The sequence below is a fragment of the Ambystoma mexicanum genome, chromosome 5p, assembly GCF_040938575.1.
Source record: "Ambystoma mexicanum isolate Mex_15411 chromosome 5p, UKY_AmexF1_1, whole genome shotgun sequence".
In the NCBI taxonomy this organism is placed as follows: Eukaryota; Metazoa; Chordata; class Amphibia; order Caudata; family Ambystomatidae; genus Ambystoma; species Ambystoma mexicanum.
Window position 1 is genome coordinate 577364408 of NC_090930.1, and position 72089 is coordinate 577436496.

Consider the following 72089-nt stretch of genomic DNA (forward strand, 5'->3'; position numbering starts at 1 on the left):
GTGATTGTGGAAAGGTCTGTTACTTTTGGTTGGGAAAGTTGTACTGGTATGAGTGTTTGTTCCTGTGTGAAAGGTTTGCTTCAGTGTGTATGACAGTGCACTGTGCTTGAAGAAGTAAGGGCAGCATGATGTTTTCCCAAATGGTTCAGATGACCATACAAAGAGTGGACCTTCTAAGAGTGAAGCAAGTGCTGCGGGGTTGGATAGAATTGTCTGTCTACACTACAATACAACAACACTGCACTGTCTGAGTAACAGGCAGAGCACTACTACAGTATTGCACTTTCTTTGTTGGATGTGAGGAGTAGGATTATCCTGGGTTTTATCTTCCAGCAGAGACATCACTGGCTTTTAGGAGGCGGTTCTTCACTGTAATTGCAAAGAAGGAAGTTAGTAGGTATGTGTGGTAATGGCACAGTAATAGCACTAGGAGAACACATTATTTTAGATTGTAGGAGGATTTGTTGGCAGGAAGAGTAGTGTGTGTGTTCAATTGTACAGCACTGCATAGGAGTGGGGACTTGGGAGCATCATCATTGCTGCTATGGGGGGCAGTGCTGCAGTGATAACTGTGCCCTATGACGCTGTAGTTTTGGAAGTGTGTGAGATGTTATTGCATTACTTGCTTTGGAAATGGATTAGTGCAAGTCCTAGTAGGGTGAGAAAGTGGCAGAAAGATGTACAGATTGAAAGGACATGCTACCGTGTGTGTAATTATTTTAAGTTTACCACAGATAGATGCTTGCTACATGAGTGCAGAAATTATTTTCTGTTCTTGCATTTATTTATTCAAATTTACAGATACCACTGTTGCCAATTTACAAATGCATTTCTTTGCTTTCCTTGCAATGGTGCCTTGTGGTATTTGTGCAATGTACATACTTACCATGCTTTGCTAACATACATGTAGTTTCCCTTTTCTGTGTGCACTCTGGGCATTTAACATAGGATCTGTCACTTGAATTTGCTGTGTACATGTTCCCAATGTGGTTTTCTTTTTTTTGTTTTACACCGACAACAGAGAGAGGGCTCATACAATTGAAATGTGTGGTTTGCAGCTGTTCAGCAAGTGGGCATTAAAAGAAAATTATTACAGCACACAGAATTGTCAGAAACTGCCACTTGATGTCAGGAAAAGGGACACATGAGAGTATAATTATTCAGTGGGTTATGCATGGTAAGTGGCAGGCAACCTGTTCACATGCATTTATGACAGAGTACTCTACAAAATATATGCATATCTGTAGTTTGTGCTGATGGATGCAGAGGTGGATGAATCTGGAAGTAGAAATCTTGGAGAGCTTTGCAGTACTTTTTGATGGAGGTGTTTTTCAATTACAGGATATCTGTACTCTGAGTGTTCAACAGTCCATCTAAAGTGTTGAACTGTGATGACAGAGATTTATGTAGAGATTATGTATGTGATTGGAGCATGGTTGTGTGACTGCTTAACAGTAGCCAATGAGAGAGTGTGGCAAATATTGAAGTGGAAAGGGAAGAAGGGCTGACCTTCTGTTACGGGCTAGACCGACACCGCAGTAGATCGCAGATAGGGTATGCCACATCTGCGACATTTGAGCATGCTTGGCATGGAAATGTGACTGTGGGGATAAACCAATCAGGTGTTTAGGTTGTGCTTTACAGGAAAGGAGAGTAATACTTTTTTCATTGCTTTGTTGGTTGTGTAGTGAAGATGGCTGGTGTTGGAGAGAGGCAGATACTTATTGTACAGATAGTAAGAGATTAATGTGTGTATGATCTTGGGTTGGCATATGGCTAGATGCAGAGCGGGTGGTAGACTCATGTTACCTTGCAGTATTTAATTCATCACGTGTGGTAAAATCAAAAGCAAAGTCACAGTAAATTGTGTTTTCTAAGAGGCTCTGAATGAATGTTCATGTTTCATTTGCATGTTAAATATATTTTGAGAAGCAAGCCAAAAGTGCATAATGTGATATTGTAAATAACATACTGCAAGGGCATACCATCATGATTGGGAGTGTACTAAGTCCAGTATTTACTTACTGTTGGTGATCCCGGAACAAGAACAATTATCAGACGGTACTCTAAGGTTAGGCTCACTACTATACCACGAAATACCAAAAATACAACCAACCGATAATACCGCCAAAAATACCTCCTAATGATCCCATGTTCTCCTGTGGCATTTCTGTTACTTTGGGGATGTTGGAACCTATAGAAGAAAAGCAAAGCTTTTCTGAACATTTATGGACTGCACTGTAATAGACAAGATAAGGCACACCCTAACCATTCCCTTACAGGTTTCTCATGTGGGCAAAATCTCACCCAGTATCACTAATTAAGTTTAAAGAAAGCATATTGCCTATGTTCTGAAACTAATCTGCCTTTCTTCCTTGATCTATGAAGCTACAATTTGCTTAGGATTTTCATGCTTTTTAAAGACTGTCAACAACTGGTATATTTTTAATGAATCTAAGGATAGTGTGGTACCACATCGAGTATATATGTATATGGGCACTCCCCCTTCTCCTTCTACAACTGGCTCTCACTAAATACACTCCCTCCAGATCTTTAGGTTCTTCCAGCACCAACTCTCTGCATGTCAAACGATTCGCTAAACATAGAGCTGGTGGACAATCTCTTTCCTCAGCTGACTCGCTCCTTTGGATAAGCCTCCCGTTTCCTTTTCATCTTGAGCCAGATCTCCTAAAATTTCAGAAGCTCCTCAAGACTTTCCTTTTCACCTCCTACTTCCCCCCTCACTCCTTTGCTAAGCCCCACATTCTCTGAGATTGGGGAACAGGCCCTTTATGTGCCAACGTGGTTCCTGGCCTCCCACCCCCAATTGCCTTTAATATGCACCTAATCTCTCAGCACTAGCCTTAGGTGCCCACTGATCTGTGCTATCACAGGCCTTCACTATTTTTTTGGCAGTTGACAAATCTCACCAAGTGTTCGCTGCCAAGTTACTTAACAGTTTGCAACTTAATGCCTATCACTTCCCTCGTCATTGCTACTAGCACTTACCCCCCAACTCATCCCACTCTCTCTCTCTCTCTGCACTTTCAAACACTGAATGCTCACAAGGCCTAGTTGGATCGCCTCTCTCTTTCATTATAAGGTTTGCCTCTCACTCCCTTGTTCCCTCCTTGTTGTCCTGTGGGCACTTTGAAACACAATTTACTTGATGTATTAGCGCCTTACAAATGCACAATAAAATAAAAATAAATATATATTGTTGACATTATTGTAATAGTGTTGCCAGAGTACACAGTGTGTTACTTATATGTGTATCACATAACATAGTGTGTGGACATTCCTTTGTGAGGAGCTGGAGATTCACTGTACTTAAGAACCAGCCCGCATCACCTCCTGAGAGCTTTAGCCTGGCTGCTTGTCCAATGGCACCCATTGAGAGCCTGGGCAGGGGTGCTCTCTGCTCCTGTCCAAACCATACAATGGGCAGAAATACTGATAAGCCCCTTCAGTCTTTACACTGGCAGACATGGAAGTGCAGTTGTTTGGTACTGCTTTTTCTCACCTCTCCATGGGATAGTGCCTACCCTCTGAGCACATGCATGATGACGCCAATACGGAACCCCACCACACCTGCCCAGGTAAGATACAACACTGTCCATATTGCAACACTGGGCATAGTGGAGTGCACAATCAGGGTGCTCAAGTCACGTTTCTGCTCCCTTGACCACTCTGGTGGTGTGTTGCTATTTGCACCACCATTACTGTGCAGGATCATAGTGGCAGCATGTGTCCTGCACCATGTTGCCAGACGACTTGGCGTCACAGTGGACACTGCTGCCTGCGTATGGCTGTGCAAAGGGCAGGTGGAGGGGCTGCACGTACCCAGCTTGTGGCAATGTATTTCACCTAGCCCCCTCCCTTTGGAGTGCATACAAGACCGCTACATCCCAGGTGCTATTCGATTATGACCAATGGGCCAATCCCCTCTGCCCACAAAACCACTTGAGCATGTGCCCTTCGAAATGCAAAATTGTGTGCATCCCTTAGAATTTAAAAGACTTTTCTCTTTGTGTTTCCAAAAGGAACACAATGACACCACTACCACCACGCCAACCATTCCATTAAATCACCTCTGTGTCACCCAAACCATCCCATATATCATGTAGAATTATCATTAGACTGTGCCATGGTATGGCATGTTGTGCTAAAGTATATCTGAAAATGCCCGATACACAAGGTAAGTGTCTCAAAGCGCTCAAGGATGAATGGAAAAAGGGGAAAAAGAGCCGTCGAATCACTGAAACCATAATAGTCACTAGCGGCACACTCAGTGCATATTATACAATTAACAGTGGAGGTAACAGTGAATATGTTTGACAATGAAGTTACAGTTTTATCAAGTGCATTAATGTGCCACCATGCAGGGTGCGAGGACAGGGTGGAACAGACAGAGGATGTACAGTCATGGTGCAATCAGAACGAGCAAGTGCACAGATGTTAACAGGGGAGTGGTAGGTAAAGGGTGTGAACAAGTTCGGGGGTGGTCCAAGTGCATCCTGTCAGTGGAGGCGGGGGTAAGTGCAGAGAGATGGTACTCTCTGCGGTCCTTAACCAAGTGCAGTGATGATGAGGCTAGTGCAGGTCCCGGAGACAACTCATCGAGCTGGAAGGAAAATAGTATGGAGAGAGGGAGAGAGAGCAGAGGGATAGGTTATCAGGGAAGAGGGAGAGAGAAGGAAGAGTAGAAGAGTAAACTCCTGATGAGTTCCAGGAACTTGTGGATATGAGGCCTCATACAGAGGGTGGCAGGGAGGCTATTCCAGAGGGAGGCCCCTGCTGACGATAAAGATCTTCCTACAAAACTCTTCCTCGAGAACTGGCTCACTCGAAGAAGGTTGTAGGTACATGAGTAGAGGGCTAGGGAGGGGGAGTATTTACGTATGAATAGTTGCAGATAGGGAGTTTACAGGCCCCACAAAGCCTTGTGTACAATGCATACTTTCTCTAAATTGACCCTGCAGCCATGACTACCCAGTGGAGGTTTATCAGTGCCAGGAAGATGCAGTGCCACATCTTGAGGCCAAGCATAATTCTTGTGCTCATGTTCTGAATGAGTTATAGAGGGGGCAGATTAGAGGCCCAGAGGTGGAGAAAGAGGCAATTGCAGTAGTCCAGCCTGGAGCTAACCAGGGCTGTGGAGACAGTGACCTGCTGGGAGAAAAGGTACAGTACCTTTGAGGAGGTGTAGCTGATAGTTGTACTTTCTAGAGTTGACTGAAATGTGACATGAGAAGGAGAGAGTGGAGGCGAAGATGACCCCAAAGATTAATATCCGTGCAGGTGGTTGCGGCTGTAGGGCCAAGAGAGTCGGGCCACAGAGAAAGTGGGAAAGGTGGTCCAGGGGTCTCAATTCAAATAAACTCAGTCCTGATGGCATTAAGGCAGAGGTTCTATTAAGCACACCAAGACTGAATTATGGACAGACTGTCAGATATGACTGATGAGGAGGAGGCGGCTCAGGGTAGCCTTAATGAATGGTTGGTGTCATCCACATAACACTTGAATCCAGAGGTGAAAGTGCTAATCACACCTGCAAAGTCAGCCATGTACACGTAGAATAACCACAGGGATAGTTTACATCCCTGGTGAGCACCACAGTTTGAAAGAGCCATAGAAGAAGGAAAGGCTTTGAGGTCCACCTGGGATGAGTGGCCAGAAAGAAAGGAGGTTAACCATGCCATAGCCTGATCCCTGAACCCTCTGCACCATGCACACTGTAGTGGAGCCAATCTGCTGTGGTGAATGTGAATAACTCCAAAAACATCAATGGAATAGCTTCAAGCTATAATAACTTCAACTGCATTCCTGCCATTATATTTTACATTTTTTTTAGCACAAATGAATGGGCAAAGGAGTACATGTTTTACACACAAAGTAGCATTATTATCTGTGCTGGTATCACAAAACACACAGGCTATCCCTCACAAGAAGCACACCCTGACCCTGTCAGGGCAAGCTCTCCCAAGTTGGCTGGTGGTGTGCCAAGTATCTAATAGGGATAGCAAGAGAAACTGTCCCTCATCAACACTTATTCACATCAATGAATCATACTTGATTAAAAATCAAAAGGAACGAGAGTCGTTTGAGACAGTTCAAATTAAATCTTGTCTCATATGCATTCAATGGAAGCGTACACCCCCAATGAGTTTCCTAAAGTCTTTATTCACTTTCAGTTCTATGTTGTTCTCTGGAGTCAGTGTGGTTACACATGGTCTCCTTCGGGTACTGTGGCCACTGGAATGGCCATCTTGGAGCAAGGTAACTTTCCTATGATTAGTCATGACTCTGACTCATTTTCTTTGATTATATCATCTAACTCCTTATGCTCCTCTCTGAACTGACACCGAATGATGTCTTCATTCATGTCTATTGTGGTCAAGACTAAACGGGCTCTTCGTCATCTTGTGGCGAACCCTCTAGTATGAGCATGGTGGATTATTGAGCATTTGGTATTGCTTATGGTATTGAATATGAGTTCCCTGTTGGCTCGCCATAGGTTAAAAACACTTCTGTGTTGTTCTCTGGAGTGGGCGTGATTACACGTGGTCTCCTTTGGGTACTGCGGACACAGGAGTAGCCATTTGGAGCGATGTGACTCTCCTACGATTAGTCACGACTCTGAATCTAAATCTATTTCTCTGATTATATCATGTAACTCCTTATGCTCCTCTCCTGGCCCACTAAAATATTAGAGAAAGTGGTTTGTGGCCAGTTTCAGTCATTTGTTGATAATAAGGATCTACTGGACGGGCTCCAGGGCAGATTCAGACCCAAGTTTGGGACAGAGACGGCCCTGTTGACCGTTCAGGATGGCATTCAACAAAATATATGGGGGCAGAGCATTAGGTTAACAGGGCAATGCCCATCCTTTATCAACTGTGTAACACAAAAATGTGGGGCAATTGTCAACTGTGGTGTAACTTTAGTGAAAAGAACCAAAACAAGTCTGTTTTCCAAAACCAGGTCAACGACCTGTTTTTTGGATAAAACCACTGTGGTTGAGGGCAGAGATATTTTTCAAGAAGCTGAAGTGCTGCTGTGGGTTTTACCGCCCGCAGTAACAAGGCTGTAAAGGAGGACAGAAAAGGATAGAGTTGAATTCTAATTATCCCTTCCTTTTACCCTCATCTGTCCCTATGCAGAGCTGGTGTATCGCCTACAAAAAAGGGGACAGAATAAGAAGAAACACTATCTACTTCTAGATGTTATAGAACATTCAGCCTTGTGTAAATCATGCCCTTCAACCACTCTCTTCCACTATGTGTTTGCGTTGGAAGAGACAACCAGAAATAAAAAAAACGGTGCGTTAATACTGAGGTGTACAGACATCCACTGGGTTGTGTGTAAATTTAATGACCCAGGGATTGTGTGTAGACCCTGTGCGCCGAAGGATAAAAAGAAAAGCACAAATCTAGGTTCCTAGAATTCAGAGATTGTGTTTTAAACCAACATCAAAGACAAAAGACAAAACACTCTGCACTTTGCGTTCTCCTAGGTTTTACTGTTACTGCAACTAGTGGAGGGTGATAAAAAATGCTCATGTGTAGAAAGTGAATTAGTATCTATAAATTGTAGCAATTACTGTCTACCGGTTTCATCGGCAACATGTTCGTTATGGCCATTTTCTTCAGGACAGTCTTTTGGTATTATCAACGGGAAGGTAAATCTACTAATTTCTATACCAACATGTTAATTTCTGGAAAGGAAAGCAGGTGATTAATACTTTACCACCTCCTTTGTGTGTCGGGGCTGGGACAGACGGGTGACCTGTGTAAAACACAAAATATATACACATCACCGTTGGTTAATCACTGCCAGTAAATGGCTTATGAATGAGCAGTACTCTTAGTGCTATTCATATTCTAAAAACACACACTGAGCGTGGTGTGGTTTTACTTCTTATCATAATTTTATCATAATCAATACTTGGTAGAAATCAAGATGTCGATGCCAGGTACCAAACTGCAGCTAAATGCTTCCAAAACAGAACTGATACTGTTTGGCCATGAAGGGAAACTGATTCAGGAGAAACAAATACCCCTCCACCCCCCGCGGATATTGGGGAAGAACTGTGCTACTCCAAGAAAGTTATCTTGGGTGTCTCTGGCAAGAGAACCTAGGGGGAGAAGCACAGGTGGGGGCAAAAGTCAAAGCAGTCTATTATTCACTACGAGTGCTGAGAAACGTATTCCCCTTTATCCCAAAAGATGATCAGGCAACAGTAGTAGGTGCACTAACCAACTCACATCTAAACTACTGTAACAGTCTCTTAGCAGGGTTACAAGGTAAGCAGATCAACAGATTACAGTTAGGCTCATTGGGTACTTGGGGAAATGGGACCATGTGTCCACCCTGCACAGATCATTGTACTGGTAACAGGTCGAAGATCGCATTAAATTCAAAATGGCCTACCTGGTATTTAGGAGCATTAATGGTCTGGCACCTGGGTGCCTTGCATCAAAAGTCTGTGTCTACCACCCAACAAGAAAGCTTTACTCTGAAGACAAACCACTGATATGTGTGCCTCGGACCACAAAGGTATACCAAGGAGACAGGAGGATTGCAGTGTTTGGACCAAAGGTTTGGAACCAATTACCCTGGGACATCAGAGCTTCTCCTTCAATGGAAATCTTTAGGAAAAGATTAAAAACGATTCCTATTTAAATAAAAGTCGTACCCCTTTCCGATATCATTCCCATGGCTCTATGTGATATAGTTAACATCTGCGCCCGAATGCAGGTTCTCTGTTTGGTGCGCGTAAGAAATGAAAAAAATCAAAATAAAATCAAATAAAATCACTGAGATCTGTGGACTTAGCGTGCAAAGTATAAGATGTCATGTTCAAAATGAATGGGTCACGAACGACTAGGGCCCATAGGAAATGCTTCATGTACAGTGCCAATAGACAACTAAAGTAATTATGTATCCATTGGGTCATGTTTGTCTTGTATCCTTAGTGCCACCTAGGTGATGTTGCCTATGGGGTCCCATTGCTAAATGTGAGTTCCGTTCATTGTGTCCCCTGTCTCAGGTGGCACAGTCATCCAACACAGTGCTGGAGGGCATTCAGCCACACAAGTGTCAGCAAATGCCATTCACTTACCTGCCCAGGGAACCCACCTGCCTTGCATACGATGCAACCATTGGGAGATACTTCCCCTAAATGTAATACTATGCATAGTAACAGAAGAAACAACATGCACATACATGACATCAGATGATTATCTAAAGAAAATATGCAGACACCACCCACTGCAGGAGCAAGACATGGTGCCATAGGGTGAATGGAAATAGATAGTGATTATCCCAGGAGTACAGTGTACCACAACAGACAGAGGGAGAGAGAGTCACACAGCGAGGGAATCCAAAGAAAGTGCCAGATCAAGGATTACACTGCCTGGTCTTCAGATGTACAATGACATGCGGTACAGCACAGTAGGTGCACCCGTAGAGGAATAGACATAGGTAGGTAGCATCACCTAAATTACCATACTGGCATGTGATCATGCAAAGGACATATAAGATAAGCAAGACATGCAGCAAACATGCATACCTATGACTCATGCTCAACATGCAAGACAGTGCTAAAGCTTACCCGCAAACTGTCCTGGCATGGTGTCAATCCTGCAGCACCTTCACCTGGAACTGTGTTTCCTAATGAGATACAGGAAGGACAGTGACTGGTGGCAGGCATGGGGAGCATGGACGTGAAAGGGTGCAGGGTGTCTCCCCTGGAACAGCAGTCACGGCCACATCATGGATTACTGAAACAACATGGCAGAAGACACTCCAGCAGCCATTGTGAAGTACCATTGACACAGCACACAAGTGCAATTGAACTCCAAACCCATAATTACATGCACATGCCATCCTGTGCAACACAATGCAAACATGCTAGTTGAATTCACTGTACATGCCTCCATGTAAATCACTGCACACGTGTTGGCCTTGAGGTGTTAATGGCACACCTCAAGGGAAAAAAAGTTAAAAAAAATGAACAGAAATTGCAATCAGGAAAGGGAAAACCCAAATATGCAATGCCAACATCCGGGCATGGGGGTGTGCAAAAAGAAAAATACAAAAATAAATACAAAAATAATAATCAAAAGTCCATCATGGACCTGAGGTTTTGGAGGTCACCATGCATGACCTCCTGGGATGCACGATTTCCTCTGAGATGGTCTGCCTCAATAGTTGCATCTCATTTTGGTACTGTGTCATGCAGGCTCTCTCTTCCACTTTGACTGAATCTCTGTTGACCAACAGTTCTTGCCTCAGGGCTTCCCTGTGGGCCCGACTCCTGCAAGCAGGGATGCCTAGAGAGTCCTCAGATCGGCCCGTCGGCTCCTGCTGTTGACCTCCATGTGCAGCTTGTGTGAGGGGCATGTGGACCCCAATGCATGCAGCTTGTGCTCCACCTGTGTTTCTCGTGCGATCATGGAACTGGCCACCCTTTCCTTGCCCTCAGGCAAGATCTCATTGGCAGCACCCTGTTGTTGCGCAACACGCAACATCAACTGCTCCCACACTGTTTCCCCAGCCTGCACACGTCCCCCACATGTACAGGGCCCACGCATGCCTGACCCAAGGGAGCATGGCCCTTGCTGTGATGCCACTGTCTCTGGCTGCAGAACTGCATCCTTCCCTTGGACATCTAGCCCAGGACCAGAACCCAATACCTGGGAGCATGGCCTTGCAGCCAAAACCACCACAGATGGCCGTGTCACCACTGACTGGCCTTGTGAAGGCACCAGACCCCCTGCAGACTCACAGGCAGCAACAGCTGCTACACACGGTGCACTGACCTTCAACAGCATTGAGGATTGCACATCCGGTTCTGCACCAGAGCTAGTGGATTCATAAGAGTCTGTGTCATACCTAGACATTCCCAGGATGTTCTGTAGCACCAGTGGATTCTCCTGGGCTGCCACACCATGTCCTCCACTGGTTGTCTGGACCGGCACAGACTCATGCACCTCCTCTACCTCCTCCTCTTTTTCTGTTGCCTCATCAACTGCACAAGTACATATAGTGAAGATTCATGTTAATTATGTCGACAATAAACATCTGTATCACATTGCTGTCCTGCAACACATTGCTGGGCATGTTACCATGCGAGAAATCACATACACACTATGTACAAGAAGCCATCTGATCATGGTGTATGCAGGCCTGCAACAAAATCCCATGTCCTTGGCCATGTACCAGTGGAACAGACATTGTTCTCTGAAATCAAATTCTGGCCCATGGCACAGCAAACTATTTAAAAATACATGCTAAATTGCCATGGTCATGTGACTCTGTAACATGCGATTACATTGCATGTCAACACATACACACATATTCACATCTAGGTGCACATCATTCACATGCCACACCAAAATAGAACTGGCACAGGGAGTGCACACAATGTGGAGATGGCCTGAGTGTGGAGTCCAAGGTGTGTTGGAGAGAGCAATTACATGCACTCGGAGATAGGAAGAAGGGACAGTGACACACAAGAGGGACAGGGGCATGGACCCTTGGAGTGTGTGCTGAGGTTGGGAGGTGTAACAGGGATGAATCCTGACAAATATTTGACAACAGGATCAGTGCCATAGCTGCAGCAGGGATGTGCACAGTGTTTAAAAATGCAATGTCACTCATGGCACACTGTGAGGCCTCCTGGTAGTCTTCAGGGAAGTTATCTGTAGCATGGAACCACCTACGCACATGTGAATGGACAATGTACACCATGCAGTGGATGATGTGTAACACATGCTTCAGACACATGCACTTGTCTAGCAGAGCAGAGTCAATGACATCACTGATGCAACTAACTAGATGCCACGTTGTGCTAGCAAGTTGCAAATGTTGTCTGTGAATGCTGGTGGGTGATGACTATTGTCACAATGCCATGTGCAACAGATGTAAGACAGATGGGTTGTATCCACTCTAGAGTACACTGTGCATGAGTCAGTGCAAGATAGTGTGGTACAGCCAGGGCAGTCATTCAAATGCAGGCACAAGTGCAAAACAATCATACTTCTTGGTTTTGATTCCCTACACATACTCAGGATGCACAAGCTCGGTCAGTCACCGGACGTGACCCTGTAATCTGTCAGGCCTCCCATACCTTGCACCTAATCCATATGAATGAACTGGCACATAGCCCTTTATGCAGGGTGAGCTCCTTCTCCTCTGGTGGCCCCCACCAGTTGCCACAGCAGAGGCGAGGTTGGCACCCAGCTTGGATTTGGTGTGATGGTTGAGGGCATTCCACCACTTCATGACCTGAGAAGCAGTGCACTTCTCATACCCTAAGGTGTTTATGTCATCCGTGACATGTTGCCAGTGCACCATATGCTAAGCAGGTGTATGTGTGATCCCTGGTTGCAGGCACATGTCACGGTGGTGAGCTGCCACGTCGTCCACAAGGATTCTAAGTTTGGTATCATTGAAGCTCCTCTTCCTTGATGTGCCAGTGTCCTGTGCCATGGCATGGGGTTGAGCCTCTTCTTGATGTGCAGACTTTGCCTTCTTGGAATATTGTGCAGACCCAGTGTGGCTGGGACCGCTCAAGGCACTTGATGCTTGGCAACTAGTGGCCTGGGCAATGGCATCACCCACTGATGCTGGGACAGCAGCTTTCACTGCATGCCCCTTACCCTTCAGAATATGGACAGCAGCTGCCACTGCAGGTCCGTGACCCTGATGGGGGACATCAGCTGCCACTGCAAGTCCCTGACCCTGGTGGGGGGACCACAGCTTTCACTGCATGTCCCTGTTTCCTTTGGGACACAGACAGCAGCTGCCACTGCAGGTTCCTGAACCTGGGGGGGACAGCAGATGCCACTGCAGGTCCCTGATCCTGGGGGGGGGCAGCAGCATCCACTGCAGATCCCTAATCCCTGGAGGGGGGGTAGCAGCTTCCACTGCCCATCCCCAACCCCTATAGGGAGGGCAGCAGCTTCCTCTGCATGTCCCTGAAACCGGCCACATCTGCCACCTTTCCATTTGGGGCCTTTCCACTCATGGTCCAGGTGGACTTGAACAATGGAAGGCACACCAAGCAATTGTCCGGGGCAATCAGAGTCAGGGGGCAATGTACGTGATGGAAAATGTACTTCTGTGGTCCAGCAAGGCTCAAAAATACCCTTGGTGACAAAAGAAAGGGAATGGAAAGGGATGCGTAACGTACAGGCACCCCACAAAACAAAAGAAATGCTTATGCGAGACCTCGATAGTTTCCATAAAAACAAAAAACGTAACGTGTTACGTTGTGGCACCCAGCAACACAAAAAATGCATATGCGAAGCCTGGAAAGCTACTGTAATAGTAAGAATGGAGGTACGCGATACACAGGGGTGCCCAGACTACAAAAAATGCATAAGCGTCTCACTGTTAGCTTCTGAAAAAAGAGAAGTACATGTGCATATGCGTGAAGGCAAATCACTGACCAAAATAAAATGTTCGTACTGTCCCAGAAGTAAACAAATTACATGGCACCCCAAAAATCACAGTAATACACTCGTCCAACTACTCCCAATCGCATGTACGGTCTGGTTTCCTTCTACGCGTCCTTCTATACCTCGAACTTAGGCATACTGAACCCCAGCACACAGCGCGTGTCACATAATTTATGCACTCAGGGCATTTCCTCTGATTTTACATGTCAGTGCTAATTTCGAATGCGCAAAGAAACCGACACTCTGTTTCCGGCTACCCACGCGTTAGACACAGAAGACCAACGCTCCTGTCTACAAGCCTTTAAACCTGCCTCCTATTGCCCTGAGCTGCCTCCTACCAAGCCATCTGATGCTGCCTGCCCACTGTGTGTACCTGCTTACCAACTGACTTGCATTTTGTGTGCCTGCTGTCCAGCCATTGCAAGTGCTCCTGTCCTTGGCCCTGTTACCACCTCAGCCGATTCACCAGACTCCCAACGTGCCATTCCATCATGACCGGTCCACAGCCCATCTCCAGGACCACCTGGCCCACTCATACCTGCCTCGGGGGTTGCCATATCAGCATCATAATCTACTGACCAAAGTGGCAACCCTATGGCAGCGGGGTAGCGGGCTGTCAACTTCACTGCCAGGGAAGTTGACATCCTGGTGGAGCATGTCCTGTGGAATTATGAAGCCCTCTTCAAACCAGTGCTGCAATGCGTCAAGGAAGGCGGTCAGCTGATCGGGGAGGGGATAGTGGATGCCATCAATGCCGAGGGGTGGAATCCCGGACTGTCAAGCATGTGCACAAGCGCTGGGAGGACCTTAAATCCAGGACCCAGAGCAAGGCCCTGTGCTTCCTCCAGGTTGGTGTGATCGTAGAGGGGCGCAGGTGCCCCCAGGTCAGCGAGATGCACCAATGTTTGGAGTTGTCAGGTGAATAAGCCCTGCATTTTGGAGTGTACCTCGCGCCGTGCGCGATTTTGACAATCTCTGACTTTCAAAAATGAAGAGCTCCAATTGCATTCATGGCGGGCTGCTGATAGCTTGAAAAGCTATCCTTTTACATTTTTAACCCTCCATGACTTCTGCCCATGTGTTCCTTTCCTACTGTTTGTCGGCCCTTCCAAGATGGCTGTTTCTCTGTTTGGTGGGCTTTGTATTTGTATTTGTATTTATTTTATTTATAAAGCGCAGCCAGGCCCGGGGGCATATTGGCACGTAAGTTAGATCTGGTTACAGTTACAATTTAAAGCAGTCAACAATGGTTACGTTACAGTTATGATTCGTACAAACATAGTATTTCTAGTGCGTACAACTATACATTAAATTGCAGAGTGTGCCGGCAGCAGTCTAACGTGCTGGGTTCAGGAAGTTAGGCTGTCGTAGAATCCAGATTGTGAAGTCAGCATTTCGTGTTGTGTTTGAACAGGTTGAATGAGGATTCTGCTCGCAAGGGCGCGGGGATAGTGTTCCATAATTTGGAAGCTTGTACAGGGAAGCTAGCTCCACCCGAGTTATGAAGTTTGAATCTCGGTATGGTCATAGTGTTAGTTTGTGCTGCTCTGAGTGGTCTTGAAGAGTTGTGGGGTGTAAGTTGGTTAGTAAGGTATGCTGGCGCAAGGTTGGCCCTGGCTTTGTGTATAAGGGCCAGCGTTTTAAGGGATATTCTATGCTCGATAGGGAGCCAGCGTAGTTTACGTCTGGTCTCAGATATGTGTGCCTTTTTGGGAATGTTGAGGGCAGCCCTAATGGCATTGTTTTGGACAACTTGCAATTTGTTGATATTTTTGTGACTAGTGCCCAAGTAAAGAGCATTACAGTAGTCTATTTTGGATAGGACTAATGCTCGGGCAAGAGTAATGCAATTGGGTGCGGAGATGAACGGTCTACATGCAGTGATCAGCTTACAGGTGTATGCGGCTGATGATGCTACTGCATTAGTTTGTTTGGAGAAGGATAAGGTGGCATCAATGTAGATACCAAGGGTTTTAGTGTTATTTGACACAACGATGAGATTGTCATCTATGGTAAAGGCTTTGAATGAAGGATTAAGATTTTTGAGTTTGGCATGAGTGCCCAGGATGATCAACTTGGTTTTTTCGTCATTGAGTCACAGTCCATGGTGTGCCATCCATGCTTGTATTACAGAGTAGATTTCATTAAGGGTGGTGCTGTCAGTTTCGTAATCACCCGTGATAGGAATGAGTATCTGGGTGTCATCCGCGTAATTGGTAGACGTGACACCCAGATGGTCAAGGATATCGAAGAGGGGTTTTGTGAATACATTATAAAGTGTCGGGGACACGCAAGAGCCTTGCGGGACTCCACAGGGTACTGGTGAGGGTTCGGCAGAATCTGTTGAAGAGAAGACCCTCATGGTTCTGTTCGCCAGAAAGGAACTGATCCAAGCCGTGGCTGCGTCTGAAAAGTGTGCTGCAGATTTCAAATGGTGACAGAGTGTTTGGTGGTTGACCAGGTCGAAAGCTGCTGACAGGTCAAGCAGTAAGAGGAGTGTGAGTTTGCCATTGTCTTTCAGGGTTTGGATCTGGGTAGTGAGGTCTATTAGTGCAGTTTCCATACCGTGTCTCGGTCGGAAGCCTGATTGCCTAAGTCCTAGGAGGTTGTTTGATTCTAAGTAGGCCTGTATTTGTAAATAGGCTGCTCTGTCCAATATTTTTAATAGGAACGGTACAGTCGTTATCGGCCTATAGTTAGATGGGTTGGCTGGGTCAAGAGTAGGTTTTTTGGGAAGTGGTATGACCCAAGCGTCTTTAAGGTTGTCAGGTACTATTCCAGATTTGAAGGAGGCATTGATGAGGTTGGTAATGAATGGTGCCAGGTCGTGCGCGGCCGCTTTGATGATCGGGGCAGGGCAGGCATCACCTTGACAGTTTGAGGGTTTAAGTTTCCTGATGATGTTTTCTACTTCCCAGGTTGAGAAGGGTGAAAAGCTGAACGGTTTACAGGTTGATTTAAAGGTAGATGGTTTGTCCGGTAGTTGTTTATAGTCAGGGTCAGCTAGTAGTAAGGATTTTTTTGTGTTGATTTCGGATTGTAGGTGAGCTATTTTATCTAATAAGGCCTTCTGAATATTGCTACACCATAGTGGGGGATTCTAGTTCTTTCAGAATCTTAAAGAGTTCTTTTGTGTTGGATTCCGCTTGTGTAATCCTTTTATTATAGGTATCTTTTTTAGCAAGAAGTATGGCTTCTTTGTAGCTAGAGGAGGATAGGGTTAGCTCAGTCTTATTGGATACTGTGGGGTGTTTTTTCCAATGTGCATCGGCGGTTCTTTTAGTTTTGCGTAGTTCTCTTAACTGCGGCGTGAACCAGGTGTTAAGGTGACGCTGTGGTTTAGGTTTCTGCAATTTTAGAGGGGCAATGGAGTTCAGTGCTTTGAGTATAGCCTGGTTGTTGGTATCCACTAAGACTGTGGGGTCAGCATCTGAATCAATATTATTCAAAATAGGGAGTAGTATAGGTAGGAGTTTGTCAGGAGTAATATCTTTCTTGTTTCTCGTGCAGGTGGCAGGGGCGATGATAGGCACCGGGAGGGGTGTGTTGGCTTTGATAGCAAAGTTTAATTTATGGTGATCCGACCAGATGCAAGGGTCATTGGATAGGAGGTCAATAGAGCAGTTGAGGTGGGAGAGCCAGTCTAGTGTTCTGCCTTTGATATGAGTGGGTTCATGGATAATGTGCGTATGACCCAGTTCAGATAAGGTGTTGGCAAGGTCATGGGCGTTAGTGTCCTTAGGGTCATTCAAAGCAAGATTAAAGTCCCCAAGTAAGATGGTTTCAGAATTAGGTTTGGTATTTATGGTTATAAGTGATGCAATATCCTCTATAAAAGAGGAAATGGGTCCTGGTGGACGGTAAATAAGGTGCAAGGTTGCCGTGTGGTTGGGTGAAAGAGGTAGTTTAATTGATAGGGATTCAGCAGAAGGGATTTGAGCGTCTTGGATGACTTTAATGTCGAAGGTATTTCTGAATATGAGGGCGAGTCCGCCTCCCTTCGTTTGAGTGGTATTTCTATCGGATCTAGTGATAGCATAGTCATTAGGTATGGCGAGGGACAGAGATGGGCCGGATGCAGCATTAAGCCAAGTTTCTGTGACTGCGAGGAGATCAAGATTTTCATAAGTTATAAAGTCAGCGGTGTCGAGAGCATGGGCAGGAAGAGACCTCGCATTCACCAAGGCTGCTTTGATTAGTTTGTCTTTTTTTGGAGATTTTTCAGATGGTATCGGTCGACTATGCCGAAGGCTGTGGGCTAGATTGTCTGAGTCAATATGGGAATTGCCAAGGTTATGGTCAATATGCAAGTGTTTCATGCTACGGGCTCTTAGTCTAGAGTTTCTGGATAAGATGCTAGGGTGGTGAGAGTAAGGAGTGGTAGGTGGGCTGGTTCTAGAATTCAATCTAGCGTTTCTATTCAATAGACTAGGGTGGTGAGAGCATGGATAAGTAGGTAGTCCAGTTCTAGAATTCAGTCTAGTGTTTCTAATAGCGATGGTGCAAGGTTGGTTAGGTGTTGGTCTAGTAGCAAAGTGGCGTATCCAGAGTGCTGGATCATCCAAGTACGGATTTGCAGGTGTCATGGGGCTGGGCCACGAGGAGAGGGTGGTGGTTACCATACATGAGCTGGTGAATGTGTCTTGATTAGAATGTGGGTTGGGTTGACTAGTCCAGTGTCTACTGTATGTACACAGTAGGTGGCTGAGAGTCGATAGGCACCAATACATGATGTGGGTGGCATCGCTAGTACACAGGGTAGCTGGTGTGGTCTGTTAGCGACCAGAGTCACAGCACATATCGATTCAAGGTAGTCAGAGGGTAGCCATAAGGAGCAACACAGCAATCAATGTGGTCTGTAGGCGACCATAAGGAGCAACACAACAATCGATGTGGTCTGTAGGCGACCATAAGGAGCAACACAGCAATCAATGTGGTCTGTAGGTGACCATAAGGAGCAACACAACAATCGATGTGGTCTTTAGGCGACCGTAAGGCGCAACACAATCAAAGTGGTCTGTTAGCAACCATAAGGCACAAATGCAATGGGAGACAAATTAGATGCATGGCTCATGGGTACCTAGATTCGAAATTAGCATGAGGAGCCAAAAAGGCACTAACTTAAAATGCAATAGGACACAAATTAGATGCATGGCTCATGGGTACCTAGATTCGAAATTGGCAGGAGGAGCCAAAAATGCACTAACTTAAAAATGCAATAGGACACAAATTAAATGCGTGAATCAGGGGTACCTAGATTCGAAATTAGCAGGAGGAGCCAAAAAGGCACTAACTTAAAATGCAATAGGACACAAATTAAATGCGTGAATCAGGGGTACCTAGATTCGAAATTGGCAGGAGGAGCCAAAAAGGCACTAACTTAAAATGCAGTAGGACACAAATTAAATGCATGAATCAGGGGTACCTAGATTCGAAATTGGCAGGAGGAGCCAAAAAGGCACTAACTTAAAATGCAGTAGGACACAAATTAAATGCATGAATCAGGGGTACCTAGATTCGAAATTGGCAGGAGGGGCCAAAAAGGCACTAACTTAAAATGCAATAGGACACAAATTAAATGCATGAATCAGGGGTACCTAGATTCGAAATTAGCAGGAGGGGCCAAAAAGGCACTAACTTAAAATGCAATAGGACACAAATTAAATGCATGAATCAGGGGTACCTAGATTCTAAATTGGCAGGAGGAGCCAAAAAGGCACTAACTTAAAATGCAATAGGACACAAATTAAATGCATGAATCAGGGGTACCTAGATTCTAAATTGGCAGGAGGAGCCAAAAAGGCACTAACTTAAAATGCAATAGGACACAAATTAAATGCATGAATCAGGGGTACCTAGATTCGAAATTGGCAGGAGGAGCCAAAAAGGCACTAACTTAAAATGCAATAGGACACAAGATCAAAATGTATGAACAGAGAACACAACAATGTAATTTTGCCAAAGGATGAGAGGGCATAGTAAGCACAGTAGGGATGCCCATCAGTGTGTGGAGAACATAGGGTAGACTGGGGTGGTGCACTGTTGTGGAAGTTTAGGCAACCTTAGCGACCAGTGCAGTGACTGCAGCGCAAGGCAGGTGCTAGAAAGGCAATGAGGAGAGCTGTTTAAGAGGATAGGGTGCAAGGGAGCAGGTAGTAAAGCCAAAGGCAAATATAAATTAATCACAGCCTCAAAACAAGCAGGGGGTGTGGCCCTGGGCTCTGGTCAGCTCAGCACAGTCTCTGGACAGTTGTTGGCCTTGCCCTCAGGGCCTTTCCTGAAAGGGCCGGCTAGCGCCTCCCGGTGCCTGATCGGTGGAGAAGTAGAGTGGAGCAGCCAATCATCCGGCGCCTCTGGTCGGCAGAGTAATCACAAAGGAGGGGAGGCTTCAGATGGCACGGGCCGCCATCTTGGAATGGCTTCAGCCTTGTGTTGTACAATGGCTCTCAAGTGGTTGTGGCTCAGACAGGGGGTCAGCCACAGCTTTGCTGCAAATGGGCAATGCAGTAAACGCAAGCAGATTGAGAAACAATATTTTAAAAACAAAAGATAGCGTGGATGGTTACCGCACCTAGCGCGCTAAGAGTAACCCAGAAAGACTTTGTGTTTCTTCCAGGCCTGCACTCCCTCCCCGCATTGGTTGGCTGGGCATTGATAGGCCAATCAGCACAACCGGGAGGCGGGAGCCGGCACAACATCTAAGGCCACAACAAGGCCCTGTCTACCCCTGTCCACCACGGTACAGCGGATCGCCACCCCCGTGAGTGTCTGTTTGCCCCCTTGTCCCCTGTGAGTGTCTGTTTGCCCCCTTGCCCCCTTTGAGTGTCTGTCTGCCCCCTTGCCCCCCGTGAGTGTCCGTTTGCCCTCTTGCCCCCCTTGAGTGCCTGTTTGCCCCCTTGCCCCCATGAGTGTCTTTTTGCCCCCTTGCCCCCCTTGAGTGTCTGTTTGCCCCCTTGCCCCCCTGTGAGTGTCTGTTTGCCCCCTTACCCCCCTTGAGTGTCTGTTTGCCCCCTTGCCCACCCGTGAGTGTCTGTTTGCCCCCTTGCCCCCCTTGAGTGTCTGTTTGCCCCCTTACCCCATGAGTGTTTGTTTGCCCCCTTGCCCCCTGTGAGTGTCTGTTTGCCCCCTTTCCCTGTGAGTGTCTGTTTGCCCCCTTGCCCCCCTTGAGTGTCTGTTTTCCCCCTTGTGCCCCTGTGATTGTCTGTTTGCCCCCTTTGCCCCCTGTGAGTGCCTGTTTGCCCCCTTGCCCAGTGAGTGTTTGTTTGCCCCTTTGCCCCCCATGAGTGCCTGTTTGCCTCCTTTCCCCCCGTGAGTGTCTGTTTGCCCCCTTGCCCCCCCTTGAGTTTCTGTTTGTCCCCTTGCCCCCCCGTGAGTGTCTGTTTTCCCCCTTGCCCCCCGTGAGTGTCTGTTTGCCCCCTTGCCCTCACTTGAGTGGCTGTTTGCCCCCTTGCCCCCCATGAGTGTTTGTTTGCCCCCTTGCCCCCCGTGAGTGTCTGTTTGCCCCCTTTCCCCCGTGAGTGTCTGTTTGGCTCCCTTGACCCCTGTGAGTGTCTGTTTGCCCCCTTGCCCCCCCATTACATCTGTGTACCCCCTTGCCCCCCTTGATCTGCTTTCTGCTCCCTCCCCCTTCCACTATCTCTCTTCTTTTGCCACCATCCTACTCCTCACCCCATTATATTTCTCCCTCCTCTCATAATTCCCCCCACTTAGCACTTACTCTTATCATTTGTTCTCCTGACTTTTGATAGCAGCTTGTCTGTCTCTCCTCCTCCCCTCCTTGTCTTCTCCATCCTCCCCCCACCCCATCTCTATTAATTTGTCGCCTGCAAATTTGCACAGTAGTGTGTCTTATTCATCTCCTTCTCCCCACTCTTATCCCTTCCGTCCCTCCTCCCACCCCTCCTCTTGTATACCTCTTGCACTACATCAATTGTTGTCAGGCATAGCAATGTTACTGCTTGTTTTGTTCTCCTTCTTTTCCCTTCCCTCTTTGCCTTATTTGTTCTATGCACTTGCACTATGCGAAATGTCGACAAGCCTATTACGATAGTTATTTTTCACATTCTGTATTGTTTCAAGGACTTTAACTGAATGTAACTGTATTGTCCTATGTTTCCTCCCTCCGTAAAGCGCTTTGAATGTTCCTGCATGTTGGGAGTGAGCACATTTGGCTTACAGCATGTATGACTCTGATACGGATGTCTGCGTGCATGCCCCAGATGGTGCTCTCCATGTGTGCAGTGGACCATATGTGATTTTAATGAGATGTCATTTACATTGTGTTCTGTACTGCTGCTGCCTTTCAGCCTATGCACATGTTTTGTCACTTGAGTCTGAGACGTGCCGGTGTGACAAGTGTGACAGTTGAGGTAATGTTGGCCCATCATGTGCATGCATGGTGTTCATGTGTATGTGTCAAAGATGAGAATGTGTGACTGGCCATCACTCATGGCTGATTGCAACACGTGCATGTTAATATGTGGCGTAGTCATGTTGCGGGATTACAGTTGACGGGACTCTGATATGATTGCTCATAACACTGCTTGTCAACTCCCAGTTGATATGTGTGCAAGACATGTTTATGAGCACATGATGCATGCGTATGCAGCATACGCAATTGATTGGTTGTGAGAGAGGCATGTACCCTGATGTGAATGTCTTTTGTGATGGACGTGCATGTATGTGGTTTGCATGTACTTGTGGGTGGTGGTGGAGGATGATGGTTGTTCCCTTGACTAATGAACTTCATGTGAATGTTTGTATTGCCACGCGCACATTGGCACAGTACACTGATGGTTGTGTTCTGTGTCTCCTTTTCCATAGTTGTGTCAGAAGAAGAGTTCAGAAGCAGTGCTGTGGAGCATGGCAGCAGGGATGCCTCCACGAGGCAGAGGTGCAAGGCCAAGTTATGCCCCCATGAAAGCACATCGCCGGGGAATGAGGTGGCTGGGGCCGCACCAGCACGATCGGGAAATGCTGCTGGGGGTAAGCCAAAGAGGGCCAAGGTGCTAGTGGACTCCTCTGCAATGGGGGACAGGTGAGGCAGCATAGGGGCCATCCAGAGTGGAAGACCCTCTGGAGTCCTCCAGGTTGGTGGAGGTGGAGGGGGAGGAGTTGGCCATAGAAGCACATCCCATTAGGTTTAGGCTGGAGTGATGAGGTGGGCATGAATACTGCATTTCTGGGGCATGAGGCTGTGCAGGCCACCCTTGCAGTTCCTGTGCAAATTCCTGCCCCTGGGACAACATATGCAGATGTATGTGACTGCCAGCATGCCTCAAATGAGACCCAGCCCCAGGTGTCGGATGTGCACGTACAGACCGACACCCCAATGCAATTGACTATTGCCATTCAGGACATTGTGGTACCCCTGCAGGTCATTGTGGCGAGAAGTACCGGCAGGTGTGGCGTAGACTGCTTGCACATCATCAGAATGAGGTATGGTGTCCCCTCACATGGCTCACAACATTCCTGGTCCGGTTTGTGCTGTGTGGGCTGTTCAGTTGTGCAACCATTTCCTCATCTTCCTCCTCTCTGTGCTAGTCATCCTCTGGGGCACCTTACGGCCCAGATACAACCAGGGTCCCCTGTGCACCAATCCCACCTAGATTGCCCCATCTGGTGGATCCAACATCCCTGCCTGAGTTGGGTGTCGAGGGTCAATCAGCTGAGGTGGTCACTGTGCCGATCCAGGCACCGACATGAACCCCGGCAATGGAAGGACAGCAGGCACCCACAAACTGGGCATGGGCCAGGCACCCCCAGGTGCCAAAATCAGCCCGGAGGGTGTACACACGAAGCAGGCCACAGGCACTATGGCAGTAGCAGGCTGTAAGGACCAGGCTATTTTTCTCTGGGCCTAACATCACAAGGGAGCAGGTACACAGCGTTAGGCAGGATGCAAATGTGGATGTACGTACAAGGATGTGTTCCATGTTCATGTGCTGTGGGCAGCATATAGGAGCAGAGAGGAAGCGGGCTCAGGAGGCTAGGGTGATGATGGCCAGGGCGGAAGTTGCATTATGTCAGGCAAGGAGGCGGGTTGCCATCCTGGAGGCAACTTGCAGGGAGACGGAGGGGTTGGAGAGACATATGCTAGTGGCCCTGCAAGCCCTCCAGGAAACAACAGATGCCCGCCTGGGGGAAGTGGATGCAGCGCTGGATGATTCCCTGGTGGAGAGGTTGAGTAACATTGGAGAGGAAGAGATAGACTAGCCCGCTGCTTGTGTATATAGTTATTTAGTGCAGGTTTCAATTTTTTGTATTTTTTTTCAACAGACTATTTGGACATTAATCCCCTTTTTTTAGTGTATATAGTTATATTGGCATAAGTAGTATGTTAAGTATTTCAATCAGGCGGTACACCCTGGTCTCAGCCTAGTGTGCAGCGCACAGCTGAAAAGCTCATTTTATTGTGTCTATAGGTAAAATATTCTGAGTGATATACCACTCATATCACACCCCTTCTCAAAAAACCCCAGGTCACAATGGACCAGGAATTAGGCTGGTTGGTAAAGGAAATATTTATTTATTTAAAATTCAAATCAAACATATACTTTTTAATAGGGAGCAGCAATCACCAAGGTGGTGACAATAATAGATAAGAAGGTATGTAAGGCAGTTAAATTCACTTTTAGCAACACAAAATATAAAACATAGAGAAAAAACAGTCTTAGCTTGTTTGGAAGGATATCAGAACACGTTTGGCTTGTTGGGAAAGATGGCATTTAAGTTAGGATTTTCCCCTGCAATATTCCTCAACACAAAAATAAGCAATTCTAAACACATGTCAGGAAGCAGCAAGTAATCAGGAATAAAGCACAGTAAACAGAATTTGATTACAACCTTCCCACCCCAAACAAGAGAGAAAAACGGGTTGGAAATTTTAAACTTTTTAAATTGAAATTTGAAAAATGGCTTAGCAAAACAATTAAAAGTGTTTAAAAATCCTTAAATCAATTCAAATTTCTATGGGAGCAACATTGGAAAGATGATAACAATCATGAGCAAAAGGAAACACTTTAAATCCGAATGGAAGTTTGAAAAGAATTTAGAACAAAAATCACACGTGTAAAACTGCAGAAATGCGGATTCCCGTCTAAATTTAACCAAACTTTTTAATGAAATATGGGTGAAATATACTGATTCCGAGGCGGTTTTAAGTTGGGTGGTAGATATGGGTCTTAGGTATACTCCAGAGTTGAAATTAAGTCTCTAGCTATTCAATTTAGTCAGTTGTGCAATGTTGAATGAGAGGCGTTTTTGGAAAATAATGGCGCGAAAAAGAAAACAAAAATCAATCTTTACCAGGATAGTTTTATTCTACATAGGGCATTCAGGTTAGGTTACCAGATTAAAAAAGGTCAGCGAGATGCACCAATGTTTGGAGTTGTCAGGTGAATAAGCCCTGCATTTTGGAGTGTACCTCGCGCCGTGCGCGATTTTGACAATCTCTGACTTTCAAAAATGAAGAGCTCCAATTGCATTCATGGCGGGCTGCTGATAGCTTGAAAAGCTATCCTTTTACATTTTTAACCCTCCATGACTTCTGCCCATGTGTTCCTTTCCTACTGTTTGTCGGCCCTTCCAAGATGGCTGTTTCTCTGTTTGGTGGGCTTTGTATTTGTATTTGTATTTATTTTATTTATAAAGCGCAGCCAGGCCCGGGGGCATATTGGCACGTACGTTAGATCTGGTTACAGTTACAATTTAAAGCAGTCAACAATGGTTACGTTACAGTTACAGATAGGTACAAACATAGTATTTCTAGTGCGTACAACTATACATTAAATTGCAGAGTGTGCCGGCAGCAGTCTAACGTGCTGGGTTCAGGAAGTTAGGCTGTCGTAGAATCCAGATTGTGAAGTCAGCACTTCGTGTTGTGTTTGAACAGGTTGAATGAGGATTCTGCTCTCAAGGGCGCGGGGATAGTGTTCCATAATTTGGAAGCTTGTACAGGGAAGCTAGCTCCACCCGAGTTATGAAGTTTGAATCTCGGTATGGTCATAGTGTTAGTTTGTGCTGCTCTGAGTGGTTTTGAAGAGTTGTGGGGTGTAAGTTGGTTAGTAAGGTATGCTGGCGCAAGGTTGGCCCTGGCTTTGTGTATAAGGGCCAGCGTTTTAAGGGATATTCTATGCTCGACAGGGAGCCAGCGTAGTTTACGTCTGGTCTCAGATATGTGTGCCTTTTTGGGAATGTTGAGGGCAGCCCTAATGGCATTGTTTTGGACAACTTGCAATTTGTTGATATTTTTGTGACTAGTGCCCAAGTAAAGAGCATTACAGTAGTCTATTTTGGATAGGACTAATGCTCGGGCAAGAGTAATGCAATTGGGTGCGGAGATGAACGGTCTACATGCAGTGATCAGCTTACAGGTGTATGCGGCTGATGATGCTACTGCATTAGTTTGTTTGGAGAAGGATAAGGTGGCATCGATGTAGATACCAAGGGTTTTAGTGTTATTTGACACAGGGATGAGATTGCCATCTGTGGTAAAGGCTTTGAATGAAGGATTAAGATTTTTGAGTTTGGCATGAGTGCCCAGGATGATCAACTCAGTTTTTTCGTCATTGAGACACAGTCCATGGTGTGCCATCCATGCTTGTATTACAGAGTAGATTTCATTAAGGGTGGTGCTGTCAGTTTCGTAATCACCCGTGATAGGAATGAGTATCTGGGTGTCATCCGTGTAATTGGTATACGTGACACCCAGATAGTCAAGGATATCGAAGAGGGGTTTTGTGAATACATTATAAAGCGTCGGGGACACGCAAGAGCCTTGCGGGACTCCACAGGGTACTGGTGAGGGTTCGGCAGAATCTGTTGGAGAAAAGACCCTCATGGTTCTGTTCGCCAGGAAGGAACTGATCCAAGCCGTGGCTGCGTCTGAAAAGTGTGCTGCAGGTTTCAAATGGTGACAGAGTGTTTGGTGGTTGACCAGGTCGAAAGCTGCTGACAGGTCAAGCAGTAAGAGGAGTGCGAGTTTGCCATTGTCTTTCAGGGTTTGGATCTGGGTAGTGAGGTCTATTAGTGCAGTTTCCGTACCGTGTCTCGGTCGGAAGCCTGATTGCCTAAGTACTAGGAGGTTGTTTGATTCTAAGTAGGCCTGTATTTGTAAATAGGCTGCTCTGTCCAATATTTTTAATAGGAACGGTACAGTCGTTATCGGCCTATAGTTAGACGGGTTGGCTGGGTCAAGAGTAGGTTTTTTGAGAAGTGGTATGACCCAAGCGTCTTTAAGGTTGTCAGGTACTATTCCAGATTTGAAGGAGGCATTGATGAGGTTGGTAATGAATGGTGCCAGGTCGTGCGCGGCCGCTTTGATGATTGGGGCAGGGCAGGCATCACCTTGACAGTTTGAGGGTTTAAGTTTCCTGATGATGTTTTCTACTTCCCAGGTTGAGAGGGGTGAAAAGCTGAACGGTTTAGAGGTTGATTTAAAGGTAGATGGTTTGTTCGGTAGTTGTTTATAGTCAGGGTCAGCTAGTAGTAAGGATTTTTTTGCGTTGATTTTGGATTGTATGCGAGCTATTTTATCTAATAAGGCCTTCTGAATATTGCTACACCATAGTGGGGGATTCTAGTTCTTTCAGAATCTTAAAGAGTTCTTTTGTGTTGGATTCCGCTTGTGTAATCCTTTTATTATAGGTATCTTTTTTAGCAAGAAGTATGGCTTATTTGTAGCTAGAGGAGGCTAGGGTTAGCTCAGTCTTATTGGATACTGTGGGGTGTTTTTTCCAATGTGCATCGGCGGTTCTTTTAGTTTTGCGTAGTTCTCTTAACTGTGGCGTGAACCAGGTGTTAAGGTGACGCTGTGGTTTAGGTTTCCGCAATTTTAGAGGGGCAATGGAGTTCAGTGCTTTGAGTATAGCCTGGTTGTAGGTATCCACTAAGACTGTGGGGTCAGCATCTGAATCAATATTATTCAAAATAGGGAGTAGTATAGGTAGGAGTTTGTCAGGAGTAATATCTTTCTTGTTTCTCGTGCAGGTGGCAGGGGCGATGATAGGCACCGGGAGGGGTGTGTTGGCTTTGATAGCAAATGTTAATTTATGATGATCCGACCAGATGCAAGGGTCATTGGATAGAAGGTCAATAGAGCAGTTGAGGTGGGAGAGCCAGTCTAGTGTTCTGCCTTTGATATGAGTGGGTTCATGGATAATGTGCGTACGACCCAGTTCAGATAAGGTGTTGGCAAGGTCATGGGCGTTAGTGTCCTTAGGGTCATTGAAACCAAGATTAAAGTCCCAAGTAAGATGGTTTGAGAATTAGGTTTGGTATTTATGGTTATGAGTGATGCAATATCCTCTATAAAAGAGGAAATGGGTCCTGGTGGACGGTAAATAAGGTGCAAGGTTGCCGTGTGGTTGGGTGAAAGAGATAGTTTAATTGATAGGGATTCAGCAGAAGGGATTTGAGCGTCTTGGATGACTTTAATGTCGAAGGTATTTCTGAATATGAGGGCGAGTCCGCCTCCCTTCGTTTGAGTGGTATTTCTATCGGATCTAGTGATAGCATAGTCATTAGGTATGGCGAGGGACAGAGATGGGCCGGATGCAGCATTAAGCCAAGTTTCTGTTATAAAGTCAGCGGTGTCGAGAGCATGGGCAGGAAGAGACCTCGCATTCACCAAGGCTGCTTTGATTAGTTTGTCTTTTTTTGGAGATTTTTCAGATGGTAGCGGTCGACTATGCCGAAGGCTGTGGGCTAGATTGTCTGAGTCAATATGGGAATTACCAAGGTTATGGTCAATATGCAAGTGTTTCATGCTACGGGCTCTTAGTCTAGAGTTTCTGGATAAGATGCTAGGGTGGTGAGAGTAAGGAGAGGTAGGTGGGCTGGTTCTAGAATTCAATCTAGGGTTTCTATTCAATAGGCTAGGGTGGTGAGAGCATGGATAAGTAGGTAGTCTAGTTCTAGAATTCAGTCTAGTGTTTCTAATAGCGATGGTGGCAGGTTGGTTAGGTGTTGGTCTAGTAGCAAAGTGGCGTATCCAGAGTGCTGGATCATCCAAGTACGGATTTGCAGGTGTCATGGGGCTGGGCCACGAGGAGAGGGTGGTGGTTACCTTACATGAGCTCGTGAATGTGTCTTGATTAGAATGTGGGTTGGGTTGACTAGTCCAGTGTCTACTATATGTACACAGTAGGTGGCTGAGAGTCGATAGGCACCAATACATGATGTAGTTGGCATCGCTAGTACACAGGGTAGCAGGTGTGGTCTGTTAGCGACCAGAGGCACAGCACATATCGATTCAATGTAGTCAGAGGGTAGCCATAAGGAGCAACACAGCAATCAATGTGGTCTGTAGGCGACCATAAGGAGCAACACAACAATCAATGTGGTCTGTAGGCGACCATAAGGAGCAACACAGCAATCAATGTGGTCTGTAGGCGACCATAAGGAGCAACACAACAATCGATGTGGTCTTTCGGCGACCGTAAGGCGCAACACAATCAAAGTGGTCTGTTAGCAACCATAAGGCACAAATGCAATGGGAGACAAATTAGATGCATGGCTCATGGGTACCTAGATTCGAAATTAGCATGAGGTGCCAAAAAGGCACTAACTTAAAATGCAATAGGACACAAATTAAATGCATGAATCAGGGGTACCTAGATTCGAAATTGGCAGGAGGAGCCAAAAATGCACTAATTTAAAATGCAATAGGACACAAATTAAATGCGTGAATCAGGGGTACCTAGATTCGAAATTGGCAGGAGGAGCCAAAAAGGCACTAACTTAAAATGCAGTAGGACACAAATTAAATGCATGAATCAGGGGTACCTAGATTCGAAATTGGCATGAGGAGCCAAAAAGGCACTAACTTAAAATGCAATAGGACACAAATTAAATGCATGAATCAGGGGTACCTAGATTCGAAATTGGCAGGAGTAGCCAAAAAGGCACTAACTTAAAATGCAATAGGACACAAATTAAATGCATGAATCAGGGGTACCTAGATTCTAAATTGGCAGGAGGAGCCAAAAAGGCACTAACTTAAAATGCAATAGGACACAAATTAAATTCATGAATCAGGGGTACCTAGATTCGAAATTGGCAGGAGGAGCCAAAAAGGCACTATCTTAAAATGCAATAGGACACAAATTAAATGCATGAATCAGGGGTACCTAGATTCGAAATTGGCAGGAGGAGCCAAAAAGGCACTAACTTAAAATGCAATAGGACACAAGATCAAAATGTATGAACAGAGAACACAACAATGTAATTTTGCCAAAGGATGAGAGGGCATAGTAAGCATAGTAGGGATGCCCATCAGTTTGTGGAGAACATAGGGCAGACTGGGGTGGTGCACTGTTGTGGAAGTTTAGGCAACCTTAGCGACCAGTGCAGTGACTGCAGCGCAAGCAGGTGCTAGAAAGGCAATGAGGAGAGCTGTTTGAGAGGATAGGGTGCAAGGGAGCAGGTAGTAAAGCCAAAGGCAAATATAAATTACTCACAGCCTCAAAACAAGCAGGGGGTGTGGCCCTGGGCTCTGGTCAGCTCAGCACAGTCTCTGGACAGTTGTTGGCCTTGCCCTCAGGGCCTTTCCTGAAAGGGCCGGCTAGCGCCTCCCGGTGCCTGATCGGTGGAGAAGTAGGGTGGAGCAGCCAATCATCCGGCGCCTCTGGTCGGCAGAGTAATCACAAAGGAGGGGAGGCTTCAGATGGCACGGGCCGCCATCTTGGAATGGCTTCAGCCTTGTGTTGTACAATGGCTCTCAAGTGGTTGTGGCTCAGACAGGGGGTCAGCCACAGCTTTGCTGCAAATGGGCAATGCAGTAAACGCAAGCAGATTGAGAAACAATATTTTAAAAACGAAAGTTAGCGTGGATGGTTAACCCAGAAAGACTTTGTGTTTCTTCCAGGCCTGCACTCCCTCCCCGCATTGGTTGGCTGGGCATTGATAGGCCAATCAGCACAACCGGGAGGCGGGAGCCGGCACAACATCTAAGGCCACAACAAGGCCCTGTCTACCCCTGTCCACCACGGTACAGCGGATCGCCACCCCCGTGAGTGACTGTTTGCCCCCTTGCCCCCTGTGAGTGTCTGTTTGCCCCCCTGCCCCCTTTGAGTGTCTGTCTGCCCCCTTGCCCCCCGTGAGTGTCTGTTTGCCCTCTTGCCCCCCTTGAGTGCCTGTTTGCCCCCTTGCCCCCATGAGTGTCTGTTTGCCCCCTTGCCCCCCTGTGAGTGTCTGTTTGCCCCCTTACCCCCCTTGAGTGTCTGTTTACCCCCTTGCCCCCTGTGAGTGTCTATTTGCCCCCTTGCCCCCCTGTGAGAGTCTGTTTGCCCCCTTACCCCCCTTGAGTGTCTGTTTACCCCCTTGCCCCCTGTGAGTGTCTGTTTGCCCCCTTGCCCCCCTGTGAGTGTCTGTTTGCCTCCTTGCCCCCATGAGTGTTTGTTTGCCCCCTTCCCCCCATGAATGCCTGTTTGCCCCCTTTCCCCCCTGTGAGTGTCTGTTTGCCCCCTTACCCCCATGAGTGTTTGTTTGCCCCTTTGCCCCCCTGTGAGTGTCTGTTTGCCCCCTTTCCCCGTGAGTGTCTGTTTGCCCCCTTTCCCCCCCTTGAGTGTCTGTTTTCCCCCTTGTGCCCCTGTGATTGTCTGTTTGCCCCCTTACCCCCCTGTGAGTGCCTGTTTGCCCCTTTGCCCCCTGTGAGTGCCTGTTTGCCTCCTTGCCCAGTGAGTGTTTGTTTGTCCCCTTGCCCCCCATGAGTGCCTGTTTGCCTCCTTTCCCCCCGTGAGTGTCTGTTTGCCCCCTCCCCCCTTGAGTGTCTGTTGGCCCCCTTGCCCCCCCCGTGAGTGTCTGTTTTCCCCTTTGCCCCCGTGAGTGTCTGTTTGCCCCCTTGCCCTCCCTTGAGAGTCTGTTTGCCCCCTTGCCCCCCATGAGTGTTTGTTTGCCCCCTTGCCCCCCGTGAGTGTCTGTTTGCCCCCTTGCCCCCCGTGAGTGTCTGTTTGGCCCCCTTGACCCCTGTGAGTGTCTGTTTGCCCCTTGACCCCCATTACATCTGTGTACCCCCTTGCCCCCCTTGATCTGCCTTCTGCCCCCTTCCCCTTCCACTATCTCTCTTCTTTTGCCACCATCCTACTCCTCACCCCATTATATTTCTCCCTCCTCTCATAATTCCCCCCACTTAGCACTTACTCTTATCATTTGTTCTCGTGACTTTTGATAGCAGCTTGTCTGTCTCTCCTCCTGCCCTCCTTGTCTTCTCCATCCTCCCCCCACCCCATCTCTATTAATTTGTCGCTGGCAAATTTGCACAGTAGTGTGTCTTATTCATCTCCTTCTCCCCACTCTTATCCCTTCCGTCCCTCCTCCCACCCCTCCTCTTGTATACCTCTTGCACTACATCAATTGTTGTCAGGCATAGCAATGTTACTGCTTGTTTTGTTCTCCTTCTTTTCCCTTCCCTCTTTGCCTTATTTGTTCTATGCACTTGCACTATCCGAAATGTCGACAAGCCTATTACGATAGTTATTTTTCACATTCTGTATTGTTTCAAGGACTTTAACTGAATGTAACTGTATTTTCCTATGTTTCCTCCCTCCGTGAAGCGCTTTGAATGTTCCTGCATGTTGGGAGTGAGCACATTTGGCTTACAGCATGTATGACTCTGATACGGATGTCTGCGTGCATGCCCCAGATGGTGCTCTCCATGTGTGCAGTGAACCATATGTGATTTTAATGAGATGTCATTTGCATTGTGTTCTGTACTGCTGCTGCCTTTCAGCCTATGCACATGTTTTGTCACTTGAGTCTGAGACGTGCCGGTGTGACAAGTGTGACAGTTGAGGTAATGTTGGCCCATCATGTACATGCATGGTGTTCATGTGTATGTGTCAAAGATGAGAATGTGTGACTGGCCATCACTCATGGCTGAATGCAACACGTGCATGTTAATATGTGGCGTAGTCATGTTGCGGGATTACTGTTGACGGGACTCTGATATGATTGCTCATAACACTGCTTGTCAACTCCCAGTTGATATGTGTGCAAGACATGTTTATGAGCACATGATGCATGTGTATGCAGCATACGCAATTGATTGGTTGTGAGAGTGGCATGTACCCTGATGTGAATGTCTTTTGTGATGGACGTGCATGTATGTGGATTGCATGTACTTGTGGGTTGTGGTGGAGGATGATGGTTGTTCCCTTGACTAATGAACTTCATGTGAATGTTTGTATTGCCACGCGCACATTGGCACAGTACACTGATGGTTGTGTTCTGTGTCTCCTTTTCCATAGTTGTGTCAGAAGAAGAGTTCAGAAGCAGTGCTGTGGAGCATGGCAGCAGGGATGCCTCCACAAGGCAGAGGTGCAAGGCCAAGTTATGCCCCCATGAAAGCACATCGCCGGGGAATGAGATGGCTGGGGCCGCACCAGCACGATCGGGAAATGCTGCTGGGGGTAAGCCAAAGAGGGCCAAGGTGCTAGTGGACTCCTCTGCAATGGGGGACAGGTGAGGCAGCACAGGGGCCATCCAGAGTGGAAGACCCTCTGGAGTCCTCCAGGTTGGTGGAGGTGGAGGGGGAGGAGTTGGCCATAGAAGTACATCCCATTAGGTTTAGGCTGGAGTGATGAGGTGGGCATGAATACTGCATTTCTGGGGCATGAGGCTGTGCAGGCCACCCTTGCAGTTCCTGTGCAAATTCCTGCCCCTGGGACAACATATGCAGATGTATGTGACTGCCAGCATGCCTCAAATGAGACCCAGCCCCAGGTGTCGGATGTGCACGTACAGACCGACACCCCAATGCAATTGACTATTGCCATTCAGGACATTGTGGTACCCCTGCAGGTCATTGTGGCGAGAAGTACCGGCAGGTGTGGCGTAGACTGCTTGCACATCATCAGAATGAGGTATGGTGTCCCCTCACATGGCTCACAACATTCCTGGTCCGGTTTGTGCTGTGTGGGCTGTTCAGTTGTGCAACCATTTCCTCATCTTCCTCCTCTCTGTGCTAGTCATCCTCTGGGGCACCTTACGGCCCAGATACAACCAGGGTCCACTGTGCACCAATCCCACCTAGATTGCCCCATCTGGTGGATCCAACATCCCTGCCTGAGTTGGGTGTCGAGGGTCAATCAGCTGAGGTGGTCACTGTGCCGATCCAGGCACCGACATGAACCCCGGCAATGGAAGGACAGCAGGCACCCACAAACAGGGCATGGGCCAGGCACCCCCAGGTGCCAAAATCAGCCCAGAGGGTGTACACACGAAGCAGGCCACAGGCACTATGGCAGTAGCAGGCTGTAAGGACCAGGCTATTTTTCTCTGGGCCTAACATCACAAGGGAGCAGGTACACAGCGTTAGGCAGGATGCAAATGTGGATGTACGTACAAGGATGTGTTCCATGTTCATGTGCTGTGGGCAGCATATAGGAGCAGAGAGGAAGCGGGCTCAGGAGGCTAGGGTGATGATGGCCAGGGCGGAAGTTGCATTATGTCAGGCAAGGAGGCGGGTTGCCATCCTGGAGGCAACTTGCAGGGAGACGGAGGGGTTGGAGAGACATATGCTAGTGGCCCTGCAAGCCCTCCAGGAAACAACAGATGCCCGCCTGGGGGAAGTGGATGCAGCGCTGGATGATTCCCTGGTGGAGAGGTTGAGTAACATTGGAGAGGAAGAGATAGACTAGCCCGCTGCTTGTGTATATAGTTATTTAGTGCAGGTTTCAATTTTTTGTATTTTTTTTCAACAGACTATTTGGACATTAATCCCCTTTTTTTAGTGTATATAGTTATATTGGCATAAGTAGTATGTTAAGTATTTCAATCAGGCGGTACACCCTGGTCTCAGCCTAGTGTGCAGCGCACAGCTGAAAAGCTTATTTTATTGTGTCTATAGGTAAAATATTCTGAGTGATATACCACTCATATCACACCCCTTCTCAAAAAACCCCAGGTCACAATGGACCAGGAATTAGGCTGGTTGGTAAAGGAAATATTTATTTATTTAAAATTCAAATCAAACATATACTTTTTAATAGGGAGCAGCAATCACCAAGGTGGTGACAATAATAGATAAGAAGGTATGTAAGGCAGTTAAATTCACTTTTAGCAACACAAAATATAAAACATAGAGAAAAAACAGTCTTAGCTTGTTTGGAAGGATATCAGAACACGTTTGGCTTGTTGGGAAAGATGGCATTTAAGTTAGGATTTTCCCCTGCAATATTCCTCAACACAAAAATAAGCAATTCTGAACACATGTCAGGAAGCAGCAAGTAATCAGGAATAAAGCACAGTAAACAGAATTTGATTACAACCTTCCCACCCCAAACAAGAGAGAAAAACGGGTTGGAAATTTTAAACTTTTTAAATTGAAATTTGAAAAATGGCTTAGCAAAACAATTAAAAGTGTTTAAAAATCCTTAAATCAATTCAAATTTCTATGGGAGCAACATTGGAAAGATGATAACAATCATGAGCAAAAGGAAACACTTTAAATCCGAATGGAAGTTTGAAAAGAATTTAGAACAAAAATCACACGTGTAAAACTGCAGAAATGCGGATTCCCGTCTAAATTTAACCAAACTTTTTAATGAAATATGGGTGAAATATACTGATTCCGAGGCGGTTTTAAGTTGGGTGGTAGATATGGGTCTTAGGTTACTCCAGAGTTGAAATTAAGTCTCTAGCTATTAAATTTAGTCAGTTGTGCAATGTTGAATGAGAGGCGTTTTTGGAAAATAATGGCGCGAAAAAGAAAACAAAAATCAATCTTTACCAGGATAGTTTTATTCTACATAGGGCATTCAGGTTAGGTTACCAGATTAAAACACGTTAAGCGCTAGAATTGATACGTGGAACCAACCCCAGCACCTCTGCGCGTGCCCTGGCGGACCCAATCCGATTACCCGAAGGAGGATTGAGGGTTTAGAATTTCACAAGACACAATTATTTAAAGCAGTTAGCACTAGCACAAATAATCAAATGCAAGGTTTCAAGAATGGTTGTGACAATATTACAAGTTCTTAAGGTAAGATTGGGATGGAACAAAACAATGCAAGGTATGCTATGCTTTTCTATGCTTCCTATTAATACTTACAGTCCACTTTAACTTAGAAATTTGGACCTTCAAGGGTTCTGGTCATCACACGGATCAGGTCTAAGCAAGGACAGCTGGGCAAATCTGGTGGAACAGGATCAGGTGGGCAGTTATGGTCAACACACTGCTCTGGACTGGAGACTGCACTGGACTGAACTGGTTACTGGAGACTGGAGATCAGTGGGATGCGAGTTTGCAGCAGGCATGCATTTAGTAGTAGCAAGTCAGACTGGATCAAGATGCTTCCCCTGGGTTTTGGGATTTGTTTCAGAATGTGGGCTTAGCTGAAAAGGAGTTCAGCAATTCAGAGGCCTTCGCTTTGTAATGAAAATCAGGAATCAGGAACAAGGATGGAGAAATCAGGAACATGGCGGCACGCAGAAAATCAGGAAGAAGTCAGGAATCGGTGTGTGCCTGAGGGCTGTGAGGTTCCTTATTTATCATGACAAATGACATCACTAAAGTATATGGCAGGGCAGGCTTAATGTCCACACCCCTATTGTAAGGATTCCTACCAAGTCTTCAAATGAATAGCATAAAATTTGATTTATAATTATGCACTTTTTCTCATTCTTGCTGCCAAGTTAAATGTCTTGAAAGTTCATTTGCACAATAGGCTTTTTAAACACCAAATATCACTTGTCAGTTTTTTTTTTCTGTTTCCCAAGTGTAAGCACATGTCAATCCCTATGAAGTAGAATGAGGGGCCTCTCCCTGTGAGTGAAGCTTCCTGCCCCTCCCACTGGAAGAGTGAGTGTATTAGCCTTCTATTGTCTTTGCCTGGGGCAAAGACGAAAGTCTGATGCTGACTGGGAAACCCCATTGTCCTGGGTATTCAAGGCCTCCAGCTAGCAATTAGCCTTTTCCTGTTCCAGAAGTTTATGAGGTGTCACCCTTTCTCAGGGCTTGCACTGGCAGAGTGTTTTTTTTATATAGTTTACTAACTCAGACTGGGTTTAGCTTTGAGTTTCACCTTTTAAATATTTTCTTTAAACCTATGGAATTAAAACAGTTTACAGGTGGATTTCTAACAGTAGCAAATTCGTTTACATTTCTTAAATAATCAGGCCTTTACACAAAAATATACTTTAAATAGGCGATTTTGCACTTCATTCAGGAAAAAGCACATTAAACTTATTCTTTTAAATTTGTTTTTCATCTGCAGTAAATAAACGTTTTTAGTCAGCTCTAGTCCTTCCCTTGAGTGCTGGAATTGTTTGTAGCATGCATAAATGTATCAAGCATGTGTTTGTAGTCTTTCTCTGGACAGCTGATTTTTTACATACTGTTGCAAAGAAATAACCATGTTTCCCGTGGAAAATTGAAAAACAACGTCCCTGGGTTGTTTTTTCAAAGATACTTTTGGTATGAGCTGTCATTCAAACGAGGCTTGGTTCCTCTGAGACTCAAGAAATTACCCTGGGCATTGCAGGGCCCTTTTGGTCACAGTGGTTCATAAGAAATTAAAGGATTTAGTGCCAAAACAGCACTTTTTAAGGATGAAAAGCTGACATTTTAAAGAGGCATTTTGGGTTTACAGCAAAGTAATGCTGCATCTTTCACTTCACTCCAGGTTAAATGTTGCAGAGCACACTGGCACATTTCTGCAATGAGTACTCTGTTTTACCCACCTGAAAAGGATTTGGTAGGGTAGTTCAGCCATTTTCTGGTTATTGCAAAGCGCAGTTTAGGGATCTTGGCGCGCACAGGAGTCAGCACATCCATTATTTGCTGTTTCTGCCATCAAAGCAGCAAAGTGGTGTAACATAGCTCAGCTGAGTGGGTCAAAATATCCAACAAGTATGTGTTTTCTTTTTAAATGTACATGGACAATTTTATTTTTGGTTTACACATATTTATTGGTAATCCATCTTTTTGTTAATTCAATTCCTGGCTTCTTGCTGTTCATTTGGTTGTGGGCCTTTTTTTTATTTTTATCTTGGGGCCGTGCTTCTCTCCATTGGGAGTGAGCACCTTCACCTTACAGTCATGTGTCTGGTTCCGTACATGCTTGTGTATTGTAGTTGCAGGAATGATTGCCGATGGCAGGATGCACAGGTGGCTGACATGTGGTGGTGTGTCAAGTAGACAGATGGGTGTGCAGTGTCTAATTGTATTCCCTTTGATCTGTGCTGCATCACTCTGTGTTTGGCTTCACAGTGGTTGGGGTGGAGGGAAGTGGGCTAACTGTGTGATTTTCCATGGTCACCATCATAGCACATGCCTTTGTTATTGATGTGTAACACATATGCATACACCTTCAGCAGCATGTAGTATCACATAAGGCCTTTCCTCAGGTGTTGGTTAACCTCCAACACTGGAATACAGTAGTGACATATTTTTGATATTCCATGGTGGTTGCACAATTCACCGGTCTCTGTGGTCATGCACTCACTGACTGCAATATCATTCACCCATGCCTGGACTAGTCATGTGATAGTTCACAAACAGTTTTTTTTTCCACCCAGCTCACTTATGCTCAGGCTGTGACAGGCCTGCCCATTGTTTGTGGAGGTAGCACACATTGTTGGTATGTTTGTTCCTGTCATGGGCACACATTCGGTCACTGTGATTTGATACCATGCCATTGAGGTGTGGCCAGCATGAGCCAGTTTTAACAATCACTTGTCACATGAATATGTTGTGGGATTATTGATTCCAGGAAGGGTGTGTGAGCAGATGCTCCATTCATGAATGTAGCTCCGGTGAATGCATTTATTTTGATTTGAAGGATACATGTTCATGATGATGATCATGCTGAAGTCACACCTTTGAGGTTCAGGTGAGCTACAAACAATCATTGCAGTGGTGATGTGTCACACTGTCACAGTACTGCCTGCAGGTGTTGTCACAGGCAAGGGGTTCTGGGGGTGGTGTACCGTCATGAGTGGGCAGCCTGTAGGGAGTGTCACAGGTGAGTGGTGGGGGGGGGGTGGTGTCCCTTCTGGATGGGCCTGCTTGCAGAGGTTGTCATAGGTGAGGTTTGCTGGGGGTGATGTCCCTTCATGAGTGTTAGGGAGAATTCTCTGTTTAGGCTGAATTTCCTAACCTAGTGAGTCCCCCAGCAGCTTTGCTGGATTTCTGGAGTTTGTTTTTTCCATCCTGCCAAGAGTGTGACCCTTTTCCTCTCACTCTTGGACATGTATGTGTGTGATTCCTTTGAGTTGTCAATGTGTTCGATGGGCTATGGGGTCTTTTACTCCATAGGGTCTCATAAGTTTTTCTATGTGTGTCACTCCGCACCCTACGTGTCATGACACGGGGGGCACCCTAGCTGGTCCCCCCACCATAGACTCCATACCCGGGGACTGACTACCGTCTCCCCGGGCATGTAAAGTCACCATTGGCTTTACTAGACCTAAATTTACTAACAGAACTAGTACCAACCATCTTATTGTGGACGTGCTAGTAGGGGTAATTCGATTACTCCTGGATCTGTTACTCGAGGGGGCACTGTCCCGTCCCTCCTCGTCGAGTTTTGGCTGGTGGCAGTGGAAACTACTTGTTATGTTCGACCCCGAGCATAACCCCATGGGATCCGTCCCATTGTTGAAGATTGATACTGTTTTTCGTTAATCTCCAACGTACCACCGATCTACTTATCTTAAATAGGTTTATCGAGTGGTATTTTCTGCCAGAACTCGGGTTGTAAAATGGCGTCTGTGTTTTTCTCTGTGACTCCTAAACCAAAGGTTGAGCCCTTTTGTTCCACTTTTGGCGGGCCTCTGGACAGAGACCCTCCAAAGTGGCGCCATTCTGTCTGGGTTACCTCAGGGGTGTGGGAGGGGGTTTAGGCACCCTGGACCGAGTTGCCTTGCCAACTCAGGTCGCACTCTGGAGTGATTGGCCCAGGTGGTGAGCCTTCCCGCTCACCACTTAGCATGTATTGATTGACAAGCTAGGCTGAATGAATGGGGGACGTCTGCATAAAAGCAGGGCTTTTGGGACTGGATCTTAGGAACGTCGCCACTGGACCTAAAGAATCCGACGAGGGTAACGCTGAGCCGACCTGCACGACGACACCTCCGGTGGAGCCCTGCCGAACCGTCTCACAATCTCCCGACGACAGAAGAGATCTCCCTGCCGGAGAGGCTCTTTCCCTGGCTGGTGGGAACAACCAGTCTTCTTCTTCTTTGTGCTTTTTGATCGCCCTGGACGCAGTGGTCGAATTGCCCGTGCAGAGCACCCGGCAACCGGATAGCCACTACTCCGGCATCGTGATCGAAAGGTGGTGCCTTGTGACGAAGCCCTCCGCGGCTGGTTTCTTCCCTGGTGGTGCACCGGACATCTTCTCTTCGACGACGAGAGCATCTCTTCTCTTGGCCAAGACCCGTCGTGCATCCACCACCAGGAACAACTGCCCCCGCTGGAGTGGTCTTCCATAACAAGGTACCGTAACCGCCTGGCTTCCCTTATCGATCTGTTCGTGTGAGGTATCTGATTCCTCTCCGTTCCGTTGGGTTGCCTCCAAGCTTTATTCACTCTTTGTTCTGAACTGGTTCAACCTGTCGCTAACCAAACTGCTAACTGAGACTTGAACGCATCACCCATAGAGACTTTCCAGGACATCGTGCCTTACCTCTCACCGAGTGGGCCTGGCCGCCGAACTGTATGATCTAGTGTGATTAATGCCTTCTTGCCTTGCATTTTTACCTGCTTCAGTACGAACCGTGTTGACTTCATTACCTGCCTATCTCTTCTCTCCCTTCCTCACTAAATATTCGAGTGTCATCTGGGTTGAGGTATACACCTCTGTCTGAAAATAAGTGGTGCCGTAGGACCTGGAGTTGTCGATATTGTGTTTTCGGGGATTGAGCTTTATTCCATTCTGCAGAGTAATTGTATTTTGATTTGTTTGCCGTGGTTCGCTTTAGTACTTTCCGTAGATGTTCTGTTATTAATAAATAACTTGCTACCTTTATACTAAAGCCTGGTTGCGTGTTTACTCGTTTTGCTGCGAAGAATTACCCTATCTTGTATGCTCCCTATACTGACCAACTTTTCTTGAGAGAAGTCTGACTGCTCAGCCACAGCTACCAATTGAATCTGTGTGGTACAGACTGCTACCAAGTGGGTTCATCGCAACACCTGTAGTCCTAAATCTTTTGCAGTGGTCCCAGAGGGAGCTGCACAGGTTTCCGCCTAACACTGGTGTACAGCGGTGGGATTAGTATCGAGTATACAGTTTAGAGTGTTTTTCGACGCTGTAGGACGACTAACCACAAAACGTTACAAAAGCAACTTTCAAAAAACATGTCTACAATGGAAATTTACAGCCAAGAGTCTTTGTCAGATAAAAATACTGAGAGTCTGCGAGCTCTCTGTAGACAAGAGAATCTTCCTGTAAAAGGCAAGAAGTTAGAACTGGTAGAGAGATTGCTGGCGAACCAAAGTCTGGGTACTGGTTCAGAGGAACCAAACTCTCCAGCAACTGTAGATAACAGTAATGGTGTTGATCTGAATCGTAATTCTGATGATAGCGATGAAGAGGCTGACGAGGACGGCGAGGCTAACGAAACTGTCTCACCTGTTCCTCTACCCGCCTTACCAACTGTGCCTACGGGGCCAATACCAGGTCCCACAAGTAATCCTGCTTATTTTGAACTTGAAAAAATGAAGCTCGAATTAGAATATAAACGGTTCTTGGCTCAATCTGAACGAAACCAAGAGCTCGAGTTCAGACGAATGAATGCCCAGGCTGAGCAGAAACAAGCTGAGTTAAGACTCAGGGAAATAGAGCTTAATCATGAGTTACAAATGAAAAAGTTGTCTATGGAAAATGCTTCTCTCTCCTCTGGTTCCTCTAGGAGCTCCAGTCCCAAAAGACCCCGGATGCCGAAGGAATTAGTGGGTATGTACGAACCGAGATTGGATGTGTTGGATTGGTTGAAACTGTTTGAATACAATCATGGGCTCCAGGACATCACCGGGAATGCGTTACTTCCCTGGTTGTTCTCTAGGCTTCCTCCTGTTGCGACTGATGTGGTAATGGAATTGGGGGAGGTGGATAAGACGGATTACGAAAGAGTGAAACTAGCATTGATAGCTAGATTCGGGAAGACCCCTTCCCAGTATCTTAAGAGGTTTAGAACCCTCAAAAAGCATGATGGTACCCCTTGGGCTACCTGGGTGAGTGAAGGGTTGAAAAACTTAGAGGGATGGATTAAGGGTTACAAAGTTAACACTTACGAGGGTATGCGAAATCTTTTTATGTTGGAGTCGATTTATGATGCCTGTTCTCCCGAGCTCAGACAGCACTTGGCTGACTCGAAGGAATTAGATTCCAGGACTCTAGCTAAGGCTGCTGACTTGTGGGTTGCCAACAGGGCTACTCACAAGGATTCTGGGGCAACTCAGAAAAAGGACGAGGGAAAACAGCCTAAAAAAGACTCAAAGGAGAATTCGAATAACTCACATTCCAAAGAGGGCCCCAAACAAAACCAGAAGGGTAAGCCACCGGGAAAACCACAGCAGAATAGTATGTCTTCTGGTGCCAAACCGGAAGGAGGTCAGAACAAGCCACCATTCCAGAAAGCATTCGGGAAATGCTTTGTTTGTGGCTCGACTGATCACGTGAAAGGAGATCCCAGATGTAAGGGTAAACCTTCAGGGGTCCAGCTTGTCTCCTTAGCCTTCGCTCCAGAGGAGGAAGTCCAAATGGCAAGTGGAAACTTTCTACTGCTAGCTGACGAACCCATTGGAGTCTCAGCCAGCGTTTCTTTAGTATCTCTGGGGTTGTGGGAACAACAGAATTTAGATGTCTATAATTCTATCTCCGATAATACTAAAGAGTATTATAAGGACAGTGTCCAGGTGAATGGTCAGGAGACGCCTGCCATTAGGGACACTGGGGCCAGCATAACTGTGGTGGATAAATCGTTTTTTCAGGCTGAGGATGTTGCTAAGGCACCCAAACGCCTCACCAAGTTAGCTGGAGGGCCTGTGCAGATGCTTCCCCAATTACCAGTTCTCATCCAGTGTAACGACATGACTGTAAAGATACCTGTCAGCATACAGAGTGAGGTACCAGGACGCGTACTGTTGGGTAACGATTTGAAAACTCTCGGAGTTGTATCGCATACTCCCAGACCTCCTAGTAAACGGTTACAGGAGCTAACCAGACCTGCAAGAGAGAGGACCCTGCGCGGAACTCTCAGGGAGATGATGAAGAAAGAAATCACTCCTGCTCCATTGGAAATGGCGGCCGCTGTCTCTAGGAACACAGAAGTAAAAGGGAAACCTAAAACTTCTAAACCGAAACCAACAGCCCACATTCCAATGCAGCCGACACAGACTTCCCCGCGGTTGTCCAACGTCACACCCGTAACTCCACCTCCAGCTGAGGCTGAGGGGGAAGTACAACCCTGTATGGTAGAATTAGACTCTGAAGAAGAGCTAATGGAAGGCCAAGAACTCATTGGAGATCTGGATCCTGTTGACCATCCTGAGCTGCAGTCGTTACTGGCAGAAGGTGGACCCAGCAGGGCGGACTTCAGTAAGGGACAGAGAGAATGTCCAACTCTGGAAGGTCTTCGCCGTCAGGCAGAAACTCAGGCTGAAGGGCAAGAGCCTGGGAAACATAGGTTGCACTGGGAAGATGGCCTCTTCTATAATGAACCGACCGAGTCTGCACCTGGAGACTACAAACGCCTTGTAGTACCCCAAGAGAACAGACCACAGTTCTTGCAGTTAGCCCACGAGATTCCTTTGGCTGGTCACTTGAGTTTCAAGAAGACTAAGGAAAGGCTCTCGCTCTACTTCTATTGGCCAAAGATGGGGGCCGAAGTAGAAAAACACTGCAGAAGCTGCCATACCTGCCAGATCTCTGGTAAGGTTGGGTCCAAGAATGTGGCACCGTTAGTGCCTCTTCCCGTTGTGGGAGTCCCATTTGAGAGAGTAGGGATTGATATCGTTGGTCCCCTTGATCCTCCAACCTCCTCAGGCAACAGGTTTATACTTGTTGTAGTAGACCATGCTACTAGGTATCCTGAGGCAATTCCTATGAGGACTGTTACAGCTCCGGCTGTGGCTAAGGCCCTCCTTGGTATTTTTACTAGGGTCGGATTTCCTAAGGAAGTTATCTCTGACAGGGGGTCAAATTTTATGTCCCACTACATGAAAGCCATGTGGAAAACCTGCGGGGTAACTTACAAGTTCTCAACGGCTTACCACCCACAAACCAATGGGTTGGTAGAACGGTTCAACCGAACCATGAAGAGCATGATAGGTGCTCTAGAAGAACCCCTTAAACGTAAGTGGGACCTTCTATTGCCAGGCCTTCTTTTTGCTTATAGAGAAGTCCCTCAGGAGGGAGTAGGCTACTCTCCCTTCGAACTGCTCTATGGTCATCCCGTCAGAGGTCCATTGGCCCTGATTAAGGAGGGGTTGGAGAGTGCTCCTTCCCCCAAGCCAGTCAGAGTGACTGACTACGTGATAGGTCTCCGGAGGAGAATGTCGCACCTGATGACAGAAGCAAGCGATAACTTGAAAGCTGGACAAGCATTGGTCAAGCACTGGCACGATCAAAAGGCTAACATGGTTGAGTTCGCTCAAAACCAGCTTGTTCTTGTTATGATCCCCACAAGGCAGAGGGCCTTGCAAGATAAATGGATGGGACCCTACCGAGTAGTGGGTAAGCTCGGCGAGGTTAACTATCTGGTGGACTTGGGCAACCCCAAGGAGGCTCCGACAGTCTTTCACACCAACCGACTTAAAGCGTATGTCTCACGACCTGATGTAGGAGCGTTGCTTCTAGCATCGGCCGAGGAAGAAGAAGAGAGTGAAGCTCTTCCGGATCTCCTCAGAGGCTTACCTTTAGATGAAAGAATTGAAGGAGTAAATCTCTCCTCCAATCTGACACCCGAGCAACAAGAAGAGTGCAAGTCTATGTTGAATCAGTTTGCCTCTCTGTTCTCGCTCTCACCAGGCTTGACCCCTTGGGGCCAGCACGAGATACTCACTGGTGACTGTCTGCCTGTCAAAAGCAGAGGATATCGCATGTCAGAAAACGTAAGAACCCACATCAAAGGCGAGGTCAGCAAGATGCTTGATCTCGGGGTAATAGAGCCCTCTACTAGTCCATGGTCTAGCCCAGTTGTGTTAGTACCAAAGGCCGGATCTAAAGAACATAGATTCTGCGTGGATTATAGAGCTCTTAACGCAGTCACCACAACTGATGCCCACCCTTTGCCAAGGACAGATGAGTTGGTGGATAAACTTGGCGCCGCCAAGTTCCTCAGCACATTTGACTTGACGTCAGGCTATTGGCAAATAGCCCTGACCAACCATGCCAAGGAGAAAACTGCATTTTCTACCCCCGTTGGGTTATACCAGTTTACGGTAATGCCTTTCGGACTAAAAAATGCACCTGCTACGTTTCAACGGATGGTAAACCAGGTTCTAACCGGGATGGAGGACTTCTGCATGGCATACTTGGATGACATAGCAGTGTTCAGCAATTCCTGGGACGAGCATGTAACCCACCTGAGAGATGTTTTGCAGGCTCTTGGACGAGCCAATCTGACCATAAAGGTGAGTAAATGCCAAATTGGACAGAGTAAGGTAGTCTACCTTGGGCATGAGGTAGGCGGTGGAGAAATAAGGCCTTTGCTCAGTAAGATTGAAGCTGTGCAAAATTGGACAACCCCGACTACTCAGACTCAGGTGAGAGCCTTCCTAGGCCTCACCGGGTATTACAGGAATTTCATAGAGAACTATGGGACCATAGCTTCTCCACTGAATGTCATCTCCTCGCCCAAATTCCCTAAAAAGGTTAAATGGAACGAGGAGTGCAATCAGGCTTTTGAAAACCTGAAAAAGGCTCTTTGCCAAGCCCCAGTACTCAGAGCTCCTGATTACCGCCAACACTTCATTGTGCAGACAGACGCTTCCAATGTAGGGATAGGTGCCGTACTCAGTCAACTGGATGGGAAAGGTAGGGAGCACCCCGTTTGCTACATCAGCCGCAAGCTGAAGGATCCTGAAACAAGGTGGGCAACAATCGAAAGAGAATGCTTTGCTATCGTGTGGGCTCTGAAGAAGTTTAGGCCATACTTGTATGGTTCTACTTTTGTTATTCAGACTGACCACCAACCCTTGAGATGGTTAATGCAAATGAAAGGGGAAAACCCGAAACTACTGAGATGGTCGATCTGCCTGCAAGGGTTCGATTTCACCATTGAGCACAGGTCAGGGTGTCACCACCAAAATGCTGATGGTCTCTCTAGGATATATATCATCGACTAGAGGTATGAGATTCATCCAGGAGTGGATTAAATCCTCCTGTCCCTTACTCTGGGGGGGGGCGAGTGTTAGGGAGAATTCTCTGTTTAGGCTGAATTTCCTAACCTAGTGAGTCCCCCAGCAGCTTTGCTGGATTTCTGGAGTTTGTTTTTTCCATCCTGCCAAGAGTGTGACCCTTTTCCTCTCACTCTTGGACATGTATGTGTGTGATTCCTTTGAGTTGTCAATGTGTTCGATGGGCTATGGGGTCTTTTACTCCATAGGGTCTCATAAGTTTTTCTATGTGTGTCACTCCGCACCCTACGTGTCGTGACACGGGGGGCACCCTAGCTGGTCCCCCCACCATAGACTCCATACCCGGGGACTGACTACCGTCTCCCCGGGCATGTAAAGTCACCATTGGCTTTACTAGACCTAAATTTACTAACAGAACTAGTACCAACCATCTTATTGTGGACGTGCTAGTAGGGGTAATTCGATTATTCCTGGATCTGTTACTCGAGGGGGCACTGTCCCGTCCCTCCTCGTCGAGTTTTGGCTGGTGGCAGTGGAAACTACTTGTTATGTTCGACCCCGAGCATAACCCCATGGGATCCGTCCCATTGTTGAAGATTGATACTGTTTTTCGTTAATCTCCAACGTACCACCGATCTACTTATCTTAAATAGGTTTATCGAGTGGTATTTTCTGCCAGAACTCGGGTTGTAAAATGGCGTCTGTGTTTTTCTCTGTGACTCCTAAACCAAAGGTTGAGCCCTTTTGTTCCACTTTTGGCGGGCCTCTGGACAGAGACCCTCCAAAGTGGCGCCATTCTGTCTGGGTTACCTCAGGGGTGTGGGAGGGGGTTTAGGCACCCTGGACCGAGTTGCCTTGCCAACTCAGGTCGCACTCTGGAGTGATTGGCCCAGGTGGTGAGCCTTCCCGCTCACCACTTAGCATGTATTGATTGACAAGCTAGGCTGAATGAATGGGGGACGTCTGCATAAAAGCAGGGCTTTTGGGACTGGATCTTAGGAACGTCGCCACTGGACCTAAAGAATCCGACAAGGGTAACGCTGAGCCGACCTGCACGACGACACCTCCGGTGGAGCCCTGCGGAACCGTCTCACAATCTCCCGACGACAGAAGAGATCTCCCTGCCGGAGAGGCTCTTTCCCTGGCTGGTGGGAACAACCAGTCTTCTTCTTCTTTGTGCTTTTTGATCGCCCTGGACGCAGTGGTCGAATTGCCCGTGCAGAGCACCCGGCAACCGGATAGCCACTATCCGGCATCGTGATCGAAAGGTGGTGCCTTGTGACGAAGCCCTCCGCGGCTGGTTTCTTCCCTGGTGGTGCACCGGACATCTTCTCTTCGACGACGAGAGCATCTCTTCTCTTGGCCAAGACCCGTCATGCATCCACCACCAGGAACAACTGCCCCCGCTGGAGTGGTCTTCCACAACAAGGTACCGTAACCGCCTGGCTTCCCTTATCGATCGGTTCGTGTGAGGTATCTGATTCCTCTCCGTTCCGTTGGGCTGCCTCCAAGCTTTATTCACTGTTTGTTCTGAACTGGTTCAACCTGTCGCTAACCAAACTGCTAACTGAGACTTGAACGCATCACCCATAGAGACTTTCCAGGACATCGTGCCTTACCTCTCACCGAGTGGGCCTGGCCGCCGAACTGTATGATCTAGTGTGATTAATGCCTTCTTGCCTTGCATTTTTACCTGCTTCAGTACGAACCGTGTTGACTTCATTACCTGCCTATCTCTTCTCTCCCTTCCTCACTAAATATTCGAGTGTCATCTGGGTTGAGGTATACACCTCTGTCTGAAAATAAGTGGTGCCGTAGGACCTGGAGTTGTCGATATTGTGTTTTCGGGGATTGAGCTTTATTCCATTCTGCAGAGTAATTGTATTTTGATTTGTTTGCCGTGGTTCGCTTTAGTACTTTCCGTAGATGTTCTGTTATTAATAAATAACTTGCTACCTTTATACTAAAGCCTGGTTGCATGTTTACTCGTTTTGCTGCGAAGAATTACCCTATCTTGTATGCTCCCTATACTGACCAACTTTTCTTGAGAGAAGTCTGACTGCTCAGCCACAGCTACCAATTGAATCTGTGTGGTACAGACTGCTACCAAGTGGGTTCATCGCAACACCTGTAGTCCTAAATCTTTTGGAGTGGTCCCAGAGGGAGCTGCACAGGTTTCCGCCTAACAATGAGTGGGCTGCCTGCAGGGGTTGTCACAGGTGAGGGGTGTTGGGGGGTGGTGTCCCTTCTAAAGGGGGATGCCTGCAGGGGGTGTTACAGGTGAGGAGGCCTAGGGCTGGTGTCCCTTCATGAGTGGGCTGCCTGTAGGGGGTATCACAGGTGAGGGGTGTTGGGGTGGTGTCCCTTCATGAGTGGGCTGCTTGCAGGGGGTGCCACAGGAGAGGGGTGCTGTCCCTTCTGGAGAGGACTGCCTGCACAGTTTGTCACAGATGAGGGGTGCCTGGGGTGATGTCCCTTCATGAGTGGGCTGCCTGTAAGGGGTATCACAGGTGAGGGGTGCTGGGGTGGTGTCCCTTCATGAGTTGGCCTCCTGCAGGGGGTGTCACAGGAGAGCGGTACTGTCCCTTCTGGAGGGGCTGCCTGCAGGGCTTGTCACAGGTGAGGGGGACTGCGGGTGGTGTCCCTTCATGAGTGGGCTGCCTGCAGGGGTGTCACAGATGAGGAGTCCTGGGGGGTGGTGTCTCTGTAATACTTCAAAGATGTAATACTTTAATAATGAGAGCTCAGCCAATAAGTAGTTTGCTTGGACTAAAAGAGAGCCCAATTCTTTTATTGTTCAAAACTTTTGTCTTTCTTTAGGTAACCATAAAAAGGATACGTCTTCTCCTTTACTCCCAGGTTTCAAGACAGAGTTTGTGTCAGTGAAAGGGAAAACAGAGGCAGGTAAGTTCTTTTGGGACAAAATGTTCCTTTGATCATTGTGTTCCTTTTACTTTCTTTATTTCTCTCTCCCTCTACTCTTCTCTGGTACTTCTGGAGTCAGTCATTCACTTGACTTTTCTATTTTAGCTGTCTTTAACCTTATTCTTTACTTTCCCTACTTTGGGCTTCCTTGTTAAGAAAATTTGTTTTCCTTTTCCTTTTCGTTTATGTAACAGATCAAGTTCACCTGAGACAGGTCGCTTTCGATGACCTCATTGGTTTATGAATGTCTCTGTTGCTATCTTCTCTCAGCTGATTGGGGGTTGGTATATCTGACAGCTCTTACTGCACTCTTCGTTTTCCTGGAAACTCCCCTCTCACTCTCTGTTAGTATTCCTGCTCGGCTTTCATTTGTGATCAGCCGTTCCTCCCTTCATACGTGACACGGCCTCTTCATTCAAGATGAACGTTGTTCAGTGTGATCATTCATTCACACCTCTTTAATCCTGAATTCACCCAACTGGCTCTCTATTGCCTCCGGTATTGACTCTCACAGAATCTCTCTCCTCCTTTCATACAAGACGCGTATACATTACAATTTTCGGGCTGCAGAGAGCTCGACCTCTTCCTTAATGCTGGCGCCTGCTGATGGCTCCGCTCTGCCTCTCTCAGCTGTCTCTGTGACTCCAGCGGCGCTCGCCCTCCTCCTCCTTAATGCTGGTTGCCGTCTTCGGTTCCCTTCTCCAGGTCTCACCACTCGTCAGTGCCGGGCGTCACAGCCACGTTTCTCCCTCTGCGGCACAACCAGCGATAACGGTCGCTTCTCCTTCCTCACTCACAAATGAGACAACCTGCAACAACGGTCGCTTCTCCTTCCTCACTCCCAGATGAAGCGCAACGGCGCCGCCCCGTTATTTCTACTTGACGGCTTCGACCGTTGTTTCTTTTTTTAACAAACAAAACAAAACCTTTTATAACTGCAGTCCGCGCAACGGCGTAGACTTATCCTAACAGCTTCTTATATTTTCATCAGCTGTCCCTCAATATGCCCAGCTGTAACCGCTGGGATCAGCCTCCTCCTCGTCAGCTCTGGTTTCCTAGGATACCAAAACATACAAGTCTCATTAGAGGAAAGTCCATACAGGATTTACTTCCTGCTTCATATCCAGACTTTAACAGTGTTTTCCCCCTGTACATAAACATGTAGAAGCATGAATAACCCAGCACATTTTCACAGTCCCTTCATGAGTGGGCTGCCTGCAGGGGGTGTCACAGGTGAGGGGTGCTGAGGGGTGGTGTCCCTTCTGGAGGGGGCTGCCTGCAGGGGTTGTCATAGGTGAAGGGGCCTGGGTTGGTGTCCCTTCATGAGTGGGATGGTTGCAGGTGATGTCACAGGTGAGGGGTGCTGGGGGGTGGTGTCCCTTCATGAGTGGGCTCCCTGCAGGGGGTGTCACTGATGAGGGGTGCTGGGTGTGGTGCCCCTTCTGGAGGGGGCTGTCTGCAGCGGTTGTCACAGGTGAGGGGTGCTGGGGGGGTGATGTCCCTTCATGAGTGGGCTGCCTACAGGGCTTGTCATAGGTGAGGGGTGCTGGGGGGTGGTGTCCCTTCTGGAGGGGGCTGCCTGCAGGGGGTGGCAGAGGTGAGGGGGTCTGGGGAGTGTTATCCCTTCTGGAGGGGGATGCCTGCATGGGTTGTCACAGGTGAGGGGGCCTGGAGGTGGTGTCTCTTCATGAGTGGGCTGCCTGCAGGGGGTGTCACAAGTAAGGGGGTCTGGGGGTTGGTGTCCCTTCTGGAGGGGGCTGCCTGCAGAGGTTGTTAGAGGTGAGTGGTGCTGGGGGTGATGTCCCTTCATGAGTGGGTTGCCTGCAGGGGTTGTCAAAGGTGTGGGGTGCTGCGGGTAGTGTCCCTTCTGGAGGGGGCTGCCTGCAGGGTGTGTCACAGGTGAGGGGTGCTGGGGGGTGATATCCCTTCATGAGTGGGCTTCCTGCATTGCTTGTCACAGGTGAGGTGTGATGGGGTGTGATGTCCCTTTTGGAGAGGGCTGCTTGTAGAGGTTGTCACAGGTCAGAGGTGCTGGATGGGTGGTGTCCCTCCCGGAGGGGGCTGACTGCAGAGGGTGTCACAGGTTAGGAGGCCTGGGGGGTGGTGTCCCTTCTGGAGGGGACTGCCTGGGGGTGGTGTCCCTTCATGAGTGGGCTGCCTGTGGGGGTTGTCACAGGCGAGGGGTGCTGGGGGTGTGGTGTTCCTTCTGAAGGGGACTGCCTGCAGCGGGTGTCACTTGTGACAGTGCCTGGGGGGAGGTGTCCCTTCATGAGTGGGCTGCCTATATTGCTTGCAACAGGTGAGGGGTGCTGGGGGTGGTGGCCCTTCTGGAGGGGGCTGCCTGCAGGGGTTGTCGCAGGTGAGGGGGCCTGGAGGTGGTGTCCCTTCATGAGTGGGCTGCCTGCAGGGTGTGTCACAGGTAAGGGGCCCTGGGGGGGTGGTGTCCCTTCTGGAGGGGGCTGCCTGCAGGGGTTGTCAGAGGTGAGCAGTGCTGGGGGGTGATGTCCCTTCATGAGTGGGTTGCCTGCAGGGGTTGTCAAAGGTGAGGGGTGCTGAGGGGTGGTGTCCCTTCTGGAGGGGGCTGTCTCCAGGGGTTTTCATAGGTGAGGGGGCCTGGGGTGGTGTCCCTTCATGAGTGGGATGGCTGCAGGTGGTGTCACAGGTGAGGGGTGCTGGGGGTGGTGTCCCTTCATGAGTGGGCTGCCTGCTGGGGGTGTCACAGGTGAGGGGTGCTGGTGATGGTGTTCCTTCTGGAGGGGTCTGCCTGCAGGGGTTGTCATGGGTGAGGGGTGCTGGGGAGTGGTGTCCCTTCATGAGTGGGCTGCCTGCAGTGGGTGTCACAGGTGTGGGGTGCTGGGTGTGGTGTCCCTTCTGGAGGAGACTGTCTGCAGGGGTTGTCACAGGTGAGGGGTTCTGGGGGGTGATGTCCTCTCATGCGTGGGCTGCCTACAGGGCTTGTCACAGGTGAGGAGTGCTGGGGGGTGTTGTCCCTTCTGGAAGGGGCTGCCTGCAGGGGGTGGCATAGGTGAGGGGTGCTAAAGGGTGGTGTCCCTTCTGGGGGGGGCTGCCTGCAGGGGTTGTCATAAATGAGGGGGCCTGGAGTGGTGTCCCTTCATGAGTGGGATGGCTGCAGGGGTTGTCACAGGTGAGGGGTGCTGGGGATGGTGTCCCTTCTGGAGGGGGCTGCCTACATTTTTTGTCACAGGTGAGGGGTGCTGGGGGGTGGTGTCCCTTCTGGAGGGACTGCCTTCAGAGGGTGGCAGAGGTGAGGGGGTCTGGGGTGGTGTCCCTTCTGGAGAGGGATGCCTGCAGGGGCTGTCACAGGTGAGGGGGCCTGGAAGTGCTGTCCCTTCATGAGTGGGCTGCCTGCAGGGGGTTTCACAGGTAAGGGGGTCTGGGGGTGGTGTCCCTTCTGGAGGGGGCTGCCTGCAGGGGTTGTCAAAGGTGAGCAGTGCTGGGGGGTGAGGTCCCTTCATGAGTGGGTTGCCTGCAGGGTTTGTCAAAGGTGTGGGGTGCTGGGGGTTGTGTCCCTTCTGGAGGGAATGCCTGCAGGGTGTGTCACAGGTGAGGGGTGTTGGGGGTGGTGTTCTTTCTGGAGGGGGCTGCCTGCAGGGGTTGTCACAGGTGAGGGGTGCTGGGGGGGTGATGTCCCTTCATGAGTGGACTTCCTCCATGGCTTGTCACAGGTGAGGGGAGCTGGGGTGTGATGTCCCTTCTAGAGGGGGCTGCCTGGGGGTGGTGGCCCTTCATGAGTGGGCTGCCTGTAGGGGTTGTCACAGGTGAAGGGTGCTGGGGTGATTTCCCTTCATGAGTGGGCTGCCTGCAGGGGTTGTCACAGGTGAGGTGTGTTGGGGTGTGGTGTCCCGTCTGAAGGGGAGTGCCTGCAGAGAGTGTCACAGGTGACGGTGCCTGGGGTGTGGTGTCCCTTCTGGAGGGGGGAGTGGGTGGAGGTGTTCCTTCTAACATGGGTTGCCTGCAGGGGGTGGCACAGGTGAGGGGGCCTGGGGGGATGGTGTCCCTTCTGGAGGGGGATGCCTGGGGGTGGTGTCTCTTTATGAGTGGGCTGCCTGCAGGGGTTTTCACAGGTGAGGGGTCTGGGGGTGGTGTCCCTTCATGAGTGGGCTGCCTGCAGGGGTTGTCACAGGTGAGGTGTGTTGGGGTGTGGTGTCCCGTCTGAAGGGGACTGCCTGCAGGGAGTGTCACAGGTGACGGTGCCTGGGGTGTGGTGTCCCTTCTGGAGGGGGGAGTGGGTGGAGGTGTTCCTTCTAACGTGGGCTGCCTGCAGGGGGTGGCACAGGTGAGGGGGCCTGGGGGATGGTGCCCCTTCTGGAGGGGGATGCCTGGGGGTGGTGTCTCTTTATGAATGGGCTGCCTGCAGGGGTTTTCACAGGTGAGGGGTCTGGGGGTGGTGTCCCTTCATGAGACCTCTGATCTCCGCCAACAACTGCCTCATTTTAGCCAGAGCACTTATACAATCCAAACTGGATTACTGTAACAGCCTTTATGTAGGCGCCAACAAGACGGTAATCAATTGACTGCAAGTTCTACAAAACAATGCACTCCGTGCAGCCCTCAATATCCCTTGAAGAGAACATATCTCGGCTACAAGAACTTCATGCAAATGGCTCTCCATCCAACAAAAAAAAGACCTAAAAACCATATGCCTCACTTACAAAGCTCTTAACCACCTAGACCCGCCCTATTTAACCAATAAATTCACCCTAAGACAGAATACCAGAACCACCAGATCCTCCAATACACTACAACTGACGGTGCCCAAATATTCCCTCAAAAGAGCTGGTGGATCCAGCTTCCCAGGTCTAGCCTCACAACTGTGGAACACTATCCCACTGGATATCAAATCCACCCCCACCTTCCAACCTTTTAGAACTAAGGTCATCACTTGGTTACTCAATAAATAACCAATTATGTATGTATGCCTAATGTATGAATGTATCCCCTACTATGTCTGCTTGTTACTATCTGCTTCTTTGTAACTATACATATGTTGCACAAATGTACAAATGTTCCTCACCATTGCCTGTAACTTGATGTTTAAGTGCCCATATACCCCTGGGTCAGGAGCGCTATACAAATAAATAAACAAACAAACAAATGAGTGGGCTGCCTGCAGGGGTTGTCACCAGTGAGTGGTGCTGGGGGTGATGTCCCTTCATGTTTGGGCGGGTTGTCACAGGTGAGGTGTGTTGGGGTGTGGTCTCCTTTCTTAAGGGGACTGCTTGCAGGGGGTGTCACAGGTGATGGTGCCTGGGGGGTGGTGTCCCTTCTGAAGGAGGGAATGGGGGGAGGTGTTCCTTCTAAAGTGGGCTGCCTGCAGGGGGTGGCACAGGTGAGGGAGCCTGGGGGGATGGTGCCCCTTCTGGAGGGGGCTGCCTGGGGTGGTGTCTCTTCATGAGTGTGCTGCCCGCAGGGGTTGTCACAGGTTAGGGGGTTGGGGGTGGTGTCTCTTCATGAGTGGGCTGCCTGCAGGGGTTGTCACAGATGAAGGGTGCTGGGGGGTGGTGTCCTTCAGGAGTGGGCTGGCTGTAGGGGTTCTCACAGGTGAGGAGTGCTTGGGGTGGTGTCCCTTCTGGAGTGGGCTGCCTGCAGGGGTTGAATTGAAAGCGTTGGGCACTGCTGCATTTGTTTACGTTCTTTTTATTGTCTAGATACATATATTTGTGTATGTATTTGTGGCACACCTTGAAACCCTGGCACAAGGTTGTAGTATGAACAATAGGAAAGGGATCAGAACTCGATCTGGCCCTAGGTGTGCTCTCCCCAGCTCTCCTTATGAAGTTGGTCAGTTCTTGAAATGGTATAGTAATATTGATCTAGTAATCAAAACTCAGTAATCATTGGTAAAATTATGAAGAATCTTGTCTTCTATTTTATTACTGAAGCTTAGGCGTCCTTTATTGATATAGCGCCTGTAAGTGTATTATGATCCAGGGTTAATGGCGCCAGACCGGGTGGTGATAACGCTATTAGCCCTGGTAGTATCCCGGTGGTAATACCGCTGAGATACCACCAAAAACATGGTGAGGCCCTGTGACTATTAAGTCAGACTTTGTCTAATGCCTGGTAACCTGAATGGGGAAGCATGTGAACATTACGTTATGAGAAAAGATCTGCTAGAATGATGGTGTCTATCGCATGGGTAGGCATGGACATTCTGCTTAGTTTCTTTATTTGATTTGGTCACATTTAGGTGGTGCATTCACCAAAACATCACTGACATCATTGCTACAGAGAAGAGAGTAAAATGGGTCCAGAAAGCCGAGATTGCGGTTGGCATGTATTTGAAAATGCTGTGACCATAATCCTCCAACACAGTTGGGGTCATTACGAGGTTGGAGGCCATGGCTGCCTCCAAAACCTCACCGACTCTGCCCTGGTGAATGGAGCTATTACCGCCCCATTCCAAGGTTGGCGGGTGCGGTAATTCCCCATTCACCAGGGCCCTTCCCCATTCCCATTTGATCCCCCATAGGGCTCAATGGGAATGGGGAAGGCGCTAATAACGGTACCGCAACTTGCGGTACCGTTATTAGCTCTGAGGTCCCTTTGCGGGTCCTGTCCTTAAAACCTGGTAAAACCAGGCATTAAGGGAGGACCCGCAAAGAGAACTCATAGTAGGGCGGTAAGGGATTACCAGTACAGGTGCCCTTACCGGTACCGGTAATCCCTTACCGCCCGGGTTGTAATGAGGCCCAGTAAGTGTTAGTTCTTGTTGTCTTACGCCAAAGTAATCCAATAATGGCCTGTTTACCTTCTTTTCTCCCAATCAGGTGTACTGTAACCATCACGTGTGTGTCAGTTTCAAAGCTGGGGCCGAGTAGTGATCGCACTTTTCGGAGTCAGAGGAAGTTGGGCTTTTTTTAGGTAAGTTTCCTGGCTCGATTTTAAAGGCAGGCAAAGACCGGAAACATTGTGGCCCAATGTTATTGAGACATGTAATGACCCTGCTCTCACATGGCACATGCAGCACAGACCACTAATTTGGGATCTCTCATACACCAGCCCGGAGTAATTTAGCAGCAGTAGCAATTGTCTAGCAGTGAGGCCCTACCACAGGCCCTGGAGGTGCATGGCTGCAGCAGGCTCACAACACACACGCTGGGGTTTCCTGTTCTGTGTCCCTCTTACATATATGAGGTCAAAAAAATGTGCAGCACAGCGCAAGTGCACTGTACTCGTTGATGAATGCTGATGGGTGGGCAGCGGTTTCACGTCTTGAACAGCACCTCTGGCCTGCTGTGGATGGGCTAACAGGAGCAGTAGCACCAGGACTCTGCAGCAGAAATGGCAAATAACACTTTTGACAGGAGGTAATGAGAGCGGGGTGGAGCCTTCTGGCTGCTGGCTCCAGAGGAGTGGATGACTGGGACACAGAGGGGCTACAGGACTCAGTGTCCCCTGACCAGACTGAGGGAAAGGGATGCGTGCACCCAGCAGACATTGGCATATCTGTAGCTGACAACTGGTCTCCAGCTCTTGCATGGGTTTACTGAGTTACATCTGAGTCTTCATTCGGAGTTGCTAAAAAGCAAGGTCAAATGTAGACTTCATCAATGCAGCTTTTTCCCTGAGCTTGATCAGCACATGCTGACAGCACCCCACGGTACACCCATGAAAGGGGATGGGTCATGGGCGATTCCATTCTCCTCTGAGGGCTTATGAGCTAATATCTCACCTAGACCAAAGTCAGGTCATATCATATCATTCAGTCTTGTTATTTTTCTTTATACCTCCAGAACTTCAAAAACGAAATGCCCCTCATTGTAAGTGACAAAAAGAGATGAGACAAAGCTGAGACCTCTAACAAAAGAAGCTGTATTGAATCATATCATATAATTAATTCTTGATATTTTTCTTTATGCTTCCAAGACTTCAAAAAACTAAATGCCCCTCATTGTTAAGTGGCAAAAAGAGATGAGACACTGCCTGAGATCTCTGACACAAGCAGCTGTATTGAAACCAGGACCTCTGAAAGCGCAGCAGGCATTTACAGTCCTTTCACCTGTTCTTTGTAAGATGTTTTCTATGGAGGTTATAGAGAATGTAGGCTAAATTAAGCAAATTCTGCGCATGGAATGTTCGGTCGTGGGAGTGTGTGCTGCTTGGGATGGTGTAGGCTATGCCGGTAGCAATCAAACTTGCATCAGTATTACACCATTCACCATGCACAACATTCTAGATAGTATACATCATTCACAGTTATATTCTATCATTCAAATGAATCTAATAAGACCAGAAAAGCAAAATGACTAATAGCACACTTTATTTTAATCACAAAGTTATCCCTTGATTCGTTTAGTCACAATATAGAGTGTTTCAAATGATTCCATGTTCCAACATCACAGAGTCAAATATATAATTACAAAGTGCCCTTAGTTAATGTCACATAGCTCTTACTGATTTGTTACAGTCTTACTTGTGCACAAACACTTCTCGCAATGTCTAGTTACAATTTCATTAACTCTCAAACTCTTCTCATAATGTTCTACATATTTCCCAATAATGCACAAAACCTTATCATATAGTTCAATAACCTAATCACAAGACAACGAATGTGCACATCTAATACACACATTTGAAAAACAATATTTACAATGCCCCTGTGCCAACACGTGTTTTCACCTTTCTTTCAGTTCTTTTTCAATGTGGGGGCTCATATGAGTACAATTCGTAATAGCTTAGTTGCTTATTTACAGTATATGATATGTGTCCCTTTTCTACAATATGTATGCCTGCAGAAAAACAAAAATTATAATTTAGAATGTCTTGATTCAGGTTCCAATTAGGTTGATAATCTAGCCACTTTAAACTGTAATTATTCTGTCACTAATTGTTTGGATATAAAGGTGCTTCCCTTTAGTGATGAGTTATGTCTAATATCCATACCATTTAAGGTTGTAACTATATGCCAATTCCCAAGTGATCAGTCCCATCACTCTGTGTAACTACTCCTATTGATTATCATGCATCACATCATTGGCTGTGCAGTTAGACAGTACCTTAACAGTACTTTCTGTAGCAAATATCTCAAGCATAGCCCACTTAATTTAGTGTTTAATTACCCTATCTTAAAGAAGTGTATTGCCAACATTATTCAGTAATACATGCTAGTCTATATGGTCCCACTCACTTGAGTATGGTGAGTATGTTACCACTTTATTGGTTAGGTTTAATAATCCAATCTGTTATAGTTTGGATAATGTGGATAATATAAAAGAGACATTGCAAAAATAATTAATGATTTCAGAACAGTGGCGGGTTAGGCCTGAATGTCTGTTGGCAAACCCCATTGGTAATTCGTCAATTGATAGCTCTCACCTAATGTGCATATAAAAGTTTCTCCCTTGGTTTAAGTCTTGATACATGCAAACAGACAATGCGGGCTAAAAGAAATAAAGGAATCATCCCATATGTATTATAATTCTTAAAAGTGCCCATTCATGATCAGTGTGTAACGATAATGGTATAAAGCCTTATCACGTATATTCACTGTTGACTAATGGTTATAAGCAAAGCCAGAGTGAGTCTCTGTAGTTTTCCCACAGAAAAATATTCGATTATACTCAATAAGCAAGACTGCACCAGTCCATTGCAGACTAAGCTCCAAGTTCCTTCAATGACAAATATACTGTATAAACTCAGCTATTCCTGTAAAGACTAGTAGCAATGGCCACAGTATTCAAGGCCCTTCTCATCGCTGTGTCTGCGTGTTCTATCCATGGACGCCATTTTGTTTAATTATTTATGTTGGTGGTGTGACCTCACGCGTCTCACGTTCCACGTGCGTCGCCATTGGTCCAAAGGCTATTGCTGACATCACACATTATATTGTGCTGTGAAACCGTAATTTGTTTACAAATATAACAGCTCCATTTTAACATTCCATTTATAAATTAATAAAGATAAGTAGTGTTTTGGGACCCTCTCCAGAATCCATGAGTTGTTGATGCTATCAGTTAGATGGTGCACCTCTAACTGAATTCCCTGAGTAGTGGAAAAGGGAAATTCCCATTAACTCTATAAAGCACATACTAAACAGTTAACCTTCACTAAGGTATCTGGAGTGTTGGACTCTCTAAGTGGTGGAGTCAGATGGAGAGAGGTAAGCTGGCTAGACAAGCAGGAGGGGTCATTTTGGAGAAAGGTCTTAAGGTGCTCCTCATTGACCCCAGTAGAACATTTTAGACTTGTGCTGAGGCTACTATCACTGAAAGCTCAGCTATGGAAATGACAGGGTGTCTTGCATTTAAAGGGAAACTCTAACCCAAAATGTACACTATTGAAGATTGATGCTGGAGATGGGTGTCGAGACATCGATAACAGTAGCATGAGATTTCACCAGGAGTTAGATAAATTATACAACAACATAAATTGGCACCCAGATTTTGCAAAAGGCACACATTTTGTCATTTTAGAATCCATATACTCCTAAAAAAAATGTACTCTGAGATTGGGTCAATAATTACAACTGGTTATCAGAAATTAGAACATATGAATATGTGACAAAAGTGTGACATAAGTTTATGGATACGCAGGTTTATTTGAAACAGTGCCCCAACCCAGACGTGTGCAGCCTAAGATTTAGGTTGTGGGCAAACCAGCTTCCTGTGATGGTCTTCAAGGTGGAATACACTAAAATCCACCTGGAACTATTGATATGCCGGGTTTGTGGGCTATCAGGGGAAATTGAGACGCAAAGACATGTCCTAACCTAATGTAAACTATTGGGTCCAACCTATATGACCCGACTGGGTAAATATGTACATGATTACAACACAATTAAGAGTGAGCCCTTTTGGATATACTGCCTGAAGAGTGAACAGCTGCATATTGACTTATATTGGATCTGGTGTCAACTTGTGAAATCCTTAAAACAATTAGCTACTCCCTGTGATTAACCCAATCAGATATATGACAGCAATTATTCCAGCATTGACCTTGTAGCCTCTGTTATAGAAAAATAGATTGAACATTAGTAGCCTTCCTTCACTTGTAATAATTTAGAGTCAAGATACATATGTCAAAGCTCAACATTTAGACTTCAATGCTTTAATGCATTAATAATGATTTTAGTAGGACTGTTTCTATTGTTCAAAATACGAAATTTAACATAAAAGAATGCAATGTGACACCTTGGATCTACGATTGTTGTTATAAAGAAACTGTGATTGTTTTAAATGTGTAAAATCATAGACTTTATGTATCAGTGTTTTAGGGTATCTTAGTGTATTTATTGTATTGTTTTTAGATTGAGTCTTATTGGCTCAAGCTGCAGCTTAAAAATGTAATAGAGGTAAAAGGTGAAATTCTTAAATCCTAAAGTTGTAAAATTGTAAATGTTTAAATCTGTAAAAACGGCAAGAAAAGAATTTGTTTTTCAATGTTTAAAGATTATTTAAGAATCAAACAATACAAATAAATACATACATACATAAGATATTTAAAAATGACCCCCATTCCTGTTTAATAGGTATGACAGCCAGATCAGCATTCGTTTTTTTTTTTACAATTCAGAAGATGCCATAATCCTATATATATACCCTATTTAGGTTAAGCCAAGTGACAGGAATAACTAGATCACCTGACAATTGCATTCCCATCTCCCTCAGTCATGTTAGCTCTATCAATCTCTATTTTCAATGTACATTTGTCTTATTCATACTAAACAGTACAGTACTTGGATTATTAAATCTTACCAATAATGGTGGGGCTGGGGGGGGGGGCAACAATACGCACACTACTCATGTGAGTTGGACCATATAGAGAAGCATGTATTACTGACTAATGTTGGCAATTACACTTCTTTAAAATAAGGCAAATAAACACTAAATTAGGGGTCTCTACTTGAAATACTTGCTTTAGAAAGTCCTCTTAATGTATTCTCTAACTGCACAACCAATGATGTGATTCATGATCATCACTAAGACTAACTGCACAGAGTGATGGGACCGATCCCTTGTGAACTGGCATATAGTTAGAACCTTAAATGTTATGGTGATTAGACATAACTCATCACTAAGCAGAACCAATTTTATTACCAAACAATTGGTGACAGAATAACTGCAGTTTAAAGTGGCTATGCCATCAACTTAGTTGGAACCTGAATCAAGACATTATAAATGATACTTTTTTTTTTCTTTTTCTGCAGGCATAGATATTGTCGGAAACTGTTACAAATCATATACTGTAATTAGAAACTTTGCTATTACGAATTAGACTCATATAAGGCCAACCTTGAAACACGTGTTGCACAAGGGCATTGTGAAGGTTTTTTTCAAATGTGACTATCAGATGTGAACATTCTTCATTTTGTGATTAGGTTAATGGACTATATGATAAGGGTGTGTGCATTATTGAGACATATATGGGACATTATGAGGGAGAGTCTGTGCACTAATGACATTAAACTAAAGAGTGTGTGCACTAATAAGTCTGTAACAAATTAGTGAGAGCTATGTAACAGTAGCCAAGAACACTTTATAATTATATATTTGACTCTCTGATGTGTGAACAGGGAACCATTTGAAACACTCTGGGCCTCATCACTAGTTTGGCGGTAGCCCTTAAATGCGGCGTTAGCGCTGTTACCGCCGCATTTAAGGGACTGCCAAATCTTGGCTTCGGCTGATTTCCCCCCTGCTCTGAGCTGGCGGGAAATCCGCCGAGAATTTGCCGATTTTCGGCGTGTTTACCGCCGGCGGGAAATCCGCCAGCAGTAAAAGCGCAAAATTTCCCCATTGAGCCCAATGGGGAATGGGGAATTCCCGAATGGGCTGAATGGGGAATGGGCAATACCTGTTCTGCCAAACCCATGATCCGGTGCTAATAGCGCTGGTGGGTTTGGCGGTAGGTCTAATAACGCCAGCACTATTAGTGCCGGCGTTACTGCCCAACTCGTGATGAGGCCCTCTATATTGTGAAAATCAATGAAGGGAGAACTTTGTGATAAAAACCAAGTGTGTTATTAGGGATTTTACTGTTCTGGTCTTATTAGACTCATCCGAATGCTACAATACAACTGTGGATGGTGTATACTATCTAGAACGTTGTGCATGGTGAATGGTGTAATACCAATACATGTTATCTATGGTGTACTTTAACTTTCAAAATACAATTACATCTGCCCATATTCAGGCGAAGACAAGCAAACTTTTTCAAAAGCGTGAATCCTTCCACATGTTTTGTCTGTCTTATAATTAGTCAAAACCTAAGGGGATAAAGTGAAAGGAAATGTCGTTTTTTTGTATAGATCTCATATTTGAGAGGGACGCGGGAGATCTGCATCGAATGATTCTCGCATGCATACATTGTAATTTTGAATGACGAACTGCACATACAGCACAGCAGGGATTCTGATTTTTCGTTTTTTCTGTTGTTTGTATTCATTCTACACAACTTCCCTAGGACAATGCCAGTATCTTGGAAGTTACCCCAAGGAGTTCCTCTCTGATGCTGAATAGGAGTGGAATTGTATTGTGCACTTCCAAAAAATGGATACAGAATAAATAAAAAGTACAGCAGTTCCAGTTAAATCAGTTATTCACACCCAGCCTATCTTAAACCCGCTGTGTCCTAAGGCATCCTTCATATAATTGTGTATGGACTATTCCCCCAGTTTAAATGATGTCTTATTAGAGCTGCCCTGGTGCTTAAAGATTTGTGGATAATCAGAGGACGTATGGATTTCTCTGTCTATATATGGTTCCCTAATTTTCCCGAAGCAGCCCTTCCTCTCTTTACTCCGGGGAGGATTTCGTGCCATTGTGCATAATTTGATGGTCTGAGAGCCAGGTCAGCTGGGACTGAGGAACGCACAGGCTGTCGGGACTCTTCTCTATTCTGGTTTGATTCCCAGCCTGGGATTCCAGGCCCTCAAGCACCTGCTGCACTCATCAGACAAAGGAACAGACACAAATGACAGGCAGACACTAAGGTAGAGGTTTGATCGCGTGAGAGCTCATATATCACTAAACGATGTACAGCATCAACTTGCCCTCTGTCAGAGTGCTCTGGATCATCATGTCCCACGTCATAACATCCCATTAAACCATCATAAATAAAGCAAGAACAATTACATCTTGTCCCCCGTGACATCACCAACCCTCTCTTCATTCGAAAACAAAACCTTGGAACCTCCCAGGGGATTTCCATTCCAGTAGACGCTGGTATCAGGACGGTGGTCTTTCTTACATATTCACATCGTCGTACTCCTCTTCCACTCTTCACTGGTATTCCACCTCTAGCCAAAGGCCTGTGCATGCATCTCACCTTCAGATATCCAATAGTCATCCGGTTGAGACCCTTTTTCCTAGCCGTTCCATTGGAAACATCTAAACCAGCTGCAGTTCCTGAGAAGGATGTATGCCCTCTCTCCACAGTGACCAATGACTCCTGCTTGCTGGCAACCATCCAGGGACTGGTGACAGGGGGCAGACACAACTTGTGTCATGGGTTTCATGTTCATGCAAAGAATGTGTCTCCCACATCCATAGGGTTTCCCTCCAACCACTGTCTGGCATTTTCTCTGGTATTGGTCTTTGCATCGAAAATGGAATGCATAAAAACAAATTCAACGAGAACTGTTCCATCGAATTACCATACATACAATGCAAAGTGTTTATGCATCGAAACCCTTTCATCGAAAAAGGTTTCGTAGTATAAACACGTTACATTTTTTGCATGAAATTAGATGAAACACGCTTAACATTAAAAACTTTACATGGTGCTGTCCAGCAGGGTCGGTGCAAGGTATTTTGATGCACTAGGCGAACTGTCTGATAGGCGCCCCCAACTTGACCCCACCCCAGCCTCCAACCCTCTGTAGATAGAAAGAGATATGCCATATGTTCAGAAAGAGTGCGAAAGATGGGTTTCCACAATTAAGGCTGGGATGACGGAAAGGAAAGTAGTTACATACAGTAATTTACTAGAGAGGTGTGAAGTATGCGCAGTCACCATATGCATGAATTGGTGAATGATGAGATAAGGGTATGACTTAGTGTACCAATGTGAATTGTCGGTAAAGGGGTGGGAGGAAGATGAGATATTAGGGTAGTAGAAGATGAGAAATGTGGGGCGAGAGAATGGGAACGTGATGTATGGTGAGTCTCTAGGTGTACATCAAGTGGCGAGGGAGACGATGGGGTATGTGTTAGTACAACAATGAGGAAGGAGTGGGCGCATGGCTGGAGGCACAAGAGAAAGGGAGGAGAGAATATATTAGGAGATGGAGTTAGAGAAACGAGTACTGAGCGAAGTACTGCAAAGTGTTGCGAGAGGGTGAGGGGAAAGGAAGGAGAAATGATGGAAAAGAGTCTCATGGTAAAGATGAGGAGCAAAACAGACCTAAGGTCAGAATCAGTGAACACAAAAGAACACAGTGCTCAAACTTTGTCAAAATGAAGAATGACAGCAGTGCTCCGTGGCACCTCTTTCATGTGCACCTTTAACAACGCCACTATATCACTACCACATGTGATTCTGCATAGCAGTCACTTAGAGTCACGGAAAGTGCCTATTAGATCCCAGTCAACAATGCATTGGACGTCAGAGATGAAAAGTCATCATAAACAAAAAAACATACTTCCAAAAAGAACACAGTTGTGAGCATCCCAAACACGTGAAAATATGTATAAACACAAAGTTTTAACTCTTGCCCTAAATTTGGCTACGTGGTTTTTGTCCAAAACATTGACATCCAAATGACTGTCTTAGAAGTTAATGGCAATCCTAACTGAGAGAAACATAATAATTAAGCTTAAAAACATGCAAGGAGAACAAGTTTTTGTAGGGTTACAGTTACAGCCCCTAAATGCGTGGTAGGCCCAGAGACAGTGCAAGGGTGACTGATCAAGAAAGGGCCTGGTACCCAGTGAGACTTTGAGGGTAGCTAGGCAACCAGTCAGCACAGCAGACGGGTGGGTCAGGTAGGTCAGCAGGGAAGGGACAAAGAGAAAGCAGAGGAGAAGAGAAATGTGTTCAGCTGCTTCCGGAACTTCAGGCGGTCCGGCTCAAGTTTAAGAGGAGCAGAGAGACCATTCCAGAAGGAAGCACCTGCAGAGGAGAGAGATCTACCCTCCACTATCTGCCTGGAGAAGCATCTAACCCTTAGAGAGTTGGAGGTAGCTGAGCGAAGGGCTCGAGAAGGAAGGTATTTTGGAAGAGAGTGTTAGATGTAAACCTCACCAAAAGCTCAGACTTGAGGAAGGGCAACAACAGTGTGAAGGAACATCCGCTGCTATATTATGCATATTTCAACTACCAACGTATGTTCTGCTCTTTGACATATCAACACTAAACAACTTCTTCATGACCCAGTTTGCACAAACAAGCTTGACTCGTTGTTTTCAACGTGCTTATGGTGTTTAGTCGCAAGTAAGATGTGAATTCTATGTGCAATTCTTTGTACTGTTTTATATACAAATATATATATATATATAGATATATAGATATATATATATATATATATATATATATATATATAAATATATATATATAGATATTTTCTTAATTTATAAAGTGCACACACACCCAGCATCATCGAGGCGCTGTTACAGGGACCAGTTACATGAAGACAGAATATCAATTACAATTACACACAGGCAGAATTAAACAGGAGGTAGCTTTTGTTGGGCTCCCCAATTTAGTAGAACATCCACATTTTGAGAGCTCTCTGGAAGACCCAGTAAGATTCTTCAACTCTCAATGCAGGTGGGCGGAAGTTCCAGTTTTTGGCTGCCATGGAAGAGAAACCCTTTTATCTGCCATGGAAGGGCAGCCTGCAATATCAGTATAAAAGCCTGTAAATATTGTTCCTAATAGAGACTAGTTGCAACATCACTACTGACCTGTAATAAGAAAATGGCATCAGAGCTGCTCTGTAATAAGTTATTAGGCCTCACTTGTGATGTCACAATACCTGCTGCTTCAAACCACACAGCAGAATTCAATCTGCCACTGCAGCAGTTAATTAAAGAAGTGACAAGATTTACAAATCCCTGTCTAGTATACTCGTTCTCTGTGACACTTTACATGATAAAATGATAAGGAACTGTTATGGTAGTGTGTTTATTTTGTACAATGCTGGAATTTAACACATGAGATCGGGACTCTGCAAAGTATTGCTTATTGTAAACCACAGAACAAAAAGAAATGTTTTTTTTTAAACTGCTCAAACTATTTTTCTGGAACACATTAGAAGCTGCATAATAGATGTATTTTAATTCAAAATGTTCCTACATGTATTAACTGTATCAGCAACTGGAAGAGATTTTACAATACATTAAGCACAAGGGCAGGTATAAAAGGGAGTGGCAGTGTATGGACATATATTGCAATTAACAAAATAACCACTTCCATACGTTAACAGGATATTGCAAGTCACCTTGAAGATCCACGATCCTATAAAGGAACTCAGCCTTTGTCATGCTTCCTGTTTGGTCTCAGAACTCCTCAGTGACTTACAGAATCCCTATAAGGTAGGGAGGGGGTAATAAATCTAATATATGATATTGCTCCTTGTTCACAAGAGATATTCTTTAATGTGTGACACACATGGTCACTGGGTACAGGTATAAAAGTTGGTGCTGTTGCACCTGTCACCTTAGAGGTTAAAGAGTCATCAAGCTCTAGGGATAACGCTCAAGACCTGGCTCCAGCTGGAAATGATAGGCCCCATTCTGCATGCCCTCGTCATGCACAGCCCCTTCCCATTTAAGGAAGACTCAAACCCCAGGGGCAGCGCAAGCAGGGCCATGTTCGTCACCATGTTCACCTCGCTGTAGATGTAGTTGAGTGCTCTCCCGGCCCATCGTAAGAGCCTTTCAACCTTAGCACTAGTAATTGGCTCCCACATCTTGGGCGCATGGGGGGGAAGCAGTGACTCTGACAAAGAAAGCTTAATAACTTTTACTAAGTGGTCATTTACTGTTTCAGCTCCCCATTGGCTACCTTCCTTTGTTCTGCTATGCAGAAGCTGACAAACCTACCCAGTGATTAACTGCAGCCACTCACTACTCACTCCATTGCTGTAGCTAAGATTTTAGCACAATGGAGCTGATGATAGGCGCATATTTTCTAAAGAGACACCAGTTTTTAAAACATGCGCTTGCCGGCTAAACACAGCTCTCTCAAAAAGACCCTCATTAATCACGGACACGTTTCATTCTGCTTTCAACTCTATGGAGTAATGCAGTGATTATGGTTGCAGATTAATGAAGTTGAAGTTGAGGCTCATATTATGCAACCTTAATGACGAAGCCTGGTAAATTACCAATTGGAGTTTGCATTTAAGAACATTTTTCTCTATCTTAATGAATACACCACACAGCTTACCCAACTGAAGTCCTTTACCTATATTGCACTGAATTCATTCTTTCCATTGCCTACTTAACGTATTGAGCTATGTACTTCTGGGATACAAAACTGCAGCTACTGAAACTGCTTATCCACCAAAAACATATTTACCATTTTATGCACTGCCTTTTTCATTTTCAAAACTTAACTTCACCAGCTCAATGCATTATTGTTTGGCAGGTGGATTTTCCCAGCAGAAGTCAAGGGGACCTCAAACATAATTTTGAAATGAACCCCCACTATCTTCTGCTGGCTCTGCTGCCCACTAGCAGAAGACAGGCTGCTAATTACTCTACCTTTCCAAAAGGCACTAGGCACACAGAGTATGGCTCGATCAGGCAGTGTTACAGCAATGGCCGCGCTGTTAGACAGGATGAGTGAGGGAGGAATTAAGAGAGATGCAGGGCAAAAAGGCAGGGATAAAGAGTTAGGGAAGCAATTATTGTGAGAATGAGTAAACAATATTCTTAGCTAAGGTGGAGAAATAGGAGGTGAATATATATTGGTGCAATACAATTACAATTACAAAGAGAAGAAATACTGAGCAGACATGTAGCAACACATAATAGGATCGATAATAGAATCAAGAACAGACCTACAGTGGATATGCCTTCTGCACACATCTATGCACTGCAAACAAACCTGCAATGGCAATCATCAGCCGTCTCCTGCACAGATCACAGGACTGCAGCAGAAGCCTGCACGAGCAAGCCCGAGGAGGACTGGCGATGTTAGGCAAGTTCCTAAACAGCAGCAGTATCTGCGCATGCGTGGGCCTGAACTGGCTCCACCATGAGCTCTGACATTATTTATTGATTTATTATGTTTCCTCCTCCCCCAGGGTCCCATGACCTGCCAGTCACCTCGGATTCCTGACTGGGCCTGGCTAATTGTAATTCGCAGAGCTTGCCCTGCAAACAAATAAAGGAATGTAGCATTTTTTTTTTTAAACTCTGTTAACTGCTTTTGCTATTTTGAGGCCTGAGCTGCAAGCCTGCAATAACAGTGTAATCTTCCAGGTGTTCGTATGTTGGTTGGCTGCCCCTAAGCGGTCTCAGCAGCATTCACACTGAAGAAACACAGCAGAAAAGTTGTGTTCAGTGTAAAGGAGGTGAACTAAAAATATGCTTAAATGCCGCCTTAACATTGTGCGCTCTAGGCGAATGACTAACCTCGCCTAATGGATGCAATGGCCCTGCTGTCCAGTGCTGAAATCATTAAAGTATTTCGGCACTGGCCGGCTTCATGTAACATTTTAGTGTTTATTGTGGGGTGCCCCCCAAGTACCCCCAACCCCTAACCCGCTCCAACCCCCAAGTGATCCCTCCTAACCCAACCCTAACCGCAGTTCTGGTCTTTGTGTCAGGCAGAGCAGGCGGCTGCCTGAGGTGTCAGCCTCTAGGGGGCGCCAGTAGTCTGACTCCTCCAATGCTGCAGTGCGTCATTTAATGTTATTTTAATAAACTGTACTACTGTACATAAAATCAAAGTGCTGCAATGACAATACGAAATCATAAGACTCAGTCAGTAAGTGAGAGAGCAGAGCAGTGCATAATGCCAGCCAGTCTGCTGTCAGGGCACCTGGGGTCTGCAAGCCCAGGATGCTTGCTTTTATGATCCTCTAGTAAGCGCAACATTTCTTGCTTAAGTTCCAATCGCCAGGTTGGTCAGGCTTAACCCATCCGTTGCTGAGTGCTCTGCTGACTGGCTGACGGCAGACAAACACACACGTGTGCACTACACAGTGCACAGCAGCATGCAGTAGTACAGTGAGTGTAGTGACACTGACCACCGAGCTGCATGCACAACACAAACTGATTAAAGGTACGTGGGCACTGGGCAGCCCAATTTCATTAACATAGAGAACACTTTGGTCTTGTACAAACAGCATCAAACGGTTGGGCAGTTTATGGGTTGGCGCCCTTCGGTGTAATCCTCAACAAGCAGCTGGACTCAATTAAACCCGGCCTTCCGGACAATGACACATCCCCCACTGCTTTGCTTCATCTCCCAACCCGGCAATGCTGCAAACGGTGCACAACCGTACATTGAGCGGCTGGCAGCGCCTAGAGGCCATTCTGTGTTAGGCAAATACATGCAGGAATTAGTGCCACCAACAGATACAGGATAGGAATAGGTGCCTAGGTGACGCCATGTCACTAGGCACCCATTGTGTGATGATTTCCTTTCTATAAATCACAATTTAGCAAGAACATAAGTCGGACTTCTTCAAGTGCAGTAACCAAGGCAAATCTCAGAATGTATCTTAAATTAAAGTCCATGACCGAGAAGTGGTTCACTGTGAGTCTTCAGGTCACCCTAATTCAAGGTCCACTAATCAGTTGATGCACCTGCTGCAAGGATCAGCATTCAATCTGCATACCTCAGATTCATATAGCTTCAGTGAGTTAGCTCAAGGGGATGTGTTGCACTGCAGCCGAAATCCCCTCTGTGCACCTGTGAGTCACAGATTTGAATACTGCTTTGCTGACATGGCTTAGTGGGTTAGGCTGCTGCGATTTGTGTACTATCTGCAAGTTACAGATTCAATCCTTTGCTCATGGGACAGTTCAGTGAGTTGTGCGGCTGCAAGCTGTAGTTGATATGTGTGGGCAGCCTACAAGGCAAAGGATGAAATCTAGCTTAGATGAAATAGCTGGAGAAGTGAAGCTGCTGCAGTACATGAGCAAACTGTGAGGCAAAGGTTGTCTCATCCTGGTAACAGTCCAAGCCTGCTCCCTGCCCCAATGAGTATAGGCATGTGAATGAATGCACCTGCTGCAAATATTACTTTGCAATCTACAAGTAAAATGCTTGAATCCTGCTTTCGGCAATGATATCTTAGCGGGTTACTACTGCAATCAACCTGCAGTTCAGGGGTTACTACTGCAATCAACCTGCAGTTCATGCATGCTGAGCCAGTTCGTGGGTTGAGCTGCTGCTGCTGCAGTCACAGGTGAAAAGCCTGCTTGGTGGAAATAGCTGCATTGATTAAGCTCATGTGACCCACATCAACCTGCATGTCAGTGGGTTCAATCAGTCTTGTACTTGTGTGTAGGGCAATGCCAGAAGTGCAAGCCCAACATGCTAGTGTGGGCCAGGTTGTTTTTGTCAAAGTGGGCCAGGATCATGAGTTACTTTGCTGTGCAGAAAGATGTTTTGGCAGTGTTACGGTTCAAATATAGTCCAAAATACCCACAACAATCTCAGAAAAAAGGAGCAAACTGACTTTATTAACTGGAGTACCCTTTTAATTGTGGTCCAAACCAATGTAAGGCCCTGGGTTCAATTCCTCTTTATAAGAGAGCTCAGCATTTTCTCATGTTGAGATCCTTACACAAGAATTTCTTAGCACTACAGACCCAAAGGTCTCAGAGCGTTCAAATAACATAAGACATTATTATCCCACAGAGGGGTACTCATTTTATCGACCTCCGAAGGATGAAAGGCTGAGTTGACCCTGCTGGGACCCTGCTGGGATTCAAACCTGCCACAGCAGGCTGCATGCACAGATATCAGGGCGAGTGCTGCTATCTGACTGGTTAAAATCCCAATGAAGTCCATTTGGCCTTTCATCCCTCAGAGCTTGCTAGAGAGGGCAACATGGAATTGGAGAAGGTAAAAACATGTGGAGCCAGATTACAGAACTTTTGCCCCAGTGCATGTGCAATTGAGCATGGTGTTAGCACTAGAGCAAACATGGCTCTAGAGCAAAAGAAGTATTCTTTCAATGCATTTTTGCACCCGGGCAAAGTTTGTCCAAGTTCTAATAAGCAATGTTATTGCCCTAGTGAAAACATGTAATCCTTTCAGGGCCTTTTTGAACCAGGACAAAGCTTGCCGCAGTATTAGCACTAGGTCACATTTTGCCCTGGTGCAAACATGCATTGAAAGAATACTTTTTGATATGTGTATTTCAATACTTTTTTTTGCAGATGGCCAATTTTTGACCTAGTGGTAATATTATGCAAGATTTACAGTAACGCGAGGCTGTAATTGTGCGAGAGAATGTAGGGTATAGAGAGTACATTAGTACATTCTTACAGTTATAGCAGTCCAAGATCAAGGTTGGTGTGACAGGGCTGTCAGCAACACAGTTTCAAATTTCTGAGGAGTTGGGTATGCTTCAATAGTGAGATAGTTCAGTGGGTTCAGTACCCACTGCCGAGATGTGGCTGTAGTCTGCAAATCAGAAGTACTAATCCCAACACATACAGCTCAGTCTCTCATCTTTGTGAAGAAGCTAAAATGAGGACCATTCAGTCAGGCAATAACATCAACTCTTATTCCAGCACCAAAGGACCTTGCAGTATGTTCGCTGTGCAATACAAATGGTGATTACAGCTGCACAGTAATGTCGGTGCCCTCTTTACAATGAACAACCCCAAGACCGCTCGTCCAATTTTTCATGGTCCTGGCTGTACTTTTCATCAAAATGTTACCAATTTCTGTCAAGCTTTCTCTGCTTTTTTCAGTCCTACCATTCAATTGGATGTCATATCTGCCCTCAAACCCTACCCCAAGATTGTCTAAGGTTTTGGGGTCACAGTGACCCCTCAGTGTGCTATTTTGTTTAAGAAGCTCTTTATGCTATAAAATGGCATTGCATTGCATGGGGACAAATGGAGGAGCGCAGGCAAATTTGACAACCTTTTAGTGAAATTGGAAATGTTATTCAAGCCAAAGCTGTCCATAAACTATTAAACAACATTGGTTTCGAACCGAACATTGTAACATTCACTTACTGTACAATGCAAAACACGTGAGTGGAAAGACTGTTGACTGCTCTGGTCGGAAGAGCAAGTGTGCACTGAGCTTAGGTCTGACCATGTGTTAGTTATGTTAATATGGTGTGCCAAAACTAAGCTACTTCAGCAGCATTTTTCTTGAGTATAATTATACACTGTGGTTCTTTATCTCACTTATGAAAAAATTTGATATTTTATATGACTTTTTATAACTTCATAAAGACCTCCATGCCATATGCTACCTGTGCATGCATTGCAGCACGT